The sequence below is a fragment of the Pongo abelii genome, chromosome 4 (genome assembly GCF_028885655.2).
Source record: "Pongo abelii isolate AG06213 chromosome 4, NHGRI_mPonAbe1-v2.0_pri, whole genome shotgun sequence".
NCBI classification, from domain to species: Eukaryota; Metazoa; Chordata; class Mammalia; order Primates; family Hominidae; genus Pongo; species Pongo abelii.
Window position 1 is genome coordinate 57,208,778 of NC_071989.2, and position 72,089 is coordinate 57,280,866.

Sequence of the window (72,089 nt, forward strand, 5' to 3'; positions counted from 1 at the left end):
GATTGTGAAGAAAACAATGTTTCCATGTTGCTCATTCAAATCAAGGTTCAACTCTCTGAGATGAATGCACACATCATAAAGAAGTTTCTGTGAATGCTTCTACCCTGTTTTTATGTGATGATATTTCCTCTTCCACCATAAGCCTCCAAGCGCTCCGAATGAACACTTGCGCATTCCACAAAAAGAGTGCTTCAAAACTGCTCTATCAATAGGAAGGTTCAATTCTGTGAGCTGAATGCACACATCATAAAGAAGTTTCTGAGAATGCTTCTGTCTAGTGTTTAGGTGAAGATATTTCCTTTTCCACCACAGGCCTCAAAGCGCTCCGTATGAACACTTGCAGACTACACACAATAGTGTTTCAAAACTGCTCTAACAAGAGAAAGGTTCAACTCTGTAAGTTGAGTGCACACATCACAAAGCAGTTTCAGAGAGTGTTTCTGTCTAGTTTGTATGTGAAGAAATTCCCGTTTGCAACGAAGGCCTCCAAGAGCTACCAATATCCACTTGCAGATTCTGCACAAACACAGTTTCATAACTGCCCCATCCAAAGGAATATTGAACCCTGTGAGTTGAATCCACACATATTAAATCATTTTCTCAGAATGCTTCTGCATAGTTTTCATGTGAAGATATTTCTTATTCCACTATAGGGTGGAAGCGCTCTAAATGAACACTTGAGGATTCTGCAAAAAGACACTTTGACAACTGCTCTTTCAAAAGAAAGGTGCAACTGTGTGAGTTGAATGCAAACATCACAAAGCAGTTTCAGAGACTGCTTCTGTCTAGATGTAATGTGAACAAATTCCCGTTTCCAACGAAGGCCTCAAATCTCCACATATCCACTTGCAGATTCTGCAAAAGCAGTGTTTCAAAACTGCTCTATCGAAAGGAAGGTTCATCTCTGTGGGTTGAGTGCACACATCATAAAGTAGTTTCCGAGAATGCTTCTGTCTAGTTTTTATGTGACGCTATTTCCTTTTCCACCACTGGCCTCAAAGCGCTCCGAATGAACACTTGCAGATTCTACAAAAAGAGTGTTTCTAAACTGAACTCACAACATAAAGGTTCAGATCAGTGAATTGAATGCACGCATCACAAAGCAGATTCAGGGAATGCTTCTGTTTAGGTTTTAGGTGAAGATATATTCTTTTCCCCCATAGGCCTCAAAGCGCTCTGAATGAACACTTGCAGATTCTACGAAAAGAGTGTTTCAAAACGGCTCTATCAAAACAAAGGATCAACTCTGTGAGTTGAATGCAACTTCACAAAGCCGTTTCAGAGAATGCTTCTTTCTAGTTTTTGTGTGAAGATATTCCCGTTTCCAAAGAAGGCCTCAATGAGCTCCAAATATCCACTGGCAGATTCTGCAAAAACACTGTTTCAAAACTGCTCTATCAAAAGGAAGGTTCAACTCTGTGAGTTGAATGCAAGCATCAGAGAGTAGTTTCTGAGAATGCTTCTGTCTGGTTTTAATATGAAGATATTTCCTTTTACACATTAGGTCTCAGGGCGCTCCGAAAGAATACTTGCGGATTCTGTCAGAAGAGGGTTTCCAAAGTGCTCCATCAAAAGACATGTTCTACTCTGTGAGTGGAAAGCAAACATCACAAAGCAGTTTCAGAGAACGCTTCTGTCTAGTTTTTAGGCGAAGAAATTCCCATTTCCAACGAAGGTCTCGAAGAGCTCCCAATATTCCCTTGCAGATTCTGCAAAAACACTGTTTCAAAACTGCTCTATGAACAGAAAGGTTCAACTCGGTGAGTTGAAAGCACAAATCCTAAAGAAGTTTCTTAGAATGCTCCTGCCCGGTTTTTAGGTGATGATATTTCCTCTTTCACCATAAGACTCAAAGCACCCCGAATGAACACTTGCACATTCCACAAAAAGAGTGTTTCAAAACTGCTCAAGCAACAGAAAGGTTCAACTCTGTGAGTTGAATGCACACATGAAAAAGCAGTTTCAAATAATGCTTCCGTCCAGTTTCTAGGTGAAGAAATTACCGTTTCCAAAGAATGCCTCGAAGAGTTCCAAATATCCACTTACAGATTCTGAAGAAAACAATGTTTCGATGTTGCTCATTCAAATCAAGGTTCAACTCTCTGAGATGAATGCACACATCCTAAAGAAGTTTCTGTGAATGCTTCTACCCTGTTTTTATGTGATGATATTTCCTCTTCCACCATAAGCCTCAAAGCGCTCCGAATGAACACTTGCGCATTCCACAAAAAGAGTGCTTCAAAACTGCTCTATCAATAGGAAGGTTCAATTCTGTGAGCTGAATGCACACATCATAAAGAAGTTTCTGAGAATGCTTCTGTCTAGTGTTTAGGTGAAGATATTTCCTTTTCCACCACAGGCCTCAAAGCGCTCCGTATGAACACTTGCAGATTACAGATTACACACAATAGTGTTTCAAAACTGCTCTAACAAGAGAAAGGTTCAACTCTGTATGTTGAGTGCACACATCACAAAGCAGTTTCAGAGAGTGTTTCTGTCTAGTTTGTATGTGAAGAAATTCCCGTTTCCAACGAAGGCCTCCAAGAGCTCCCAATATCCACTTGCAGATTCTGCACAAACACAGTTTCATAACTGCCCCATCCAAAGGAATATTGAACCCTGTGAGTTGAATCCACACATATTAAATCATTTTCCCAGAATGCTTCTGCATAGTTTTCATGTGAAGATATTTCTTATTCCACTATAGGGCTAGAAGCGCTCCAAATGAAAACTTGAGGATTCTGCAAAAAGACACTTTGACAACTGCTCTTTCAAAAGAAAGGTGCAACTGTGTGAGTTGAATGCAAACATCACAAAGCAGTTTCAGAGACTGCTTCTGTCTAGCTGTAATGTGAACAAATTCCCGTTTCCAACGAAGGCCTCAAATCTCCACATATCCACCTGAAGATTCTGCAAAAGCAGTGTTTCAAAAATGCTCTATCGAAAGGAAGGTTCATCTCTGTGGGTTGAGTTCACACATCATAAAGTAGTTTCTGAGAATGCTTCTGTCTAGTTTTTATGTGACGCTATTTCCTTTTCCACCACTGGCCTCAAAGCGCTCCGAATGAACACTTGCAGATTCTACAAAAAGAGTGTTTCTAAACTGAACTCACAACAAAAAGGTTCAGATCCGTGAATGGAATGCACGCATCACAAAGCAGATTCAGGGAATGCTTCTGTTTAGGTTTTAGGTGAAGATATATTTTTTTCCCCCATAGGCCTCAAAGCGCTCTGAATGAACACTTGCAGATTCTACGAAAAGAGTGTTTCAAAACGGCTCTATCAAAACAAAGGATCAACTCTGGGAGTTGAATGCAACTTCACAAAGCCGTTTCAGAGAATGCTTCTTTCTAATTTTTGTGTGAAGATATTCCCGTTTCCAAAGAAGGCCTCAATGAGCTCCAAATATCCACTGGCAGATTCTGCAAAAACACTGTTTCAAAACTGCTCTATGAAAAGGAAGGTTCAACTCTGTGAGTTGAATACTAGCATCAGAGAGTAGTTTCTGAGAATGCTTCTGTCGGGTTTTAATATGAAGATATTTCCTTTTACACATTAGGTCTCAGGGCGCTCCGAAAGAATACTTGCGGATTCTGTCAGAAGAGGGTTTCCAAAGTGCTCCATCAAAAGAAATGTTCTACTCTGTGAGTGGAAAGGAAACATCACAAAGCAGTTTCAGAGAATGCTTCTGTCTAGTATTTAGGCCAAGAAATTCCCATTTCCAACGAAGGTCTCGAAGAGCTCCCAATATTCCCTTGCAGATTCTGCAAAAACACTGTTTCAAAACTGCTCTATGAACAGAAAGGTTCAACTCGGTGAGTTGAAAGCACAAATCCTAAAGAAGTTTCTTAGAATGCTCCTGCCCAGTTTTTAGGTGATGATATTTCCTCTTCCACCATAAGACTCAAAGCACCCCGAATGAACACTTGCACATTCCACAAAAAGAGTGTTTCAAAACTGCTCAAGCAACAGAAAGGTTCAACTCTGTGAGTTGAATGCACACATGAAAAAGCAGTTTCAAATAATGCTTCCGTCCAGTTTCTAGGTGAAGAAATTACCTTTTCCAAAGAATGCCTCGAAGAGTTCCAAATATCCACTTACAGATTCTGAAGAAAACAAGGTTTCGATGTTGCTCATTCAAATCAAGGTTCAACTCTCTGAGATGAATGCACACATCATAAAGAAGTTTCTGTGAATGCTTCTACCCTGTTTTTATGTGATGATATTTCCTCTTCCACCATAAGCCTCCAAGCGCTCCGAATGAACACTTGCGCATTCCACAAAAAGAGTGCTTCAAAACTGGTCTATCAATAGGAAGGTTCAATTCTGTGAGCTGAATGCACACATCATAAAGAAGTTTCTGAGAATGCTTCTGTCTAGTGTTTAGGTGAAGATATTTCCTTTTCCACCACAGGCCTCAAAGCGCTCCGTATGAACACTTGCAGACTACACACAATAGTGTTTCAAAACTGCTCTAACAAGAGAAAGGTTCAACTCTGTAAGTTGAGTGCACACATCACAAAGCAGTTTCAGAGAGTGTTTCTGTCTAGTTTGTATGTGAAGAAATTCCCGTTTGCAACGAAGGCCTCCAAGAGCTACCAATATCCACTTGCAGATTCTGCACAAACACAGTTTCATAACTGCCCCATCCAAAGGAATATTGAACCCTGTGAGTTGAATCCACACATATTAAATCATTTTCTCAGAATGCTTCTGCATAGTTTTCATGTGAAGATATTTCTTATTCCACTATAGGGTGGAAGCGCTCTAAATGAACACTTGAGGATTCTGCAAAAAGACACTTTGACAACTGCTCTTTCAAAAGAAAGGTGCAACTGTGTGAGTTGAATGCAAACATCACAAAGCAGTTTCAGAGACTGCTTCTGTCTAGATGTAATGTGAACAAATTCCCGTTTCCAACGAAGGCCTCAAATCTCCACATATCCACTTGCAGATTCTGCAAAAGCAGTGTTTCAAAACTGCTCTATCGAAAGGAAGGTTCATCTCTGTGGGTTGAGTGCACACATCATAAAGTAGTTTCCGAGAATGCTTCTGTCTAGTTTTTATGTGACGCTATTTCCTTTTCCACCACTGGCCTCAAAGCGCTCCGAATGAACACTTGCAGATTCTACAAAAAGAGTGTTTCTAAACTGAACTCACAACATAAAGGTTCAGATCAGTGAATTGAATGCACGCATCACAAAGCAGATTCAGGGAATGCTTCTGTTTAGGTTTTAGGTGAAGATATATTCTTTTCCCCCATAGGCCTCAAAGCGCTCTGAATGAACACTTGCAGATTCTACGAAAAGAGTGTTTCAAAACGGCTCTATCAAAACAAAGGATCAACTCTGTGAGTTGAATGCAACTTCACAAAGCCGTTTCAGAGAATGCTTCTTTCTAGTTTTTGTGTGAAGATATTCCCGTTTCCAAAGAAGGCCTCAATGAGCTCCAAATATCCACTGGCAGATTCTGCAAAAACACTGTTTCAAAACTGCTCTATCAAAAGGAAGGTTCAACTCTGTGAGTTGAATGCAAGCATCAGAGAGTAGTTTCTGAGAATGCTTCTGTCTGGTTTTAATATGAAGATATTTCCTTTTACACATTAGGTCTCAGGGCGCTCCGAAAGAATACTTGCGGATTCTGTCAGAAGAGGGTTTCCAAAGTGCTCCATCAAAAGAAATGTTCTACTCTGTGAGTGGAAAGCAAACATCACAAAGCAGTTTCAGAGAACGCTTCTGTCTAGTTTTTAGGCGAAGAAATTCCCATTTCCAACGAAGGTCTCGAAGAGCTCCCAATATTCCCTTGCAGATTCTGCAAAAACACTGTTTCAAAACTGCTCTATGAACAGAAAGGTTCAACTCGGTGAGTTGAAAGCACAAATCCTAAAGAAGTTTCTTAGAATGCTCCTGCCCGGTTTTTAGGTGATGATATTTCCTCTTTCACCATAAGACTCAAAGCACCCCGAATGAACACTTGCACATTCCACAAAAAGAGTGTTTCAAAACTGCTCAAGCAACAGAAAGGTTCAACTCTGTGAGTTGAATGCACACATGAAAAAGCACTTTCAAATAATGCTTCCGTCCAGTTTCTAGGTGAAGAAATTACCGTTTCCAAAGAATGCCTCGAAGAGTTCCAAATATCCACTTACAGATTCTGAAGAAAACAATGTTTCGATGTTGCTCATTCAAATCAAGGTTCAACTCTCTGAGATGAATGCACACATCCTAAAGAAGTTTCTGTGAATGCTTCTACCCTGTTTTTATGTGATGATATTTCCTCTTCCACCATAAGCCTCAAAGCGCTCCGAATGAACACTTGTGCATTCCACAAAAAGAGTGCTTCAAAACTGCGCTATCAATAGGAAGGTTCAATTCTGTGAGCTGAATGCACACATCATAAAGAAGTTTCTGAGAATGCTTCTGTCTAGTGTTTAGGTGAAGATATTTCCTTTTCCACCACAGGCCTCAAAGCGCTCCGTATGAACACTTGCAGATTACAGATTACACACAATAGTGTTTCAAAACTGCTCTAACAAGAGAAAGGTTCAACTCTGTATGTTGAGTGCACACATCACAAAGCAGTTTCAGAGAGTGTTTCTGTCTAGTTTGTATGTGAAGAAATTCCCTTTTCCAACGAAGGCCTCCAAGAGCTCCCAATATCCACTTGCAGATTCTGCACAAACACAGTTTCATAACTGCCCCATCCAAAGGAATATTGAACCCTGTGAGTTGAATCCACACATATTAAATCATTTTCTCAGAATGCTTCTGCATAGTTTTCATGTTAAGATATTTCTTATTCCACTATAGGGCTGGAAACGCTCCAAATGAAAACTTGAGGATTCTGCAAAAAGACACTTTGACAACTGCTCTTTCAAAAGAAAGGTGCAACTGTGTGAGTTGAATGCAAACATCACAAAGCAGTTTCAGAGACTGCTTCTGTCTAGCTGTAATGTGAACAAATTCCCGTTTCCAACGAAGGCCTCAAATCTCCACATATCCACCTGCAGATTCTGCAAAAGCAGTGTTTCAAAAATGCTCTATCGAAAGGAAGGTTCATCTCTGTGGGTTGAGTTCACACATCATAAAGTAGTTTCTGAGAATGCTTCTGTCTAGTTTTTATGTGACGCTATTTCCTTTTCCACCACTGGCCTCAAAGCGCTCCGAATGAACACTTGCAGATTCTACAAAAAGAGTGTTTCTAAACTGAACTCACAACAAAAAGGTTCAGATCCGTGAATGGAATGCACGCATCACAAAGCAGATTCAGGGAATGCTTCTGTTTAGGTTTTAGGTGAAGATATATTTTTTTCCCCCATAGGCCTCAAAGCGCTCTGAATGAACACTTGCAGATTCTACGAAAAGAGTGTTTCAAAACGGCTCTATCAAAACAAAGGATCAACTCTGTGAGTTGAATGCAACTTCACAAAGCCGTTTCAGAGAATGCTTCTTTCTAATTTTTGTGTGAAGATATTCCCGTTTCCAAAGAAGGCCTCAATGAGCTCCAAATATCCACTGGCAGATTCTGCAAAAACACTGTTTCAAAACTGCTCTATGAAAAGGAAGGTTCAACTCTGTGAGTTGAATACAAGCATCAGAGAGTAGTTTCTGAGAATGCTTCTGTCGGGTTTTAATATGAAGATATTTCCTTTTACACATTAGGTCTCAGGGCGCTCCGAAAGAATACTTGCGGATTCTGTCAGAAGAGGGTTTCCAAAGTGCTCCATCAAAAGAAATCTTCTACTCTGTGAGTGGAAAGCAAACATCACAAAGCAGTTTCAGAGAATGCTTCTGTCTAGTTTTTAGGCGAAGAAATCCCCATTTCCAACGAAGGTCTCGAAGAGCTCCCAATATTCCCTTGCAGATTCTGCAAAAACACTGTTTCAAAACTGCTCTATGAACAGAAAGGTTCAAGTCGGTGAGTTGAAAGCACAAATCCTAAAGAAGTTTCTTAGAATGCTCCTGCCCAGTTTTTAGGTGATGATATTTCCTCTTCCACCATAAGACTCAAAGCACCCCGAATGAACACTTGCACATTCCACAAAAAGAGTGTTTCAAAACTGCTCAAGCAACAGAAAGGTTCAACTCTGTGAGTTGAATGCACACATGAAAAAGCACTTTCAAATAATGCTTCCGTCCAGTTTCTAGGTGAAGAAATTACCGTTTCCAAAGAATGCCTCGAAGAGTTCCAAATATCCACTTACAGATTGTGAAGAAAACAATGTTTCCATGTTGCTCATTCAAATCAAGGTTCAACTCTCTGAGATGAATGCACACATCATAAAGAAGTTTCTGTGAATGCTTCTACCCTGTTTTTATGTGATGATATTTCCTCTTCCACCATAAGCCTCAAAGCGCTCCGAATGAACACTTGCGCATTCCACAAAAAGAGTGCTTCAAAACTGCTCTATCAATAGGAAGGTTCAATTCTGTGAGCTGAATGCACACATCATAAAGAAGTTTCTGAGAATGCTTCTGTCTAGTGTTTAGGTGAAGATATTTCCTTTTCCACCACAGGCCTCAAAGCGCTCCGTATGAACACTTGCAGACTACACACAATAGTGTTTCAAAACTGCTCTAACAAGAGAAAGGTTCAACTCTGTAAGTTGAGTGCACACATCACAAAGCAGTTTCAGAGAGTGTTTCTGTCTAGTTTGTATGTGAAGAAATTCCCGTTTGCAACGAAGGCCTCCAAGAGCTCCCAATATCCACTTGCAGATTCTGCACAAACACAGTTTCATAACTGCCCCATCCAAAGGAATATTGAACCCTGTGAGTTGAATCCACACATATTAAATCATTTTCTCAGAATGCTTCTGCATAGTTTTCATGTGAAGATATTTCTTATTCCACTATAGGGTGGAAGCGCTCTAAATGAACACTTGAGGATTCTGCAAAAAGACACTTTGACAACTGCTCTTTCAAAAGAAAGGTGCAACTGTGTGAGTTGAATGCAAACATCACAAAGCAGTTTCAGAGACTGCTTCTGTCTAGATGTAATGTGAACAAATTCCCGTTTCCAACGAAGGCCTCAAATCTCCACATATCCACTTGCAGATTCTGCAAAAGCAGTGTTTCAAAACTGCTCTATCGAAAGGAAGGTTCATCTCTGTGGGTTGAGTGCACACATCATAAAGTAGTTTCCGAGAATGCTTCTGTCTAGTTTTTATGTGACGCTATTTCCTTTTCCACCACTGGCCTCAAAGCGCTCCGAATGAACACTTGCAGATTCTACAAAAAGAGTGTTTCTAAACTGAACTCACAACATAAAGGTTCAGATCAGTGAATTGAATGCACGCATCACAAAGCAGATTCAGGGAATGCTTCTGTTTAGGTTTTAGGTGAAGATATATTCTTTTCCCCCATAGGCCTCAAAGCGCTCTGAATGAACACTTGCAGATTCTACGAAAAGAGTGTTTCAAAACGGCTCTATCAAAACAAAGGATCAACTCTGTGAGTTGAATGCAACTTCACAAAGCCGTTTCAGAGAATGCTTCTTTCTAGTTTTTGTGTGAAGATATTCCCGTTTCCAAAGAAGGCCTCAATGAGCTCCAAATATCCACTGGCAGATTCTGCAAAAACACTGTTTCAAAACTGCTCTATCAAAAGGAAGGTTCAACTCTGTGAGTTGAATGCAAGCATCAGAGAGTAGTTTCTGAGAATGCTTCTGTCTGGTTTTAATATGAAGATATTTCCTTTTACACATTAGGTATCAGGGCGCTCCGAAAGAATACTTGCGGATTCTGTCAGAAGAGGGTTTCCAAAGTGCTCCATCAAAAGAAATGTTCTACTCTGTGAGTGGAAAGCAAACATCACAAAGCAGTTTCAGAGAACGCTTCTGTCTAGTTTTTAGGCGAAGAAATTCCCATTTCCAACGAAGGTCTCGAAGAGCTCCCAATATTCCCTTGCAGATTCTGCAAAAACACTGTTTCAAAACTGCTCTATGAACAGAAAGGTTCAACTCGGTGAGTTGAAAGCACAAATCCTAAAGAAGTTTCTTAGAATGCTCCTGCCCGGTTTTTAGGTGATGATATTTCCTCTTTCACCATAAGACTCAAAGCACCCCGAATGAACACTTGCACATTCCACAAAAAGAGTGTTTCAAAACTGCTCAAGCAACAGAAAGGTTCAACTCTGTGAGTTGAATGCACACATGAAAAAGCACTTTCAAATAATGCTTCCGTCCAGTTTCTAGGTGAAGAAATTACCGTTTCCAAAGAATGCCTCGAAGAGTTCCAAATATCCACTTACAGATTCTGAAGAAAACAATGTTTCGATGTTGCTCATTCAAATCAAGGTTCAACTCTCTGAGATGAATGCACACATCCTAAAGAAGTTTCTGTGAATGCTTCTACCCTGTTTTTATGTGATGATATTTCCTCTTCCACCATAAGCCTCAAAGCGCTCCGAATGAACACTTGCGCATTCCACAAAAAGAGTGCTTCAAAACTGCGCTATCAATAGGAAGGTTCAATTCTGTGAGCTGAATGCACACATCATAAAGAAGTTTCTGAGAATGCTTCTGTCTAGTGTTTAGGTGAAGATATTTCCTTTTCCACCACAGGCCTCAAAGCGCTCCGTATGAACACTTGCAGATTACCGATTACACACAATAGTGTTTCAAAACTGCTCTAACAAGAGAAAGGTTCAACTCTGTAAGTTGAGTGCACACATCACAAAGCAGTTTCAGAGAGTGTTTCTGTCTAGTTTGTATGTGAAGAAATTCCCGTTTCCAACGAAGGCCTCCAAGAGCTCCCAATATCCACTTGCAGATTCTGCACAAACACAGTTTCATAACTGCCCCATCCAAAGGAATATTGAACCCTGTGAGTTGAATCCACACATATTAAATCATTTTCTCAGAATGCTTCTGCATAGTTTTCATGTTAAGATATTTCTTATTCCACTATAGGGCTGGAAACGCTCCAAATGAAAACTTGAGGATTCTGCAAAAAGACACTTTGACAACTGCTCTTTCAAAAGAAAGGTGCAACTGTGTGAGTTGAATGCAAACATCACAAAGCAGTTTCAGAGACTGCTTCTGTCTAGCTGTAATGTGAACAAATTCCCGTTTCCAACGAAGGCCTCAAATCTCCACATATCCACCTGCAGATTCTGCAAAAGCAGTGTTTCAAAATGCTCTATCGAAAGGAAGGTTCATCTCTGTGGGTTGAGTTCACACATCATAAAGTAGTTTCTGAGAATGCTTCTGTCTAGTTTTTATGTGACGCTATTTCCTTTTCCACCACTGGCCTCAAAGCGCTCCGAATGAACACTTGCAGATTCTACAAAAAGAGTGTTTCTAAACTGAACTCACAACAAAAAGGTTCAGATCCGTGAATGGAATGCACGCATCACAAAGCAGATTCAGGGAATGCTTCTGTTTAGGTTTTAGGTGAAGATATATTTTTTTCCCCCATAGGCCTCAAAGCGCTCTGAATGAACACTTGCAGACTCTACGAAAAGAGTGTTTCAAAACGGCTCTATCAAAACAAAGGATCAACTCTGTGAGTTGAATGCAACTTCACAAAGCCGTTTCAGAGAATGCTTCTTTCTAATTTTTGTGTGAAGATATTCCCGTTTCCAAAGAAGGCCTCAATGAGCTCCAAATATCCACTGGCAGATTCTGCAAAAACACTGTTTCAAAACTGCTCTATGAAAAGGAAGGTTCAACTCTGTGAGTTGAATACAAGCATCAGAGAGTAGTTTCTGAGAATGCTTCTGTCGGGTTTTAATATGAAGATATTTCCTTTTACACATTAGGTCTCAGGGCGCTCCGAAAGAATACTTGCGGATTCTGTCAGAAGAGGGTTTCCAAAGTGCTCCATCAAAAGAAATGTTCTACTCTGTGAGTGGAAAGGAAACATCACAAAGCAGTTTCAGAGAATGCTTCTGTCTAGTATTTAGGCCAAGAAATTCCCATTTCCAACGAAGGTCTCGAAGAGCTCCCAATATTCCCTTGCAGATTCTGCAAAAACACTGTTTCAAAACTGCTCTATGAACAGAAAGGTTCAACTCGGTGAGTTGAAAGCACAAATCCTAAAGAAGTTTCTTAGAATGCTCCTGCCCAGTTTTTAGGTGATGATATTTCCTCTTCCACCATAAGACTCAAAGCACCCCGAATGAACACTTGCACATTCCACAAAAAGAGTGTTTCAAAACTGCTCAAGCAACAGAAAGGTTCAACTCTGTGAGTTGAATGCACACATGAAAAAGCACTTTCAAATAATGCTTCCGTCCAGTTTCTAGGTGAAGAAATTACCGTTTCCAAAGAATGCCTCGAAGAGTTCCAAATATCCACTTACAGATTCTGAAGAAAACAATGTTTCGATGTTGCTCATTCAAATCAAGGTTCAACTCTCTGAGATGAATGCACACATCCTAAAGAAGTTTCTGTGAATGCTTCTACCCTGTTTTTATGTGATGACATTTCCTCTTCCACCATAAGCCTCAAAGCGCTCCGAATGAACACTTGCGCATTCCACAAAAAGAGTGCTTCAAAACTGCGCTATCAATAGGAAGGTTCAATTCTGTGAGCTGAATGCACACATCATAAAGAAGTTTCTGAGAATGCTTCTGTCTAGTGTTTAGGTGAAGATATTTCCTTTTCCACCACAGGCCTCAAAGCTCTCCGTATGAACACTTGCAGACTACACACAATAGTGTTTCAAAACTGCTCTAACAAGAGAAAGGTTCAACTCTGTAAGTTGAGTGCACACATCACAAAGCAGTTTCAGAGAGTGTTTCTGTCTAGTTTGTATGTGAAGAAATTCCCGTTTCCAACGAAGGCCTCCAAGAGCTCCCAATATCCACTTGCAGATTCTGCACAAACACAGTTTCATAACTGCCCCATCCAAAGGAAGATTGAACCCTGTGAGTTGAATCTACACATATTAAATCATTTTCTCAGAATGCTTCTGCATAGTTTTCATGTGAAGATATTTCTTATTCCACTATAGGGCTGGAAGCGCTCTAAATGAACACTTGAGGATTCTGCAAAAAGACACTTTGACAACTGCTCTTTCAAAAGAAAGGTGCAACTGTGTGAGTTGAATGCAAACATCACAAAGCAGTTTCAGAGACTGCTTCTGTCTAGCTGTAATGTGAACAAATTCCCGTTTCCAACGAAGGCCTCAAATCTCCACCTATCCACTTGCAGATTCTGCAAAAGCAGTGTTTCAAAACTGCTCTGTCGAAAGGAAGGTTCATCTCTGTGGGTTGAGTGCACACATCATAAAGTAGTTTCTGAGAATGCTTCTGTCTAGTTTTTATGTGACGCTATTTCCTTTTCCACCACTGGCCTCAAAGCGCTCCGAATGAACACTTGCAGATTCTACAAAAAGAGTGTTTCTAAACTGAACTCACAACAAAAAGGTTCAGATCTGTGAATTGAATGCACGCATCACAAAGCAGATTCAGGGAATGCTTCTGTTTAGGTTTTAGGTGAAGATATATTCTTTTCCCCCATAGGCCTCAAAGCGCTCTGAATGAACACTTGCAGATTCTACGAAAAGAGTGTTTCAAAACGGCTCTATCAAAACAAAGGATCAGCTCTATGAGTTGAATGCAACTTCACAAAGCCGTTTGAGAGAATGCTTCTTTCTAGTTTTTGTGTGAAGATATTCCCGTTTCCAAAGAAGACCTCAATGAGCTCCAAATATCCACTGGCAGATACTGCAAAAACACTGTTTCAAAACTGCTCTATCAAAAGGAAGGTTCAACTCTGTGAGTTGAATGCAAGCTTCAGAGAGTAGTTTCTGAGAATGCTTCTGTCGGGTTTTAATATGAAGATATTTCCTTTTACACATTAGGTCTCAGGGCGCTCCGAAAGAATACTTGCGGATTCTGTCAGAAGAGGGTTTCCAAAGTGCTCCATCAAAAGAAATCTTCTACTCTGTGAGTGGAAAGCAAACATCACAAAGCAGTTTCAGAGAATGCTTCTGTCTAGTTTTTAGGCGAAGAAATCCCCATTTCCAACGAAGGTCTCGAAGAGCTCCCAATATTCCCTTGCAGATTCTGCAAAAACACTGTTTCAAAACTGCTCTATGAACAGAAAGGTTCAAGTCGGTGAGTTGAAAGCACAAATCCTAAAGAAGTTTCTTAGAATGCTCCTGCCCAGTTTTTAGCTGATGATATTTCCTCTTCCACCATAAGACTCAAAGCACCCCGAATGAACACTTGCACATTCCACAAAAAGAGTGTTTCAAAACTGCTCAAGCAACAGAAAGGTTCAACTCTGTGAGTTGAATGCACACATGAAAAAGCACTTTCAAATAATGCTTCCGTCCAGTTTCTAGGTGAAGAAATTACCGTTTCCAAAGAATGCCTCGAAGAGTTCCAAATATCCACTTACAGATTCTGAAGAAAACAATGTTTCGATGTTGCTCATTCAAATCAAGGTTCAACTCTCTGAGATGAATGCACACATCATAAAGAAGTTTCTGTGAATGCTTCTACCCTGTTTTTATGTGATGATATTTCCTCTTCCACCATAAGCCTCAAAGCGCTCCGAATGAACACTTGCGCATTCCACAAAAAGAGTGCTTCAAAACTGCTCTATCAATAGGAAGGTTCAATTCTGTGAGCTGAATGCACACATCATAAAGAAGTTTCTGAGAATGCTTCTGTCTAGTGTTTAGGTGAAGATATTTCCTTTTCCACCACAGGCCTCAAAGCGCTCCGTATGAACACTTGCAGACTACACACAATAGTGTTTCAAAACTGCTCTAACAAGAGAAAGGTTCAACTCTGTAAGTTGAGTGCACACATCACAAAGCAGTTTCAGAGAGTGTTTCTGTCTAGTTTGTATGTGAAGAAATTCCCGTTTGCAAAGAAGGCCTCCAAGAGCTCCCAATATCCACTTGCAGATTCTGCACAAACACAGTTTCATAACTGCCCCATCCAAAGGAATATTGAACCCTGTGAGTTGAATCCACACATATTAAATCATTTTCTCAGAATGCTTCTGCATAGTTTTCATGTGAAGATATTTCTTATTCCACTATAGGGTGGAAGCGCTCTAAATGAACACTTGAGGATTCTGCAAAAAGACACTTTGACAACTGCTCTTTCAAAAGAAAGGTGCAACTGTGTGAGTTGAATGCAAACATCACAAAGCAGTTTCAGAGACTGCTTCTGTCTAGATGTAATGTGAACAAATTCCCGTTTCCAACGAAGGCCTCAAATCTCCACATATCCACTTGCAGATTCTGCAAAAGCAGTGTTTCAAAACTGCTCTATCGAAAGGAAGGTTCATCTCTGTGGGTTGAGTGCACACATCATAAAGTAGTTTCCGAGAATGCTTCTGTCTAGTTTTTATGTGACGCTATTTCCTTTTCCACCACAGGCCTCAAAGCGCTCCGAATGAACACTTGCAGATTCTACAAAAAGAGTGTTTCTAAACTGAACTCACAACATAAAGGTTCAGATCAGTGAATTGAATGCACGCATCACAAAGCAGATTCAGGGAATGCTTCTGTTTAGGTTTTAGGTGAAGATATATTCTTTTCCCCCATAGGCCTCAAAGCGCTCTGAATGAACACTTGCAGATTCTACGAAAAGAGTGTTTCAAAACGGCTCTATCAAAACAAAGGATCAACTCTGTGAGTTGAATGCAACTTCACAAAGCCGTTTCAGAGAATGCTTCTTTCTAGTTTTTGTGTGAAGATATTCCCGTTTCCAAAGAAGGCCTCAATGAGCTCCAAATATCCACTGGCAGATTCTGCAAAAACACTGTTTCAAAACTGCTCTATCAAAAGGAAGGTTCAACTCTGTGAGTTGAATGCAAGCATCAGAGAGTAGTTTCTGAGAATGCTTCTGTCTGGTTTTAATATGAAGATATTTCCTTTTACACATTAGGTCTCAGGGCGCTCCGAAAGAATACTTGCGGATTCTGTCAGAAGAGGGTTTCCAAAGTGCTCCATCAAAAGAAATGTTCTACTCTGTGAGTGGAAAGCAAACATCACAAAGCAGTTTCAGAGAACGCTTCTGTCTAGTTTTTAGGCGAAGAAATTCCCATTTCCAACGAAGGTCTCGAAGAGCTCCCAATATTCCCTTGCAGATTCTGCAAAAACACTGTTTCAAAACTGCTCTATGAACAGAAAGGTTCAACTCGGTGAGTTGAAAGCACAAATCCTAAAGAAGTTTCTTAGAATGCTCCTGCCCGGTTTTTAGGTGATGATATTTCCTCTTTCACCATAAGACTCAAAGCACCCCGAATGAACACTTGCACATTCCACAAAAAGAGTGTTTCAAAACTGCTCAAGCAACAGAAAGGTTCAACTCTGTGAGTTGAATGCACACATGAAAAAGCACTTTCAAATAATGCTTCCGTCCAGTTTCTAGGTGAAGAAATTACCGTTTCCAAAGAATGCCTCGAAGAGTTCCAAATATCCACTTACAGATTCTGAAGAAAACAATGTTTCGATGTTGCTCATTCAAATCAAGGTTCAACTCTCTGAGATGAATGCACACATCCTAAAGAAGTTTCTGTGAATGCTTCTACCCTGTTTTTATGTGATGATATTTCCTCTTCCACCATAAGCCTCAAAGCGCTCCGAATGAACACTTGCGCATTCCACAAAAAGAGTGCTTCAAAACTGCGCTATCAATAGGAAGGTTCAATTCTGTGAGCTGAATGCACACATCATAAAGAAGTTTCTGAGAATGCTTCTGTCTAGTGTTTAGGTGAAGATATTTCCTTTTCCACCACAGGCCTCAAAGCGCTCCGTATGAACACTTGCAGATTACAGATTACACACAATAGTGTTTCAAAACTGCTCTAACAAGAGAAAGGTTCAACTCTGTATGTTGAGTGCACACATCACAAAGCAGTTTCAGAGAGTGTTTCTGTCTAGTTTGTATGTGAAGAAATTCCCGTTTCCAACGAAGGCCTCCAAGAGCTCCCAATATCCACTTGCAGATTCTGCACAAACACAGTTTCATAACTGCCCCATCCAAAGGAATATTGAACCCTGTGAGTTGAATCCACACATATTAAATCATTTTCTCAGAATGCTTCTGCATAGTTTTCATGTTAAGATATTTCTTATTCCACTATAGGGCTGGAAACGCTCCAAATGAAAACTTGAGGATTCTGCAAAAAGACACTTTGACAACTGCTCTTTCAAAAGAAAGGTGCAACTGTGTGAGTTGAATGCAAACATCACAAAGCAGTTTCAGAGACTGCTTCTGTCTAGCTGTAATGTGAACAAATTCCCGTTTCCAACGAAGGCCTCAAATCTCCACATATCCACCTGCAGATTCTGCAAAAGCAGTGTTTCAAAAATGCTCTATCGAAAGGAAGGTTCATCTCTGTGTGTTGAGTTCACACATCATAAAGTAGTTTCTGAGAATGATTCTGTCTAGTTTTTATGTGACGCTATTTCCTTTTCCACCACTGGCCTCAAAGCGCTCCGAATGAACACTTGCAGATTCTACAAAAAGAGTGTTTCTAAACTGAACTCACAACAAAAAGGTTCAGATCCGTGAATGGAATGCACGCATCACAAAGCAGATTCAGGGAATGCTTCTGTTTAGGTTTTAGGTGAAGATATATTTTTTTCCCCCATAGGCCTCAAAGCGCTCTGAATGAACACTTGCAGATTCTACGAAAAGAGTGTTTCAAAACGGCTCTATCAAAACAAAGGATCAACTCTGTGAGTTGAATGCAACTTCACAAAGCCGTTTCAGAGAATGCTTCTTTCTAATTTTTGTGTGAAGATATTCCCGTTTCCAAAGAAGGCCTCAATGAGCTCCAAATATCCACTGGCAGATTCTGCAAAAACACTGTTTCAAAACTGCTCTATGAAAAGGAAGGTTCAACTCTGTGAGTTGAATACAAGCATCAGAGAGTAGTTTCTGAGAATGCTTCTGTCGGGTTTTAATATGAAGATATTTCCTTTTACACATTAGGTCTCAGGGCGCTCCGAAAGAATACTTGCGGATTCTGTCAGAAGAGGGTTTCCAAAGTGCTCCATCAAAAGAAATGTTCTACTCTGTGAGTGGAAAGGAAACATCACAAAGCAGTTTCAGAGAATGCTTCTGTCTAGTATTTAGGCCAAGAAATTCCCATTTCCAACGAAGGTCTCGAAGAGCTCCCAATATTCCCTTGCAGATTCTGCAAAAACACTGTTTCAAAACTGCTCTATGAACAGAAAGGTTCAAGTCGGTGAGTTGAAAGCACAAATCCTAAAGAAGTTTCTTAGAATGCTCCTGCCCAGTTTTTAGGTGATGATATTTCCTCTTCCACCATAAGACTCAAAGCACCCCGAATGAACACTTGCACATTCCACAAAAAGAGTGTTTCAAAACTGCTCAAGCAACAGAAAGGTTCAACTCTGTGAGTTGAATGCACACATGAAAAAGCACTTTCAAATAATGCTTCCGTCCAGTTTCTAGGTGAAGAAATTACCGTTTCCAAAGAATGCCTCGAAGAGTTCCAAATATCCACTTACAGATTCTGAAGAAAACAATGTTTCGATGTTGCTCATTCAAATCAAGGTTCAACTCTCTGAGATGAATGCACACATCCTAAAGAAGTTTCTGTGAATGCTTCTACCCTGTTTTTATGTGATGATATTTCCTCTTCCACCATAAGCCTCAAAGCGCTCCGAATGAACACTTGCGCATTCCACAAAAAGAGTGCTTCAAAACTGCGCTATCAATAGGAAGGTTCAATTCTGTGAGCTGAATGCACACATCATAAAGAAGTTTCTGAGAATGCTTCTGTCTAGTGTTTAGGTGAAGATATTTCCTTTTCCACCACAGGCCTCAAAGCTCTCCGTATGAACACTTGCAGACTACACACAATAGTGTTTCAAAACTGATCTAACAAGAGAAAGGTTCAACTCTGTAAGTTGAGTGCACACATCACAAAGCAGTTTCAGAGAGTGTTTCTGTCTAGTTTGTATGTGAAGAAATTCCCGTTTCCAACGAAGGCCTCCAAGAGCTCCCAATATCCACTTGCAGATTCTGCACAAACACAGTTTCATAACTGCCCCATCCAAAGGAAGATTGAACCCTGTGAGTTGAATCTACACATATTAAATCATTTTCTCAGAATGCTTCTGCATAGTTTTCATGTGAAGATATTTCTTATTCCACTATAGGGCTGGAAGCGCTCTAAATGAACACTTGAGGATTCTGCAAAAAGACACTTTGACAACTGCTCTTTCAAAAGAAAGGTGCAACTGTGTGAGTTGAATGCAAACATCACAAAGCAGTTTCAGAGACTGCTTCGGTCTAGCTGTAATGTGAACAAATTCCCGTTTCCAACGAAGGCCTCAAATCTCCACCTATCCACTTACAGATTCTGCAAAAGCAGTGTTTCAAAACTGCTCTGTCGAAAGGAAGGTTCATCTCTGTGGGTTGAGTGCACACATCATAAAGTAGTTTCTGAGAATGCTTCTGTCTAGTTTTTATGTGACGCTATTTCCTTTTCCACCACTGGCCTCAAAGCGCTCCGAATGAACACTTGCAGATTCTACAAAAAGAGTGTTTCTAAACTGAACTCACAACAAAAAGGTTCAGATCTGTGAATTGAATGCACGCATCACAAAGCAGATTCAGGGAATGCTTCTGTTTAGGTTTTAGGTGAAGATATATTCTTTTCCCCCATAGGCCTCAAAGCGCTCTGAATGAACACTTGCAGATTCTACGAAAAGAGTGTTTCAAAACGGCTCTATCAAAACAAAGGATCAGCTCTATGAGTTGAATGCAACTTCACAAAGCCGTTTGAGAGAATGCTTCTTTCTAGTTTTTCTGTGAAGATATTCCCGTTTCCAAAGAAGACCTCAATGAGCTCCAAATATCCACTGGCAGATACTGCAAAAACACTGTTTCAAAACTGCTCTATCAAAAGGAAGGTTCAACTCTGTGAGTTGAATGCAAGCTTCAGAGAGTAGTTTCTGAGAATGCTTCTGTCGGGTTTTAATATGAAGATATTTCCTTTTACACATTAGGTCTCAGGGCGCTCCGAAAGAATACTTGCGGATTCTGTCAGAAGAGGGTTTCCAAAGTGCTCCATCAAAAGAAATCTTCTACTCTGTGAGTGGAAAGCAAACATCACAAAGCAGTTTCAGAGAATGCTTCTGTCTAGTTTTTAGGCGAAGAAATCCCCATTTCCAACGAAGGTCTCGAAGAGCTCCCAATATTCCCTTGCAGATTCTGCAAAAACACTGTTTCAAAACTGCTCTATGAACAGAAAGGTTCAAGTCGGTGAGTTGAAAGCACAAATCCTAAAGAAGTTTCTTAGAATGCTCCTGCCCAGTTTTTAGGTGATGATATTTCCTCTTCCACCATAAGACTCAAAGCACCCCGAATGAACACTTGCACATTCCACAAAAAGAGTGTTTCAAAACTGCTCAAGCAACAGAAAGGTTCAACTCTGTGAGTTGAATGCACACATGAAAAAGCACTTTCAAATAATGCTTCCGTCCAGTTTCTAGGTGAAGAAATTACCGTTTCCAAAGAATGCCTCGAAGAGTTCCAAATATCCACTTACAGATTCTGAAGAAAACAATGTTTCGATGTTGCTCATTCAAATCAAGGTTCAACTCTCTGAGATGAATGCACACATCATAAAGAAGTTTCTGTGAATGCTTCTACCCTGTTTTTATGTGATGATATTTCCTCTTCCACCATAAGCCTCAAAGCGCTCCGAATGAACACTTGCGCATTCCACAAAAAGAGTGCTTCAAAACTGCTCTATCAATAGGAAGGTTCAATTCTGTGAGCTGAATGCACACATCATAAAGAAGTTTCTGAGAATGCTTCTGTCTAGTGTTTAGGTGAAGATATTTCCTTTTCCACCACAGGCCTCAAAGCGCTCCGTATGAACACTTGCAGACTACACACAATAGTGTTTCAAAACTGCTCTAACAAGAGAAAGGTTCAACTCTGTAAGTTGAGTGCACACATCACAAAGCAGTTTCAGAGAGTGTTTCTGTCTAGTTTGTATGTGAAGAAATTCCCGTTTGCAACGAAGGCCTCCAAGAGCTCCCAATATCCACTTGCAGATTCTGCACAAACACAGTTTCATAACTGCCCCATCCAAAGGAATATTGAACCCTGTGAGTTGAATCCACACATATTAAATCATTTTCTCAGAATGCTTCTGCATAGTTTTCATGTGAAGATATTTCTTATTCCACTATAGGGTGGAAGCGCTCTAAATGAACACTTGAGGATTCTGCAAAAAGACACTTTGACAACTGCTCTTTCAAAAGAAAGGTGCAACTGTGTGAGTTGAATGCAAACATCACAAAGCAGTTTCAGAGACTGCTTCTGTCTAGATGTAATGTGAACAAATTCCCGTTTCCAACGAAGGCCTCAAATCTCCACATATCCACTTGCAGATTCTGCAAAAGCAGTGTTTCAAAACTGCTCTATCGAAAGGAAGGTTCATCTCTGTGGGTTGAGTGCACACATCATAAAGTAGTTTCCGAGAATGCTTCTGTCTAGTTTTTATGTGACGCTATTTCCTTTTCCACCACTGGCCTCAAAGCGCTCCGAATGAACACTTGCAGATTCTACAAAAAGAGTGTTTCTAAACTGAACTCACAACATAAAGGTTCAGATCAGTGAATTGAATGCACGCATCACAAAGCAGATTCAGGGAATGCTTCTGTTTAGGTTTTAGGTAAAGATATATTCTTTTCCCCCATAGGCCTCAAAGCGCTCTGAATGAACACTTGCAGATTCTACGAAAAGAGTGTTTCAAAACGGCTCTATCAAAACAAAGGATCAACTCTGTGAGTTGAATGCAACTTCACAAAGCCGTTTCAGAGAATGCTTCTTTCTAGTTTTTGTGTGAAGATATTCCCGTTTCCAAAGAAGGCCTCAATGAGCTCCAAATATCCACTGGCAGATTCTGCAAAAACACTGTTTCAAAACTGCTCTATCAAAAGGAAGGTTCAACTCTGTGAGTTGAATGCAAGCATCAGAGAGTAGTTTCTGAGAATGCTTCTGTCTGGTTTTAATATGAAGATATTTCCTTTTACACATTAGGTCTCAGGGCGCTCCGAAAGAATACTTGCGGATTCTGTCAGAAGAGGGTTTCCAAAGTGCTCCATCAAAAGAAATGTTCTACTCTGTGAGTGGAAAGCAAACATCACAAAGCAGTTTCAGAGAACGCTTCTGTCTAGTTTTTAGGCGAAGAAATTCCCATTTCCAACGAAGGTCTCGAAGAGCTCCCAATATTCCCTTGCAGATTCTGCAAAAACACTGTTTCAAAACTGCTCTATGAACAGAAAGGTTCAACTCGGTGAGTTGAAAGCACAAATCCTAAAGAAGTTTCTTAGAATGCTCCTGCCCGGTTTTTAGGTGATGATATTTCCTCTTTCACCATAAGACTCAAAGCACCCCGAATGAACACTTGCACATTCCACAAAAAGAGTGTTTCAAAACTGCTCAAGCAACAGAAAGGTTCAACTCTGTGAGTTGAATGCACACATGAAAAAGCACTTTCAAATAATGCTTCCGTCCAGTTTCTAGGTGAAGAAATTACCGTTTCCAAAGAATGCCTCGAAGAGTTCCAAATATCCACTTACAGATTCTGAAGAAAACAATGTTTCGATGTTGCTCATTCAAATCAAGGTTCAACTCTCTGAGATGAATGCACACATCCTAAAGAAGTTTCTGTGAATGCTTCTACCCTGTTTTTATGTGATGATATTTCCTCTTCCACCATAAGCCTCAAAGCGCTCCGAATGAACACTTGCGCATTCCACAAAAAGAGTGCTTCAAAACTGCGCTATCAATAGGAAGGTTCAATTCTGTGAGCTGAATGCACACATCATAAAGAAGTTTCTGAGAATGCTTCTGTCTAGTGTTTAGGTGAAGATATTTCCTTTTCCACCACAGGCCTCAAAGCGCTCCGTATGAACACTTGCAGATTACAGATTACACACAATAGTGTTTCAAAACTGCTCTAACAAGAGAAAGGTTCAACTCTGTATGTTGAGTGCACACATCACAAAGCAGTTTCAGAGAGTGTTTCTGTCTAGTTTGTATGTGAAGAAATTCCCGTTTCCAACGAAGGCCTCCAAGAGCTCCCAATATCCACTTGCAGATTCTGCACAAACACAGTTTCATAACTGCCCCATCCAAAGGAATATTGAACCCTGTGAGTTGAATCCACACATATTAAATCATTTTCTCAGAATGCTTCTGCATAGTTTTCATGTTAAGATATTTCTTATTCCACTATAGGGCTGGAAACGCTCCAAATGAAAACTTGAGGATTCTGCAAAAAGACACTTTGACAACTGCTCTTTCAAAAGAAAGGTGCAACTGTGTGAGTTGAATGCAAACATCACAAAGCAGTTTCAGAGACTGCTTCTGTCTAGCTGTAATGTGAACAAATTCCCGTTTCCAACGAAGGCCTCAAATCTCCACATATCCACCTGCAGATTCTGCAAAAGCAGTGTTTCAAAAATGCTCTATCGAAAGGAAGGTTCATCTCTGTGGGTTGAGTTCACACATCATAAAGTAGTTTCTGAGAATGCTTCTGTCTAGTTTTTATGTGACGCTATTTCCTTTTCCACCACTGGCCTCAAAGCGCTCCGAATGAACACTTGCAGATTCTACAAAAAGAGTGTTTCTAAACTGAACTCACAACAAAAAGGTTCAGATCCGTGAATGGAATGCACGCATCACAAAGCAGATTCAGGGAATGCTTCTGTTTAGGTTTTAGGTGAAGATATATTTTTTTCCCCCATAGGCCTCAAAGCGCTCTGAATGAACACTTGCAGATTCTACGAAAAGAGTGTTTCAAAACGGCTCTATCAAAACAAAGGATCAACTCTGTGAGTTGAATGCAACTTCACAAAGCCGTTTCAGAGAATGCTTCTTTCTAATTTTTGTGTGAAGATATTCCCGTTTCCAAAGAAGGCCTCAATGAGCTCCAAATATCCACTGGCAGATTCTGCAAAAACACTGTTTCAAAACTGCTCTATGAAAAGGAAGGTTCAACTCTGTGAGTTGAATACAAGCATCAGAGAGTAGTTTCTGAGAATGCTTCTGTCGGGTTTTAATATGAAGATATTTCCTTTTACACATTAGGTCTCAGGGCGCTCCGAAAGAATACTTGCGGATTCTGTCAGAAGAGGGTTTCCAAAGTGCTCCATCAAAAGAAATGTTCTACTCTGTGAGTGGAAAGGAAACATCACAAAGCAGTTTCAGAGAATGCTTCTGTCTAGTATTTAGGCCAAGAAATTCCCATTTCCAACGAAGGTCTCGAAGAGCTCCCAATATTCCCTTGCAGATTCTGCAAAAACACTGTTTCAAAACTGCTCTATGAACAGAAAGGTTCAACTCGGTGAGTTGAAAGCACAAATCCTAAAGAAGTTTCTTAGAATGCTCCTGCCCAGTTTTTAGGTGATGATATTTCCTCTTCCACCATAAGACTCAAAGCACCCCGAATGAACACTTGCACATTCCACAAAAAGAGTGTTTCAAAACTGCTCAAGCAACAGAAAGGTTCAACTCTGTGAGTTGAATGCACACATGAAAAAGCACTTTCAAATAATGCTTCCGTCCAGTTTCTAGGTGAAGAAATTACCGTTTCCAAAGAATGCCTCGAAGAGTTCCAAATATCCACTTACAGATTCTGAAGAAAACAATGTTTCGATGTTGCTCATTCAAATCAAGGTTCAACTCTCTGAGATGAATGCACACATCCTAAAGAAGTTTCTGTGAATGCTTCTACCCTGTTTTTATGTGATGATATTTCCTCTTCCACCATAAGCCTCAAAGCGCTCCGAATGAACACTTGCGCATTCCACAAAAAGAGTGCTTCAAAACTGCGCTATCAATAGGAAGGTTCAATTCTGTGAGCTGAATGCACACATCATAAAGAAGTTTCTGAGAATGCTTCTGTCTAGTGTTTAGGTGAAGATATTTCCTTTTCCACCACAGGCCTCAAAGCTCTCCGTATGAACACTTGCAGACTACACACAATAGTGTTTCAAAACTGCTCTAACAAGAGAAAGGTTCAACTCTGTAAGTTGAGTGCACACATCACAAAGCAGTTTCAGAGAGTGTTTCTGTCTAGTTTGTATGTGAAGAAATTCCCGTTTCCAACGAAGGCCTCCAAGAGCTCCCAATATCCACTTGCAGATTCTGCACAAACACAGTTTCATAACTGCCCCATCCAAAGGAAGATTGAACCCTGTGGGTTGAATCTACACATATTAAATCATTTTCTCAGAATGCTTCTGCATAGTTTTCATGTGAAGATATTTCTTATTCCACTATAGGGCTGGAAGCGCTCTAAATGAACACTTGAGGATTCTGCAAAAAGACACTTTGACAACTGCTCTTTCAAAAGAAAGGTGCAACTGTGTGAGTTGAATGCAAACATCACAAAGCAGTTTCAGAGACTGCTTCTGTCTAGCTGTAATGTGAACAAATTCCCGTTTCCAACGAAGGCCTCAAATCTCCACCTATCCACTTGCAGATTCTGCAAAAGCAGTGTTTCAAAACTGCTCTGTCGAAAGGAAGGTTCATCTCTGTGGGTTGAGTGCACACATCATAAAGTAGTTTCTGAGAATGCTTCTGTCTAGTTTTTATGTGACGCTATTTCCTTTTCCACCACTGGCCTCAAAGCGCTCCGAATGAACACTTGCAGATTCTACAAAAAGAGTGTTTCTAAACTGAACTCACAACAAAAAGGTTCAGATCTGTGAATTGAATGCACGCATCACAAAGCAGATTCAGGGAATGCTTCTGTTTAGGTTTTAGGTGAAGATATATTCTTTTCCCCCATAGGCCTCAAAGCGCTCTGAATGAACACTTGCAGATTCTACGAAAAGAGTGTTTCAAAACGGCTCTATCAAAACAAAGGATCAGCTCTATGAGTTGAATGCAACTTCACAAAGCCGTTTGAGAGAATGCTTCTTTCTAGTTTTTGTGTGAAGATATTCCCGTTTCCAAAGAAGACCTCAATGAGCTCCAAATATCCACTGGCAGATACTGCAAAAACACTGTTTCAAAACTGCTCTATCAAAAGGAAGGTTCAACTGTGTGAGTTGAATGCAAGCTTCAGAGAGTAGTTTCTGAGAATGCTTCTGTCGGGTTTTAATATGAAGATATTTCCTTTTACACATTAGGTCTCAGGGCGCTCCGAAAGAATACTTGCGGATTCTGTCAGAAGAGGGTTTCCAAAGTGCTCCATCAAAAGAAATCTTCTACTCTGTGAGTGGAAAGCAAACATCACAAAGCAGTTTCAGAGAATGCTTCTGTCTAGTTTTTAGGCGAAGAAATCCCCATTTCCAACGAAGGTCTCGAAGAGCTCCCAATATTCCCTTGCAGATTCTGCAAAAACACTGTTTCAAAACTGCTCTATGAACAGAAAGGTTCAAGTCGGTGAGTTGAAAGCACAAATCCTAAAGAAGTTTCTTAGAATGCTCCTGCCCAGTTTTTAGGTGATGATATTTCCTCTTCCACCATAAGACTCAAAGCACCCCGAATGAACACTTGCACATTCCACAAAAAGAGTGTTTCAAAACTGCTCAAGCAACAGAAAGGTTCAACTCTGTGAGTTGAATGCACACATGAAAAAGCACTTTCAAATAATGCTTCCGTCCAGTTTCTAGGTGAAGAAATTACCGTTTCCAAAGAATGCCTCGAAGAGTTCCAAATATCCACTTACAGATTCTGAAGAAAACAATGTTTCGATGTTGCTCATTCAAATCAAGGTTCAACTCTCTGAGATGAATGCACACATCATAAAGAAGTTTCTGTGAATGCTTCTACCCTGTTTTTATGTGATGATATTTCCTCTTCCACCATAAGCCTCAAAGCGCTCCGAATGAACACTTGCGCATTCCACAAAAAGAGTGCTTCAAAACTGCTCTATCAATAGGAAGGTTCAATTCTGTGAGCTGAATGCACACATCATGAAGAAGTTTCTGAGAATGCTTCTGTCTAGTGTTTAGGTGAAGATATTTCCTTTTCCACCACAGGCCTCAAAGCGCTCCGTATGAACACTTGCAGACTACACACAATAGTGTTTCAAAACTGCTCTAACAAGAGAAAGGTTCAACTCTGTAAGTTGAGTGCACACATCACAAAGCAGTTTCAGAGAGTGTTTCTGTCTAGTTTGTATGTGAAGAAATTCCCGTTTCCAACGAAGGCCTTCAAGAGCTCCCAATATCCACTTGCAGATTCTGCACAAACACAGTTTCATAACTGCCCCATCCAAAGGAATATTGAACCCTGTGAGTTGAATCCACACATATTAAATCATTTTCTCAGAATGCTTCTGCATAGTTTTCATGTGAAGATATTCCTTATTCCACTATAGGGCTGGAAGCGCTCTAAATGAACACTTGAGGATTCTGCAAAAAGACACTTTGACAACTGCTCTTTCAAAAGAAAGGTGCAACTGTGTGAGTTGAATGCAAACATCACAAAGCAGTTTCAGAGACTGCTTCTGTCTAGCTGTAATGTGAACAAATTCCCGTTTCCAATGAAGGCCTCAAATCTCCACATATCCACTTGCAGATTCTGCAAAAGCAGTGTTTCAAAACTGCTCTATCGAAAGGAAGGTTCATCTCTGTGGGTTGAGTGCCCACATCATAAAGTAGTTTCTGAGAATGCTTCTGTCTAGTTTTTATGTGACGCTATTTCCTTTTCCACCAGTGGCCTCAAAGCGTTCCGAATGAACACTTGCAGATTCTACAAAAAGAGTGTTTCTAAACTGAACTCACAACAAAAAGGTTCAGATCTGTGAATTGAATGCACGCATCACAAAGCAGATTCAGGGAATGCTTCTGTTTAGGTTTTAGGTGAAGATATATTCTTTTCCCCCATAGGCCTCAAAGCGCTCTGAATGAACACTTGCAGATTCTACGAAAAGAGTGTTTCAAAACGGCTCTATCAAAACAAAGGATCAACTCTGGGAGTTGAATGCAACTTCACAAAGCCGTTTCAGAGAATGCTTCTTTCTAGTTTTTGTGTGAAGATATTCCCGTTTCCAAAGGAGGCCTCAATGAGCTGCAAATATCCACTGGCAAATTCTGCAAAAACACTGTTTCAAAACTGCTCTATCAACAGGAAGGTTCAATCTGTGAGTTGAATGCAAGCATCAGAGAATAGTTTCTGAGAATGCATCTGTCTGGTTTTAATGTGAAGATATTTCCTTTTACAACTTAGGTCTCAATGCGCTCCGAAAGAATACTTGCGGATTCTGCCAGAAGAGGGTTTCCAAAGTGCTCCATCGAAAGAAATGTTCTACTCTGTGAGTGGAAATCAAACATCACAAAGCAGTTTCAGAGAACGCTTCTGTCTAGTTTTTAGGCGAAGAAATTCCCATTTCCAACGAAGGTCTCGAAGAGCTCCCAATATTCCCTTGCAGATTCTGCAAAACACTGTTTCAAAACTGCTCTATGAACAGAAGGGTTCAAGTCGGTGAGTTGAAAGCGCAAATCCTAAAGAAGTTTCTTAGAATGCTCCTGCCCAGTTTTTAGGTGATGATATTTCCTCTTCCACCATAAGACTGAAAGCACCCCGAATGAACACTTGCACATTCCACAAAAAGAGTGTTTCAAAACTGCTCAAGCAACAGAAAGGTTCAACTCTGTGAGTTGAATGCACACATGAAAAAGCACTTTCAAATAATGCTTCCGTCCAGTTTCTAGGTGAAGAAATTACCGTTTCCAAAGAATGCCTCGAAGAGTTCCAAGTATCCACTTACAGATTCTGAAGAAAACAATGTTTCGATGTTGCTCATTCAAATCAAGGTTCAACTCTCTGAGATGAATGCACACATCATAAAGAAGTTTCTGTGAATGCTTCTACCCTGTTTTTATGTGATGATATTTCCTCTTCCACCATAAGCCTCAAAGCGCTCCGAATGAACACTTGCGCATTCCACAAAAAGAGTGCTTCAAAACTGCTCTATCAATAGGAAGGTTCAATTCTGTGAGCTGAATGCACACATCATGAAGAAGTTTCTGAGAATGCTTCTGTCTAGTGTTTAGGTGAAGATATTTCCTTTTCCACCACAGGCCTCAAAGCGCTCCGTATGAACACTTGCAGACTACACACAATAGTGTTTCAAAACTGCTCTAACAAGAGAAAGGTTCAACTCTGTAAGTTGAGTGCACACATCACAAAGCAGTTTCAGAGAGTGTTTCTGTCTAGTTTGTATGTGAAGAAATTCCCGTTTCCAACGAAGGCCTCCAAGAGCTCCCAATATCCACTTGTAGATTCTGCACAAACACAGTTTCATAACTGCCCCATCCAAAGGAATATTGAACCCTGTGAGTTGAAGCCACACATATTAAATCATTTTCTCAGAATGCTTCTGCATAGTTTTCATGTGAAGATATTTCTTATTCCACTATAGGGCTGGAAGCGCTCTAAATGAACACTTGAGGATTCTGCAAAAAGACACTTTGACAACTGCTCTTTCAAAAGAAAGGTGCAACTGTGTGAGTTGAATGCAAACATCACAAAGCAGTTTCAGAGACTGCTTCTGTCTAGCTGTAATGTGAACAAATTCCCGTTTCCAACGAAGGCCTCAAATCTCCACCTATCCACCTGCAGATTCTGCAAAAGCAGTGTTTCAAAACTGCTCTATCGAAAGGAAGGTTCATCTCTGTGTGTTGGGTGCACACATCATAAAGTAGTTTCTGAGAATGCTTCTGTCTAGTTTTTATGTGACGCTATTTCCTTTTCCACCACTGGCCTCAAAGCGCTCCGAATGAACACTTGCAGATTCTACAAAAGGAGTGTTTCTAAACTGAACTCACAACAAAAAGTTCAGATCTGTGAATTGAATGCACGCATCACAAAGCAGATTCAGGGAATGCTTCTGTTTAGGTTTTAGGTGAAGATATATTCTTTTCCCCCATAGGCCTCAAAGCGCTCTGAATGAACACTTGCAGATTCTACGAAAAGAGTGTTTCAAAACGGCTCTATCAAAACAAAGGATCAACACTGTGAGTTGAATGCAACTTCACAAAGCCGTTTGAGAGAATGCTTCTTTCTAGTTTTTGTGTGAAGATATTCCCGTTTCCAAAGAAGGCCTCAATGAGATCCAAATATCCACTGGCAGATTCTGCAAATACACTGTTTCAAAACTGCTCTATCAAAAGGAATGTTCAACTCTGTGAGTTGAATGCAAGCATCAGAGAGTAGTTTCTGAGAATGCTTCTGTCTGGTTTTAATATGAAGATATTTCCTTTTACACATTAGGTCTCAGGGCGCTCCGAAAGAATACTTGCGGATTCTGTCAGAAGAGGGTTTCCAAAGTGCTCCATCAAAAGAAATGTTCTACTCTGTGAGTGGAAAGCAAACATCACAAAGCAGTTTCAGAGAATGCCTCTGTCTAGTTTTTAGGTGAAGAAATTCCCATTTCCAACGAAGGTCTAGAAGAGCTCCCAATATTCCCTTGCAGATTCTGCAAAAACACTGTTTCAAAACTGCTCTATGAACAGAAAGGTTCAACTCGGTGAGTTGAAAGCACAAATCCTAAAGAAGTTTCTTAGAATGGTCCTGCCCAGTTTTTAGGTGATGATATTTCCTCTTCCACCATAAGACTCAAAGCACCCCGAGTGAACACTTGCACATTCCACAAAAAGAGTGTTTCAAAACTGCTCAAGCAACAGAAAAGTTCAACTCTGTGAGTTGAATGCACACATGAAAAAGCACTTTCAAATAATGCTTCCGTCCAGTTTCTAGGTGAAGAAATTACCATTTCCAAAGAATGCCTCGAAGAGTTCCAAATATCCACTTACAGATTCTGAAGAAAACAAGGTTTCGATGTTGCTCATTCAAATCAAGGTTCAACTCACTGAGATGAATGCACACATCATAAAGAAGTTTCTGTGAATGCTTCTACCCTGTTTTTATGTGATGATATTTCCTCTTCCACCATAAGCCTCAAAGCGCTCCGAATGAACACTTGCGCATTCCACAAAAAGAGTGCTTCAAAACTGCTCTATCAATAGGAAGGTTCAATTCTGTGAGCTGAATGCACACATCATAAAGAAGTTTCTGAGAATGCTTCTGTCTAGTGTTTAGGTGAAGATATTTCCTTTTCCACCACAGGCCTCAAAGCGCTCCGTATGAACACTTGCAGACTACACACAATAGTGTTTCAAAACTGCTCTAACAAGAGAAAGGTTCAAATCTGTAAGTTGAGTGCACACATCACAAAGCAGTTTCAGAGAGTGTTTCTGTCTAGTTTGTATGTGAAGAAATTCCCGTTTCCAACGAAGGCCTCCAAGAGCTCCCAATATCCACTTGCAGATTCTGCACAAACACAGTTTCATAACTGCCCCATCCAAAGGAAGATTGAACCCTGTGAGTTGAATCCACACATATTAAATCATTTTCTCAGAATGCTTCTGCATAGTTTTCATGTGAAGATATTTCTTATTCCACTATAGGGCTGGAAGCGCTCTAAATGAACACTTGAGGATTCTGCAAAAAGACACTTTGACAACTGCTCTTTCAAAAGAAAGGTGCAACTGTGTGAGTTGAATGCAAACATCACAAAGCAGTTTCAGAGACTGCTTCTGTCTAGCTGTAATGTGAACAAATTCCCGTTTCCAACGAAGGCCTCAAATCTCCACCTATCCACTTGCAGATTCTGCAAAAGCAGTGTTTCAAAACTGCTCTGTCGAAAGGAAGGTTCATCTCTGTGGGTTGAGTGCACACATCATAAAGTAGTTTCTGAGAATGCTTCTGTCTAGTTTTTATGTGACGCTATTTCCTTTTCCACCACTGGCCTCAAAGCGCTCCGAATGAACACTTGCAGATTCTACAAAAAGAGTGTTTCTAAACTGAACTCACAACAAAAAGGTTCAGATCTGTGAATTGAATGCACGCATCACAAAGCAGATTCAGGGAATGCTTCTGTTTAGGTTTTAGGTGAAGATATATTCTTTTCCCCCATAGGCCTCAAAGCGCTCTGAATGAACACTTGCAGATTCTACGAAAAGAGTGTTTCAAAACGGCTCTATCAAAACAAAGGATCAGCTCTATGAGTTGAATGCAACTTCACAAAGCCGTTTGAGAGAATGCGTCTTTCTAGTTTTTGTGTGAAGATATTCCCGTTTCCAAAGAAGACCTCAATGAGCTCCAAATATCCACTGGCAGATACTGCAAAAACACTGTTTCAAAACTGCTCTATCAAAAGGAAGGTTCAACTCTGTGAGTTGAATGCAAGCTTCAGAGAGTAGTTTCTGAGAATGCTTCTGTCGGGTTTTAATATGAAGATATTTCCTTGTACACATTAGGTCTCAGGGCGCTCCGAAAGAATACTTGCGGATTCTGTCAGAAGAGGGTTTCCAAAGTGCTCCATCAAAAGAAATCTTCTACTCTGTGAGTGGAAAGCAAACATCACAAAGCAGTTTCAGAGAATGCTTCTGTCTAGTTTTTAGGCGAAGAAATCCCCATTTCCAACGAAGGTCTCGAAGAGCTCCCAATATTCCCTTGCAGATTCTGCAAAAACACTGTTTCAAAACTGCTCTATGAACAGAAAGGTTCAAGTCGGTGAGTTGAAAGCACAAATCCTAAAGAAGTTTCTTAGAATGCTCCTGCCCAGTTTTTAGGTGATGATATTTCCTCTTCCACCATAAGACTCAAAGCACCCCGAATGAACACTTGCACATTCCACAAAAAGAGTGTTTCAAAACTGCTCAAGCAACAGAAAGGTTCAACTCTGTGAGTTGAATGCACACATGAAAAAGCACTTTCAAATAATGCTTCCGTCCAGTTTCTAGGTGAAGAAATGACCGTTTCCAAAGAATGCCCCAAAGAGTTCCAAATATCCACTTACAGATTCTGAAGAAAACAATGTTTCGATGTTGCTCATTCAAATCAAGGTTCAACTCTCTGAGATGAATGCACACATCATAAAGAAGTTTCTGTGAATGCTTCTACCCTGTTTTTATGTGATGATATTTCCTCTTCCACCATAAGCCTCAAAGCGCTCCGAATGAACACTTGCGCATTCCACAAAAAGAGTGCTTCAAAACTGCTCTATCAATAGGAAGGTTCAATTCTGTGAGCTGAATGCACACATCATGAAGAAGTTTCTGAGAATGCTTCTGTCTAGTGTTTAGGTGAAGATATTTCCTTTTCCACCACAGGCCTCAAAGCGCTCCGTATGAACACTTGCAGACTACACACAATAGTGTTTCAAAACTGCTCTAACAAGAGAAAGGTTCAACTCTGTAAGTTGAGTGCACACATCACAAAGCAGTTTCAGAGAGTGTTTCTGTCTAGTTTGTATGTGAAGAAATTCCCGTTTCCAACGAAGGCCTCCAAGAGCTCCCAATATCCACTTGCAGATTCTGCACAAACACAGTTTCATAACTGCCCCATCCAAAGGAATATTGAACCCTGTGAGTTGAATCCACACATATTAAATCATTTTCTCAGAATGCTTCTGCATAGTTTTCATGTGAAGATATTCCTTATTCCACTATAGGGCTGGAAGCGCTCTAAATGAACACTTGAGGATTCTGCAAAAAGACACTTTGACAACTGCTCTTTCAAAAGAAAGGTGCAACTGTGTGAGTTGAATGCAAACATCACAAAGCAGTTTCAGAGACTGCTTCTGTCTAGCTGTAATGTGAACAAATTCCCGTTTCCAACGAAGGCCTCAAATCTCCACATATCCACTTGCAGATTCTGCAAAAGCAGTGTTTCAAAACTGCTCTATCGAAAGGAAGGTTCATCTCTGTGGGTTGAGTGCCCACATCATAAAGTAGTTTCTGAGAATGCTTCTGTCTAGTTTTTATGTGACGCTATTTCCTTTTCCACCACTGGCCTCAAAGCGTTCCGAATGAACACTTGCAGATTCTACAAAAAGAGTGTTTCTAAACTGAACTCACAACAAAAAGGTTCAGATCTGTGAATTGAATGCACGCATCACAAAGCAGATTCAGGGAATGCTTCTGTTTAGGTTTTAGGTGAAGATATATTCTTTTCCCCCATAGGCCTCAAAGCGCTCTGAATGAACACTTGCAGATTCTACGAAAAGAGTGTTTCAAAACGGCTCTATCAAAACAAAGGATCAACTCTGGGAGTTGAATGCAACTTCACAAAGCCGTTTCAGAGAATGCTTCTTTCTAGTTTTTGTGTGAAGATATTCCCGTTTCCAAAGGAGGCCTCAATGAGCTGCAAATATCCACTGGCAAATTCTGCAAAAACACTGTTTCAAAACTGCTCTATCAAAAGGAAGGTTCAATCTGTGAGTTGAGTGCAAGCATCAGAGAATAGTTTCTGAGAATGCATCTGTCTGGTTTTAATGTGAAGATATTTCCTTTTACACCTTAGGTCTCAATGCGCTCCGAAAGAATACTTGCGGATTCTGCCAGAAGAGGGTTTCCAAAGTGCTCCATCGAAAGAAATGTTCTACTCTGTGAGTGGAAATCAAACATCACAAAGCAGTTTCAGAGAACGCTTCTGTCTAGTTTTTAGGCGAAGAAATTCCCATTTCCAACGAAGGTCTCGAAGAGCTCCCAATATTCCCTTGCAGATTCTGCAAAACACTGTTTCAAAACTGCTCTATGAACAGAAGGGTTCAAGTCGGTGAGTTGAAAGCGCAAATCCTAAAGAAGTTTCTTAGAATGCTCCTGCCCAGTTTTTAGGTGATGATATTTCCTCTTCCACCATAAGACTCAAAGCACCCCGAATGAACACTTGCACATTCCACAAAAAGAGTGTTTCAAAACTGCTCAAGCAACAGAAAGGTTCAACTCTGTGAGTTGAATGCACACATGAAAAAGCACTTTCAAATAATGCTTCCGTCCAGTTTCTAGGTGAAGAAATGACCGTTTCCAAAGAATGCCCCGAAGAGTTCCAAATATCCACTTACAGATTCTGAAGAAAACAATGTTTCGATGTTGCTCATTCAAATCAAGGTTCAACTCTCTGAGATGAATGCACACATCATAAAGAAGTTTCTGTGAATGCTTCTACCCTGTTTTTATGTGATGATATTTCCTCTTCCACCATAAGCCTCAAAGCGCTCCGAATGAACACTTGCGCATTCCACAAAAAGAGTGCTTCAAAACTGCTCTATCAATAGGAAGGTTCAATTCTGTGAGCTGAATGCACACATCATGAAGAAGTTTCTGAGAATGCTTCTGTCTAGTGTTTAGGTGAAGATATTTCCTTTTCCACCACAGGCCTCAAAGCGCTCCGTATGAACACTTGCAGACTACACACAATAGTGTTTCAAAACTGCTCTAACAAGAGAAAGGTTCAACTCTGTAAGTTGAGTGCACACATCACAAAGCAGTTTCAGAGAGTGTTTCTGTCTAGTTTGTATGTGAAGAAATTCCCGTTTCCAACGAAGGCCTCCAAGAGCTCCCAATATCCACTTGTAGATTCTGCACAAACACAGTTTCATAACTGCCCCATCCAAAGGAATATTGAACCCTGTGAGTTGAAGCCACACATATTAAATCATTTTCTCAGAATGCTTCTGCATAGTTTTCATGTGAAGATATTTCTTATTCCACTATAGGGCTGGAAGCGCTCTAAATGAACACTTGAGGATTCTGCAAAAAGACACTTTGACAACTGCTCTTTCAAAAGAAAGGTGCAACTGTGTGAGTTGAATGCAAACATCACAAAGCAGTTTCAGAGACTGCTTCTGTCTAGCTGTAATGTGAACAAATTCCCGTTTCCAACGAAGGCCTCAAATCTCCACCTATCCACCTGCAGATTCTGCAAAAGCAGTGTTTCAAAACTGCTCTATCGAAAGGAAGGTTCATCTCTGTGTGTTGGGTGCACACATCATAAAGTAGTTTCTGAGAATGCTTCTGTCTAGTTTTTATGTGACGCTATTTCCTTTTCCACCACTGGCCTCAAAGCGCTCCGAATGAACACTTGCAGATTCTACAAAAGGAGTGTTTCTAAACTGAACTCACAACAAAAAGTTCAGATCTGTGAATTGAATGCACGCATCACAAAGCAGATTCAGGGAATGCTTCTGTTTAGGTTTTAGGTGAAGATATATTCTTTTCCCCCATAGGCCTCAAAGCGCTCTGAATGAACACTTGCAGATTCTACGAAAAGAGTGTTTCAAAACGGCTCTATCAAAACAAAGGATCAACACTGTGAGTTGAATGCAACTTCACAAAGCCGTTTGAGAGAATGCTTCTTTCTAGTTTTTGTGTGAAGATATTCCCGTTTCCAAAGGAGGCCTCAATGAGCTGCAAATATCCACTGGCAAATTCTGCAAAAACACTGTTTCAAAACTGCTCTATCAAAAGGAAGGTTCAATCTGTGAGTTGAATGCAAGCATCAGAGAATAGTTTCTGAGAATGCATCTGTCTGGTTTTAATGTGAAGATATTTCCTTTTACACCTTAGGTCTCAATGCGCTCCGAAAGAATACTTGCGGATTCTGCCAGAAGAGGGTTTCCAAAGTGCTCCATCGAAAGAAATGTTCTACTCTGTGAGTGGAAATCAAACATCACAAAGCAGTTTCAGAGAACGCTTCTGTCTAGTTTTTAGGCGAAGAAATTCCCATTTCCAACGAAGGTCTCGAAGAGCTCCCAATATTCCCTTGCAGATTCTGCAAAACACTGTTTCAAAACTGCTCTATGAACAGAAGGGTTCAAGTCGGTGAGTTGAAAGCGCAAATCCTAAAGAAGTTTCTTAGAATGCTCCTGCCCAGTTTTTAGGTGATGATATTTCCTCTTCCACCATAAGACTCAAAGCACCCCGAATGAACACTTGCACATTCCACAAAAAGAGTGTTTCAAAACTGCTCAAGCAACAGAAAGGTTCAACTCTGTGAGTTGAATGCACACATGAAAAAGCACTTTCAAATAATGCTTCCGTCCAGTTTCTAGGTGAAGAAATGACCGTTTCCAAAGAATGCCCCGAAGAGTTCCAAATATCCACTTACAGATTCTGAAGAAAACAATGTTTCGATGTTGCTCATTCAAATCAAGGTTCAACTCTCTGAGATGAATGCACACATCATAAAGAAGTTTCTGTGAATGCTTCTACCCTGTTTTTATGTGATGATATTTCCTCTTCCACCATAAGCCTCAAAGCGCTCCGAATGAACACTTGCGCTTTCCACAAAAAGAGTGCTTCAAAACTGCTCTATCAATAGGAAGGTTCAATTCTGTGAGCTGAATGCACACATCATGAAGAAGTTTCTGAGAATGCTTCTGTCTAGTGTTCAGGTGAAGATATTTCCTTTTCCACCACAGGCCTCAAAGCGCTCCATATGAACACTTGCAGACTACACACAATAGTGTTTCAAAACTGCTCTAACAAGAGAAAGGTTCAACTCTGTAAGTTGAGTGCACACATCACAAAGCAGTTTCAGAGAGTGTTTCTGTCTAGTTTGTATGTGAAGAAATTCCCGTTTCCAACGAAGGCCTCCAAGAGCTCCCAATATCCACTTGCAGATTCTGCACAAACACAGTTTCATAACTGCCCCATCCAAAGGAATATTGAACCCTGTGTGTTGAAGCCACACATATTAAATCATTTTCTCAGAATGCTTCTGCATAGTTTTCATGTGAAGATATTTCTTATTCCACTATAGGGCTGGAAGCGCTCTAAATGAACAATTGAGGATTCTGCAAAAGACACTTTGACAACTGCTCTTTCAAAAGAAAGGTGCAACTGTGTGAGTTGAATGCAAACATCACAAAGCAGTTTCAGAGACTGTTTCTGTCTAGCTGTAAGGTGAACAAATTCCCGTTTCCAACGAAGGCCTCAAATCTCCACCTATCCACCTGCAGATTCTGCAAAAGCAGTGTTTCAAAACTGCTCTATCGAAAGGAAGGTTCATCTCTGTGTGTTGGGTGCACACATCATAAAGTAGTTTCTGAGAATGCTTCTGTCTAGTTTTTATGTGACGCTATTTCCTTTTCCACCACTGGCCTCAAAGCGCTCCGAATGAACACTTGCAGATTCTACAAAAGGAGTGTTTCTAAACTGAACTCACAACAAAAAGTTCAGATCTGTGAATTGAATGCACGCATCACAAAGCAGATTCAGGAAATGCTTCTGTTTAGGTTTTAGGTGAAGATATATTCTTCTCCCCCATAGGCCTCAAAGCGCTCTGAATGAACACTTGCAGATTCTACGAAAAGAGTGTTTCAAAACGGCTCTATCAAAGCAAAGGATGAACTCTTTGAGTTGAATGCAACTTCACAAAGCCGTTTCAGAGAATGCTTCCTTCTAGTTTTTGTGTGAAGATATTCCCGTTTCCAAAGGAGGCCTCAATGAGCTCCAAATATCCACTGGCAGATTCTGCAAAAACACTGTTTCTAAACTGCTCTATGAAAAGGAAGGTTCAATCTGTGAGTTGAATGCAAGCATCAGAGAGTAGTTTCTGACAATGCTTCTGTCTGATTTTAATGTGAAGATATTTCCTTTTACACCTTAGGTCTCAATGCGCTCCGAAAGAATACTTGCGGATTCTGTCAGAAGAGGGTTTCCAAAGTGCTCCATCGAAAGAAATGTTCTACTCTGTGAGTGGAAATCAAACATCACGAAGCAGTTTCAGAGAACGCTTCTGTCTAGTTTTTAGGCGAAGAAATTCCCATTTCCAACGAAGGACTCGAAGAGCTCCCAATATTCCCTTGCAGATTCTGCAAAAACACTGTTTCAAAACTGCTCTATGAACAGAAAGGTTCAACTCGGTGAGTTGAAAGCACAAATCCTAAAGAAGTTTCTTAGAATGCTCCTGCCCAGTTTTTAGGTGATGATATTTCCTCTTCCACCATAAGACTCAAAGCACCCCGAATGAACACTTGCACATTCCACAAAAAGATTGTTTCAAAACTGCTCAAGCAACAGAAAAGTTCAACTCTGTGAGTTGAATGCACACATGAAAAAGCACTTTCAAATAATGCTTCCGTCCAGTTTCTAGGTGAAGAAATGACCGTTTCCAAAGAATGCCCCGAAGAGTTCCAAATATCCACTTACAGATTCTGAAGAAAACAATGTTTCGATGTTGCTCATTCAAATCAAGGTTCAACTCTCTGAGATGAATGCACACATCATAAAGAAGTTTCTGTGAATGCTTCTACCCTGTTTTTATGTGATGATATTTCCTCTTCCACCATAAGCCTCAAAGCGCTCCGAATGAACACTTGCGCATTCCACAAAAAGAGTGCTTCAAAACTGCTCTATCAATAGGAAGGTTCAATTCTGTGAGCTGAATGCACACATCATGAAGAAGTTTCTGAGAATGCTTCTGTCTAGTGTTTAGGTGAAGATATTTCCTTTTCCACCACAGGCCTCAAAGCGCTCCGTATGAACACTTGCAGACTACACACAATAGTGTTTCAAAACTGCTCTAACAAGAGAAAGGTTCAACTCTGTAAGTTGAGTGCACACATCACAAAGCAGTTTCAGAGAGTGTTTCTGTCTAGTTTGTATGTGAAGAAATTCCCGTTTCCAACGAAGGCCTCCAAGAGCTCCCAATATCCACTTGCAGATTCTGCACAAACACAGTTTCATAACTGCCCCATCCAAAGGAAGATTGAACCCTGTGAGTTGAATCCACACATATTAAATCATTTTCTCAGAATGCTTCTGCATAGTTTTCATGTGAAGATATTCCTTATTCCACTATAGGGCTGGAAGCGCTCTAAATGAACACTTGAGGATTCTGCAAAAAGACACTTTGACAACTGCTCTTTCAAAAGAAAGGTGCAACTGTGTGAGTTGAATGCAAACATCACAAAGCAGTTTCAGAGACTGCTTCTGTCTAGCTGTAATGTGAACAAATTCCCGTTTCCAACGAAGGCCTCAAATCTCCACATATCCACTTGCAGATTCTGCAAAAGCAGTGTTTCAAAACTGCTCTATCGAAAGGAAGGTTCATCTCTGTGGGTTGAGTGCCCACATCATAAAGTAGTTTCTGAGAATGCTTCTGTCTAGTTTTTATGTGACGCTATTTCCTTTTCCACCACTGGCCTCAAAGCGTTCCGAATGAACACTTGCAGATTCTACAAAAAGAGTGTTTCTAAACTGAACTCACAACAAAAAGGTTCAGATCTGTGAATTGAATGCACGCATCACAAAGCAGATTCAGGGAATGCTTCTGTTTAGGTTTTAGGTGAAGATATATTCTTTTCCCCCATAGGCCTCAAAGCGCTCTGAATGAACACTTGCAGATTCTACGAAAAGAGTGTTTCAAAACGGCTCTATCAAAACAAAGGATCAACTCTGTGAGTTGAATGCAACTTCACAAAGCCGTTTCAGAGAATGCTTCTTTCTAGTTTTTGTGTGAAGATATTCCCGTTTCCAAAGGAGGCCTCAATGAGCTGCAAATATCCACTGGCAAATTCTGCAAAAACACTGTTTCAAAACTGCTCTATCAAAAGGAAGGTTCAATCTGTGAGTTGAATGCAAGCATCAGAGAATAGTTTCTGAGAATGCATCTGTCTGGTTTTAATGTGAAGATATTTCCTTTTACACCTTAGGTCTCAATGCGCTCCGAAAGAATACTTGCGGATTCTGCCAGAAGAGGGTTTCCAAAGTGCTCCATCGAAAGAAATGTTCTACTCTGTGAGTGGAAATCAAACATCACAAAGCAGTTTCAGAGAACGCTTCTGTCTAGTTTTTAGGCGAAGAAATTCCCATTTCCAACGAAGGTCTCGAAGAGCTCCCAATATTCCCTTGCAGATTCTGCAAAACACTGTTTCAAAACTGCTCTATGAACAGAAGGGTTCAAGTCGGTGAGTTGAAAGCGCAAATCCTAAAGAAGTTTCTTAGAATGCTCCTGCCCAGTTTTTAGGTGATGATATTTCCTCTTCCACCATAAGACTCAAAGCACCCCGAATGAACACTTGCACTTTCCACAAAAAGAGTGTTTCAAAACTGCTCAAGCAACAGAAAGGTTCAACTCTGTGAGTTGAATGCACACATGAAAAAGCACTTTCAAATAATGCTTCCGTCCAGTTTCTAGGTGAAGAAATGACCGTTTCCAAAGAATGCCTCGAAGAGTTCCAAATATCCACTTACAGATTCTGAAGAAAACAATGTTTCGATGTTGCTCATTCAAATCAAGGTTCAACTCTCTGAGATGAATGCACACATCATAAAGAAGTTTCTGTGAATGCTTCTACCCTGTTTTTATGTGATGATATTTCCTCTTCCACCATAAGCCTCAAAGCGCTCCGAATGAACACTTGCGCATTCCACAAAAAGAGTGCTTCAAAACTGCTCTATCAATAGGAAGGTTCAATTCTGTGAGCTGAATGCACACATCATGAAGAAGTTTCTGAGAATGCTTCTGTCTAGTGTTCAGGTGAAGATATTTCCTTTTCCACCACAGGCCTCAAAGCGCTCCGTATGAACACTTGCAGACTACACACAATAGTGTTTCAAAACTGCTCTAACAAGAGAAAGGTTCAACTCTGTAAGTTGAGTGCACACATCACAAAGCAGTTTCAGAGAGTGTTTCTGTCTAGTTTGTATGTGAAGAAATTCCCGTTTCCAACGAAGGCCTCCAAGAGCTCCCAATATCCACTTGCAGATTCTGCACAAACACAGTTTCATAACTGCCCCATCCAAAGGAATATTGAACCCTGTGTGTTGAAGCCACACATATTAAATCATTTTCTCAGAATGCTTCTGCATAGTTTTCATGTGAAGATATTTCTTATTCCACTATAGGGCTGGAAGCGCTCTAAATGAACAATTGAGGATTCTGCAAAAAGACACTTTGACAACTGCTCTTTCAAAAGAAAGGTGCAACTGTGTGAGTTGAATGCAAACATCACAAAGCAGTTTCAGAGACTGCTTCTGTCTAGCTGTAATGTGAACAAATTCCCGTTTCCAACGAAGGCCTCAAATCTCCACCTATCCACCTGCAGATTCTGCAAAAGCAGTGTTTCAAAACTGCTCTATCGAAAGGAAGGTTCATCTCTGTGTGTTGGGTGCACACATCATAAAGTAGTTTCTGAGAATGCTTCTGTCTAGTTTTTATGTGACGCTATTTCCTTTTCCACCACTGGCCTCAAAGCGCTCCGAATGAACACTTGCAGATTCTACAAAAGGAGTGTTTCTAAACTGAACTCACAACAAAAAGTTCAGATCTGTGAATTGAATGCACGCATCACAAAGCAGATTCAGGGAATGCTTCTGTTTAGGTTTTAGGTGAAGATATATTCTTCTCCCCCATAGGCCTCAAAGCGCTCTGAATGAACACTTGCAGATTCTACGAAAAGAGTGTTTCAAAACGGCTCTATCAAAACAAAGGATGAACTCTTTGAGTTGAATGCAACTTCACAAAGCCGTTTCAGAGAATGCTTCCTTCTAGTTTTTGTGTGAAGATATTCCCGTTTCCAAAGGAGGCCTCAATGAGCTCCAAATATCCACTGGCAGATTCTGCAAAAACACTGTTTCTAAACTGCTCTATGAAAAGGAAGGTTCAATCTGTGAGTTGAATGCAAGCATCAGAGAGTAGTTTCTGACAATGCTTCTGTCTGATTTTAATGTGAAGATATTTCCTTTTACACCTTAGGTCTCAATGCGCTCCGAAAGAATACTTGCGGATTCTGTCAGAAGAGGGTTTCCAAAGTGCTCCATCGAAAGAAATGTTCTACTCTGTGAGTGGAAATCAAACATCACGAAGCAGTTTCAGAGAACGCTTCTGTCTAGTTTTTAGGCGAAGAAATTCCCATTTCCAACGAAGGACTCGAAGAGCTCCCAATATTCCCTTGCAGATTCTGCAAAAACACTGTTTCAAAACTGCTCTATGAACAGAAAGGTTCAACTCGGTGAGTTGAAAGCACAAATCCTAAAGAAGTTTCTTAGAATGCTCCTGCCCAGTTTTTAGGTGATGATATTTCCTCTTCCACCATAAGACTCAAAGCACCCCGAATGAACACTTGCACATTCCACAAAAAGATTGTTTCAAAACTGCTCAAGCAACAGAAAAGTTCAACTCTGTGAGTTGAATGCACACATGAAAAAGCACTTTCAAATAATGCTTCCGTCCAGTTTCTAGGTGAAGAAATGACCGTTTCCAAAGAATGCCCCGAAGAGTTCCAAATATCCACTTACAGATTCTGAAGAAAACAATGTTTCGATGTTGCTCATTCAAATCAAGGTTCAACTCTCTGAGATGAATGCACACATCATAAAGAAGTTTCTGTGAATGCTTCTACCCTGTTTTTATGTGATGATATTTCCTCTTCCACCATAAGCCTCAAAGCGCTCCGAATGAACACTTGCGCATTCCACAAAAAGAGTGCTTCAAAACTGCTCTATCAATAGGAAGGTTCAATTCTGTGAGCTGAATGCACACATCATGAAGAAGTTTCTGAGAATGCTTCTGTCTAGTGTTTAGGTGAAGATATTTCCTTTTCCACCACAGGCCTCAAAGCGCTCCGTATGAACACTTGCAGACTACACACAATAGTGTTTCAAAACTGCTCTAACAAGAGAAAGGTTCAACTCTGTAAGTTGAGTGCATACATCACAAAGCAGTTTCAGAGAGTGTTTCTGTCTAGTTTGTATGTGAAGAAATTCCCGTTTCCAACGAAGGCCTCCAAGAGCTCCCAATATCCACTTGCAGATTCTGCACAAACACAGTTTCATAACTGCCCCATCCAAAGGAATATTGAACCCTGTGAGTTGAATCCACACATATTAAATCATTTTCTCAGAATGCTTCTGCATAGTTTTCATGTGAAGATATTCCTTATTCCACTATAGGGCTGGAAGCGCTCTAAATGAACACTTGAGGATTCTGCAAAAAGACACTTTGACAACTGCTCTTTCAAAAGAAAGGTGCAACTGTGTGAGTTGAATGCAAACATCACAAAGCAGTTTCAGAGACTGCTTCTGTCTAGCTGTAATGTGAACAAATTCCCGTTTCCAACGAAGGCCTCAAATCTCCACATATCCACTTGCAGATTCTGCAAAAGCAGTGTTTCAAAACTGCTCTATCGAAAGGAAGGTTCATCTCTGTGGGTTGAGTGCCCACATCATAAAGTAGTTTCTGAGAATGCTTCTGTCTAGTTTTTATGTGACGCTATTTCCTTTTCCACCACTGGCCTCAAAGCGTTCCGAATGAACACTTGCAGATTCTACAAAAAGAGTGTTTCTAAACTGAACTCACAACTAAAAGGTTCAGATCTGTGAATTGAATGCACGCATCACAAAGCAGATTCAGGGAATGCTTCTGTTTAGGTTTTAGGTGAAGATATATTCTTTTCCCCCATAGGCCTCAAAGCGCTCTGAATGAACACTTGCAGATTCTACGAAAAGAGTGTTTCAAAACGGCTCTATCAAAACAAAGGATCAACTCTGTGAGTTGAATGCAACTTCACAAAGCCGTTTCAGAGAATGCTTCTTTCTAGTTTTTGTGTGAAGATATTCCCGTTTCCAAAGGAGGCCTCAATGAGCTGCAAATATCCACTGGCAAATTCTGCAAAAACACTGTTTCAAAACTGCTCTATCAAAAGGAAGGTTCAATCTGTGAGTTGAATGCAAGCATCAGAGAATAGTTTCTGAGAATGCATCTGTCTGGTTTTAATGTGAAGATATTTCCTTTTACACCTTAAGTCTCAATGCGCTCCGAAAGAATACTTGCGGATTCTGCCAGAAGAGGGTTTCCAAAGTGCTCCATCGAAAGAAATGTTCTACTCTGTGAGTGGAAATCAAACATCACAAAGCAGTTTCAGAGAACGCTTCTGTCTAGTTTTTAGGCGAAGAAATTCCCATTTCCAACGAAGGTCTCGAAGAGCTCCCAATATTCCCTTGCAGATTCTGCAAAACACTGTTTCAAAACTGCTCTATGAACAGAAGGGTTCAAGTCGGTGAGTTGAAAGCGCAAATCCTAAAGAAGTTTCTTAGAATGCTCCTGCCCAGTTTTTAGGTGATGATATTTCCTCTTCCACCATAAGACTCAAAGCACCCCGAATGAACACTTGCACATTCCACAAAAAGAGTGTTTCAAAACTGCTCAAGCAACAGAAAGGTTCAACTCTGTGAGTTGAATGCACACATGAAAAAGCACTTTCAAATAATGCTTCCGTCCAGTTTCTAGGTGAAGAAATGACCGTTTCCAAAGAATGCCTCGAAGAGTTCCAAATATCCACTTACAGATTCTGAAGAAAACAATGTTTCGATGTTGCTCATTCAAATCAAGGTTCAACTCTCTGAGATGAATGCACACATCATAAAGAAGTTTCTGTGAATGCTTCTACCCTGTTTTTATGTGATGATATTTCCTCTTCCACCATAAGCCTCAAAGCGCTCCGAATGAACACTTGCGCATTCCACAAAAAGAGTGCTTCAAAACTGCTCTATCAATAGGAAGGTTCAATTCTGTGAGCTGAATGCACACATCATGAAGAAGTTTCTGAGAATGCTTCTGTCTAGTGTTCAGGTGAAGATATTTCCTTTTCCACCACAGGCCTCAAAGCGCTCCGTATGAACACTTGCAGACTACACACAATAGTGTTTCAAAACTGCTCTAACAAGAGAAAGGTTCAACTCTGTAAGTTGAGTGCACACATCACAAAGCAGTTTCAGAGAGTGTTTCTGTCTAGTTTGTATGTGAAGAAATTCCCGTTTCCAACGAAGGCCTCCAAGAGCTCCCAATATCCACTTGCAGATTCTGCACAAACACAGTTTCATAACTGCCCCATCCAAAGGAATATTGAACCCTGTGTGTTGAAGCCACACATATTAAATCATTTTCTCAGAATGCTTCTGCATAGTTTTCATGTGAAGATATTTCTTATTCCACTATAGGGCTGGAAGCGCTCTAAATGAACAATTGAGGATTCTGCAAAAAGACACTTTGACAACTGCTCTTTCAAAAGAAAGGTGCAACTGTGTGAGTTGAATGCAAACATCACAAAGCAGTTTCAGAGACTGCTTCTGTCTAGCTGTAATGTGAACAAATTCCCGTTTCCAACGAAGGCCTCAAATCTCCACCTATCCACCTGCAGATTCTGCAAAAGCAGTGTTTCAAAACTGCTCTATCGAAAGGAAGGTTCATCTCTGTGTGTTGGGTGCACACATCATAAAGTAGTTTCTGAGAATGCTTCTGTCTAGTTTTTATGTGACGCTATTTCCTTTTCCACCACTGGCCTCAAAGCGCTCCGAATGAACACTTGCAGATTCTACAAAAGGAGTGTTTCTAAACTGAACTCACAACAAAAAGTTCAGATCTGTGAATTGAATGCACGCATCACAAAGCAGATTCAGGGAATGCTTCTGTTTAGGTTTTAGGTGAAGATATATTCTTCTCCCCCATAGGCCTCAAAGCGCTCTGAATGAACACTTGCAGATTCTACGAAAAGAGTGTTTCAAAACGGCTCTATCAAAACAAAGGATGAACTCTTTGAGTTGAATGCAACTTCACAAAGCCGTTTCAGAGAATGCTTCCTTCTAGTTTTTGTGTGAAGATATTCCCGTTTCCAAAGGAGGCCTCAATGAGCTCCAAATATCCACTGGCAGATTCTGCAAAAACACTGTTTCTAAACTGCTCTATGAAAAGGAAGGTTCAATCTGTGAGTTGAATGCAAGCATCAGAGAGTAGTTTCTGACAATGCTTCTGTCTGATTTTAATGTGAAGATATTTCCTTTTACACCTTAGGTCTCAATGCGCTCCGAAAGAATACTTGCGGATTCTGTCAGAAGAGGGTTTCCAAAGTGCTCCATCGAAAGAAATGTTCTACTCTGTGAGTGGAAATCAAACATCACGAAGCAGTTTCAGAGAACGCTTCTGTCTAGTTTTTAGGCGAAGAAATTCCCATTTCCAACGAAGGACTCGAAGAGCTCCCAATATTCCCTTGCAGATTCTGCAAAAACACTGTTTCAAAACTGCTCTATGAACAGAAAGGTTCAACTCGGTGAGTTGAAAGCACAAATCCTAAAGAAGTTTCTTAGAATGCTCCTGCCCAGTTTTTAGGTGATGATATTTCCTCTTCCACCATAAGACTCAAAGCACCCCGAATGAACACTTGCACATTCCACAAAAAGATTGTTTCAAAACTGCTCAAGCAACAGAAAAGTTCAACTCTGTGAGTTGAATGCACACATGAAAAAGCACTTTCAAATAATGCTTCCGTCCAGTTTCTAGGTGAAGAAATGACCGTTTCCAAAGAATGCCCCGAAGAGTTCCAAATATCCACTTACAGATTCTGAAGAAAACAATGTTTCGATGTTGCTCATTCAAATCAAGGTTCAACTCTCTGAGATGAATGCACACATCATAAAGAAGTTTCTGTGAATGCTTCTACCCTGTTTTTATGTGATGATATTTCCTCTTCCACCATAAGCCTCAAAGCGCTCCGAATGAACACTTGCGCATTCCACAAAAAGAGTGCTTCAAAACTGCTCTATCAATAGGAAGGTTCAATTCTGTGAGCTGAATGCACACATCATGAAGAAGTTTCTGAGAATGCTTCTGTCTAGTGTTTAGGTGAAGATATTTCCTTTTCCACCACAGGCCTCAAAGCGCTCCGTATGAACACTTGCAGACTACACACAATAGTGTTTCAAAACTGCTCTAACAAGAGAAAGGTTCAACTCTGTAAGTTGAGTGCACACATCACAAAGCAGTTTCAGAGAGTGTTTCTGTCTAGTTTGTATGTGAAGAAATTCCCGTTTCCAACGAAGGCCTCCAAGAGCTCCCAATATCCACTTGCAGATTCTGCACAAACACAGTTTCATAACTGCCCCATCCAAAGGAATATTGAACCCTGTGAGTTGAATCCACACATATTAAATCATTTTCTCAGAATGCTTCTGCATAGTTTTCATGTGAAGATATTCCTTATTCCACTATAGGGCTGGAAGCGCTCTAAATGAACACTTGAGGATTCTGCAAAAAGACACTTTGACAACTGCTCTTTCAAAAGAAAGGTGCAACTGTGTGAGTTGAATGCAAACATCACAAAGCAGTTTCAGAGACTGCTTCTGTCTAGCTGTAATGTGAACAAATTCCCGTTTCCAACGAAGGCCTCAAATCTCCACATATCCACTTGCAGATTCTGCAAAAGCAGTGTTTCAAAACTGCTCTATCGAAAGGAAGGTTCATCTCTGTGGGTTGAGTGCCCACATCATAAAGTAGTTTCTGAGAATGCTTCTGTCTAGTTTTTATGTGATGCTATTTCCTTTTCCACCACTGGCCTCAAAGCGTTCCGAATGAACACTTGCAGATTCTACAAAAAGAGTGTTTCTAAACTGAACTCACAACAAAAAGGTTCAGATCTGTGAATTGAATGCACGCATCACAAAGCAGATTCAGGGAATGCTTCTGTTTAGGTTTTAGGTGAAGATATATTCTTTTCCCCCATAGGCCTCAAAGCGCTCTGAATGAACACTTGCAGATTCTACGAAAAGAGTGTTTCAAAACGGCTCTATCAAAACAAAGGATCAACTCTGGGAGTTGAATGCAACTTCACAAAGCCGTTTCAGAGAATGCTTCTTTCTAGTTTTTGTGTGAAGATATTCCCGTTTCCAAAGGAGGCCTCAATGAGCTGCAAATATCCACTGGCAAATTCTGCAAAAACACTGTTTCAAAACTGCTCTATCAAAAGGAAGGTTCAATCTGTGAGTTGAATGCAAGCATCAGAGAATAGTTTCTGAGAATGCATCTGTCTGGTTTTAATGTGAAGATATTTCCTTTTACACCTTAGGTCTCAATGCGCTCCGAAAGAATACTTGCGGATTCTGCCAGAAGAGGGTTTCCAAAGTGCTCCATCGAAAGAAATGTTCTACTCTGTGAGTGGAAATCAAACATCACAAAGCAGTTTCAGAGAACGCTTCTGTCTAGTTTTTAGGCGAAGAAATTCCCATTTCCAACGAAGGTCTCGAAGAGCTCCCAATATTCCCTTGCAGATTCTGCAAAACACTGTTTCAAAACGGCTCTATGAACAGAAGGGTTCAAGTCGGTGAGTTGAAAGCGCAAATCCTAAAGAAGTTTCTTAGAATGCTCCTGCCCAGTTTTTAGGTGATGATATTTCCTCTTCCACCATAAGACTCAAAGCACCCCGAATGAACACTTGCACATTCCACAAAAAGAGTGTTTCAAAACTGCTCAAGCAACAGAAAGGTTCAACTCTGTGAGTTGAATGCACACATGAAAAAGCACTTTCAAATAATGCTTCCGTCCAGTTTCTAGGTGAAGAAATGACCGTTTCCAAAGAATGCCTCGAAGAGTTCCAAATATCCACTTACAGATTCTGAAGAAAACAATGTTTCGATGTTGCTCATTCAAATCAAGGTTCAACTCTCTGAGATGAATGCACACATCCTAAAGAAGTTTCTGTGAATGCTTCTACCCTGTTTTTATGTGATGATATTTCCTCTTCCACCATAAGCCTCAAAGCGCTCCGAATGAACACTTGCGCATTCCACAAAAAGAGTGCTTCAAAACTGCGCTATCAATAGGAAGGTTCAATTCTTTGAGCTGAATGCACACATCATAAAGAAGTTTCTGAGAATGCTTCTGTCTAGTGTTTAGGTGAAGATATTTCCTTTTCCACCACAGGCCTCAAAGCGCTCCGTATGAACACTTGCAGACTACACACAATAGTGTTTCAAAACTGCTCTAACAAGAGAAAGGTTCAAATCTGTAAGTTGAGTGCACACATCACAAAGCAGTTTCAGAGAGTGTTTCTGTCTAGTTTGTATGTGAAGAAATTCCCGTTTCCAACGAAGGCCTCCAAGAGCTCCCAATATCCACTTGCAGATTCTGCACAAACACAGTTTCATAACTGCCCCATCCAAAGGAATATTGAACCCTGTGAGTTGAATCCACACATATTAAATCATTTTCTCAGAATGCTTCTGCATAGTTTTCATGTGAACATATTTCTTATTCCACTATAGGGCTGGAAGCGCTCTAAATGAACACTTGAGGATTCTGCAAAAAGACACTTTGACAACTGCTCTTTCAAAAGAAAGGTGCAACTGTGTGGGTTGAATGCAAACATCACAAAGCAGTTTCAGAGACTGCTTCTGTCTAGATGTAATGTGAACAAATTCCCGTTTCCAACGAAGGCCTCAAATCTCCACATATCCACTTGCAGATTCTGCAAAAGCAGTGTTTCAAAACTGCTCTATCGAAAGGAAGGTTCATCTCTGTGGGTTGAGTGCACACATCATAAAGTAGTTTCCGAGAATGCTTCTGTCTAGTTTTTATGTGACGCTATTTCCTTTTCCACCACTGGCCTCAAAGCGCTCCGAATGAACACTTGCAGATTCTACAAAAAGAGTGTTTCTAAACTGAACTCACAACATAAAGGTTCAGATCAGTGAATTGAATGCACGCATCACAAAGCAGATTCAGGGAATGCTTCTGTTTAGGTTTTAGGTGAAGATATATTCTTTTCCCCCATAGGCCTCAAAGCGCTCTGAATGAACACTTGCAGATTCTACGAAAAGAGTGTTTCAAAACGGCTCTATCAAAACAAAGGATCAACTCTGTGAGTTGAATGCAACTTCACAAAGCCGTTTCAGATAATGCTTCTTTCTAGTTTTTGCGTGAAGATATTCCCGTTTCCAAAGAAGGCCTCAATGAGCTCCAAATATCCACTGGCAGATTCTGCAAAAACACTGTTTCAAAACTGCTCTATCAAAAGGAAGTTTCAACTCTGTGAGTTGAATGCAAGCTTCAGAGAGTAGTTTCTGAGAATGCTTCTGTCTGGTTTTAATATGAAGATATTTCCTTTTACACATTAGGTCTCAGGGCGCTCCGAAAGAATACTTGCGGATTCTGTCAGAATAGGGTTTCCAAAGTGCTCCATCAAAAGAAATGTTCTACTCTGTGAGTGGAAAGCAAACATCACAAAGCAGTTTCAGAGAACGCTTCTGTCTAGTTTTTAGGCGAAGAAATTCCCATTTCCAACGAAGGTCTCGAAGAGCTCCCAATATTCCCTTGCAGATTCTGCAAAAACACTGTTTCAAAACTGCTCTATGAACAGAAGGGTTCAAGTCGGTGAGTTGAAAGCGCAAATCCTAAAGAAGTTTCTTAGAATGCTCCTGCCCAGTTTTTAGGTGATGATATTTCCTCTTCCACCATAAGACTCAAAGCACCCCGAATGAACACTTGCACATTCCACAAAAAGAGTGTTTCAAAACTGCTCAAGCAACAGAAAGGTTCAACTCTGTGAGTTGAATGCACACATGAAAAAGCACTTTCAAATAATGCTTCCGTCCAGTTTCTAGGTGAAGAAATGACCGTTTCCAAAGAATGCCCCGAAGAGTTCCAAATATCCACTTACAGATTCTGAAGAAAACAATGTTTCGATGTTGCTCATTCAAATCAAGGTTCAACTCTCTGAGATGAATGCACACATCATAAAGAAGTTTCTGTGAATGCTTCTACCCTGTTTTTATGTGATGATATTTCCTCTTCCACCATAAGCCTCAAAGCGCTCCGAATGAACACTTGCGCATTCCACAAAAAGAGTGCTTCAAAACTGCTCTATCAATAGGAAGGTTCAATTCTGTGAGCTGAATGCACACATCATGAAGAAGTTTCTGAGAATGCTTCTGTCTAGTGTTCAGGTGAAGATATTTCCTTTTCCACCACAGGCCTCAAAGCGCTCCGTATGAACACTTGCAGACTACACACAATAGTGTTTCAAAACTGCTCTAACAAGAGAAAGGTTCAACTCTGTAAGTTGAGTGCACACATCACAAAGCAGTTTCAGAGAGTGTTTCTGTCTAGTTTGTATGTGAAGAAATTCCCGTTTCCAACGAAGGCCTCCAAGAGCTCCCAATATCCACTTGCAGATTCTGCACAAACACAGTTTCATAACTGCCCCATCCAAAGGAATATTGAACCCTGTGTGTTGAAGCCACACATATTAAATCATTTTCTCAGAATGCTTCTGCATAGTTTTCATGTGAAGATATTTCTTATTCCACTATAGGGCTGGAAGCGCTCTAAATGAACAATTGAGGATTCTGCAAAAAGACACTTTGACAACTGCTCTTTCAAAAGAAAGGTGCAACTGTGTGAGTTGAATGCAAACATCACAAAGCAGTTTCAGAGACTGCTTCTGTCTAGCTGTAATGTGAACAAATTCCCGTTTCCAACGAAGGCCTCAAATCTCCACCTATCCACCTGCAGATTCTGCAAAAGCAGTGTTTCAAAACTGCTCTATCGAAAGGAAGGTTCATCTCTGTGTGTTGGGTGCACACATCATAAAGTAGTTTCTGAGAATGCTTCTGTCTAGTTTTTATGTGACGCTATTTCCTTTTCCACCACTGGCCTCAAAGCGCTCCGAATGAACACTTGCAGATTCTACAAAAGGAGTGTTTCTAAACTGAACTCACAACAAAAAGTTCAGATCTGTGAATTGAATGCACGCATCACAAAGCAGATTCAGGGAATGCTTCTGTTTAGGTTTTAGGTGAAGATATATTCTTCTCCCCCATAGGCCTCAAAGCGCTCTGAATGAACACTTGCAGATTCTACGAAAAGAGTGTTTCAAAACGGCTCTATCAAAACAAAGGATGAACTCTTTGAGTTGAATGCAACTTCACAAAGCCGTTTCAGAGAATGCTTCCTTCTAGTTTTTGTGTGAAGATATTCCCGTTTCCAAAGGAGGCCTCAATGAGCTCCAAATATCCACTGGCAGATTCTGCAAAAACACTGTTTCTAAACTGCTCTATGAAAAGGAAGGTTCAATCTGTGAGTTGAATGCAAGCATCAGAGAGTAGTTTCTGACAATGCTTCTGTCTGATTTTAATGTGAAGATATTTCCTTTTACACCTTAGGTCTCAATGCGCTCCGAAAGAATACTTGCGGATTCTGTCAGAAGAGGGTTTCCAAAGTGCTCCGTCGAAAGAAATGTTCTACTCTGTGAGTGGAAATCAAACATCACGAAGCAGTTTCAGAGAACGCTTCTGTCTAGTTTTTAGGCGAAGAAATTCCCATTTCCAACGAAGGACTCGAAGAGCTCCCAATATTCCCTTGCAGATTCTGCAAAAACACTGTTTCAAAACTGCTCTATGAACAGAAAGGTTCAACTCGGTGAGTTGAAAGCACAAATCCTAAAGAAGTTTCTTAGAATGCTCCTGCCCAGTTTTTAGGTGATGATATTTCCTTTCCACCATAAGACTCAAAGCACCCCGAATGAACACTTGCACATTCCACAAAAAGAGTGTTTCAAAACTGCTCAAGCAACAGAAAGGTTCAACTCTGTGAGTTGAATGCACACATGAAAAAGCACTTTCAAATAATGCTTCCGTCCAGTTTCTAGGTGAAGAAATGACCGTTTCCAAAGAATGCCCCGAAGAGTTCCAAATATCCACTTACAGATTCTGAAGAAAACAATGTTTCGATGTTGCTCATTCAAATCAAGGTTCAACTCTCTGAGATGAATGCACACATCATAAAGAAGTTTCTGTGAATGCTTCTACCCTGTTTTTATGTGATGATATTTCCTCTTCCACCATAAGCCTCAAAGCGCTCCGAATGAACACTTGCGCATTCCACAAAAAGAGTGCTTCAAAACTGCTCTATCCATAGGAAGGTTCAATTCTGTGAGCTGAATGCACACATCATGAAGAAGTTTCTGAGAATGCTTCTGTCTAGTGTTTAGGTGAAGATATTTCCTTTTCCACCACAGGCCTCAAAGCGCTCCGTATGAACACTTGCAGACTACACACAATAGTGTTTCAAAACTGCTCTAACAAGAGAAAGGTTCAACTCTGTAAGTTGAGTGCACACATCACAAAGCAGTTTCAGAGAGTGTTTCTGTCTAGTTTGTATGTGAAGAAATTCCCGTTTCCAACGAAGGCCTCCAAGAGCTCCCAATATCCACTTGCAGATTCTGCACAAACACAGTTTCATAACTGCCCCATCCAAAGGAATATTGAACCCTGTGAGTTGAATCCACACATATTAAATCATTTTCTCAGAATGCTTCTGCATAGTTTTCATGTGAAGATATTCCTTATTCCACTATAGGGCTGGAAGCGCTCTAAATGAACACTTGAGGATTCTGCAAAAAGACACTTTGACAACTGCTCTTTCAAAAGAAAGGTGCAACTGTGTGAGTTGAATGCAAACATCACAAAGCAGTTTCAGAGACTGCTTCTGTCTAGCTGTAATGTGAACAAATTCCCGTTTCCAACGAAGGCCTCAAATCTCCACATATCCACTTGCAGATTCTGCAAAAGCAGTGTTTCAAAACTGCTCTATCGAAAGGAAGGTTCATCTCTGTGGGTTGAGTGCCCACATCATAAAGTAGTTTCTGAGAATGCTTCTGTCTAGTTTTTATGTGATGCTATTTCCTTTTCCACCACTGGCCTCAAAGCGTTCCGAATGAACACTTGCAGATTCTACAAAAAGAGTGTTTCTAAACTGAACTCACAACAAAAAGGTTCAGATCTGTGAATTGAATGCACGCATCACAAAGCAGATTCAGGGAATGCTTCTGTTTAGGTTTTAGGTGAAGATATATTCTTTTCCCCCATAGGCCTCAAAGCGCTCTGAATGAACACTTGCAGATTCTACGAAAAGAGTGTTTCAAAACGGCTCTATCAAAACAAAGGATCAACTCTGGGAGTTGAATGCAACTTCACAAAGCCGTTTCAGAGAATGCTTCTTTCTAGTTTTTGTGTGAAGATATTCCCGTTTCCAAAGGAGGCCTCAATGAGCTGCAAATATCCACTGGCAAATTCTGCAAAAACACTGTTTCAAAACTGCTCTATCAAAAGGAAGGTTCAATCTGTGAGTTGAATGCAAGCATCAGAGAATAGTTTCTGAGAATGCATCTGTCTGGTTTTAATGTGAAGATATTTCCTTTTACACCTTAGGTCTCAATGCGCTCCGAAAGAATACTTGCGGATTCTGCCAGAAGAGGGTTTCCAAAGTGCTCCATCGAAAGAAATGTTCTACTCTGTGAGTGGAAATCAAACATCACAAAGCAGTTTCAGAGAACGCTTCTGTCTAGTTTTTAGGCGAAGAAATTCCCATTTCCAACGAAGGTCTCGAAGAGCTCCCAATATTCCCTTGCAGATTCTGCAAAACACTGTTTCAAAACGGCTCTATGAACAGAAGGGTTCAAGTCGGTGAGTTGAAAGCGCAAATCCTAAAGAAGTTTCTTAGAATGCTCCTGCCCAGTTTTTAGGTGATGATATTTCCTCTTCCACCATAAGACTCAAAGCACCCCGAATGAACACTTGCACATTCCACAAAAAGAGTGTTTCAAAACTGCTCAAGCAACAGAAAGGTTCAACTCTGTGAGTTGAATGCACACATGAAAAAGCACTTTCAAATAATGCTTCCGTCCAGTTTCTAGGTGAAGAAATGACCGTTTCCAAAGAATGCCTCGAAGAGTTCCAAATATCCACTTACAGATTCTGAAGAAAACAATGTTTCGATGTTGCTCATTCAAATCAAGGTTCAACTCTCTGAGATGAATGCACACATCCTAAAGAAGTTTCTGTGAATGCTTCTACCCTGTTTTTATGTGATGATATTTCCTCTTCCACCATAAGCCTCAAAGCGCTCCGAATGAACACTTGCGCATTCCACAAAAAGAGTGCTTCAAAACTGCGCTATCAATAGGAAGGTTCAATTCTTTGAGCTGAATGCACACATCATAAAGAAGTTTCTGAGAATGCTTCTGTCTAGTGTTTAGGTGAAGATATTTCCTTTTCCACCACAGGCCTCAAAGCGCTCCGTATGAACACTTGCAGACTACACACAATAGTGTTTCAAAACTGCTCTAACAAGAGAAAGGTTCAAATCTGTAAGTTGAGTGCACACATCACAAAGCAGTTTCAGAGAGTGTTTCTGTCTAGTTTGTATGTGAAGAAATTCCCGTTTCCAACGAAGGCCTCCAAGAGCTCCCAATATCCACTTGCAGATTCTGCACAAACACAGTTTCATAACTGCCCCATCCAAAGGAATATTGAACCCTGTGAGTTGAATCCACACATATTAAATCATTTTCTCAGAATGCTTCTGCATAGTTTTCATGTGAACATATTTCTTATTCCACTATAGGGCTGGAAGCGCTCTAAATGAACACTTGAGGATTCTGCAAAAAGACACTTTGACAACTGCTCTTTCAAAAGAAAGGTGCAACTGTGTGGGTTGAATGCAAACATCACAAAGCAGTTTCAGAGACTGCTTCTGTCTAGATGTAATGTGAACAAATTCCCGTTTCCAACGAAGGCCTCAAATCTCCACATATCCACTTGCAGATTCTGCAAAAGCAGTGTTTCAAAACTGCTCTATCGAAAGGAAGGTTCATCTCTGTGGGTTGAGTGCACACATCATAAAGTAGTTTCCGAGAATGCTTCTGTCTAGTTTTTATGTGACGCTATTTCCTTTTCCACCACTGGCCTCAAAGCGCTCCGAATGAACACTTGCAGATTCTACAAAAAGAGTGTTTCTAAACTGAACTCACAACATAAAGGTTCAGATCAGTGAATTGAATGCACGCATCACAAAGCAGATTCAGGGAATGCTTCTGTTTAGGTTTTAGGTGAAGATATATTCTTTTCCCCCATAGGCCTCAAAGCGCTCTGAATGAACACTTGCAGATTCTACGAAAAGAGTGTTTCAAAACGGCTCTATCAAAACAAAGGATCAACTCTGTGAGTTGAATGCAACTTCACAAAGCCGTTTCAGATAATGCTTCTTTCTAGTTTTTGCGTGAAGATATTCCCGTTTCCAAAGAAGGCCTCAATGAGCTCCAAATATCCACTGGCAGATTCTGCAAAAACACTGTTTCAAAACTGCTCTATCAAAAGGAAGTTTCAACTCTGTGAGTTGAATGCAAGCTTCAGAGAGTAGTTTCTGAGAATGCTTCTGTCTGGTTTTAATATGAAGATATTTCCTTTTACACATTAGGTCTCAGGGCGCTCCGAAAGAATACTTGCGGATTCTGTCAGAATAGGGTTTCCAAAGTGCTCCATCAAAAGAAATGTTCTACTCTGTGAGTGGAAAGCAAACATCACAAAGCAGTTTCAGAGAACGCTTCTGTCTAGTTTTTAGGCGAAGAAATTCCCATTTCCAACGAAGGTCTCGAAGAGCTCCCAATATTCCCTTGCAGATTCTGCAAAAACACTGTTTCAAAACTGCTCTATGAACAGAAGGGTTCAAGTCGGTGAGTTGAAAGCGCAAATCCTAAAGAAGTTTCTTAGAATGCTCCTGCCCAGTTTTTAGGTGATGATATTTCCTCTTCCACCATAAGACTCAAAGCACCCCGAATGAACACTTGCACATTCCACAAAAAGAGTGTTTCAAAACTGCTCAAGCAACAGAAAGGTTCAACTCTGTGAGTTGAATGCACACATGAAAAAGCACTTTCAAATAATGCTTCCGTCCAGTTTCTAGGTGAAGAAATGACCGTTTCCAAAGAATGCCCCGAAGAGTTCCAAATATCCACTTACAGATTCTGAAGAAAACAATGTTTCGATGTTGCTCATTCAAATCAAGGTTCAACTCTCTGAGATGAATGCACACATCATAAAGAAGTTTCTGTGAATGCTTCTACCCTGTTTTTATGTGATGATATTTCCTCTTCCACCATAAGCCTCCAAGCGCTCCGAATGAACACTTGCGCATTCCACAAAAAGAGTGCTTCAAAACTGCTCTATCAATAGGAAGGTTCAATTCTGTGAGCTGAATGCACACATCATGAAGAAGTTTCTGAGAATGCTTCTGTCTAGTGTTTAGGTGAAGATATTTCCTTTTCCACCACAGGCCTCAAAGCGCTCCGTATGAACACTTGCAGACTACACACAATAGTGTTTCAAAACTGCTCTAACAAGAGAAAGGTTCAACTCTGTAAGTTGAGTGCACACATCACAAAGCAGTTTCAGAGAGTGTTTCTGTCTAGTTTGTATGTGAAGAAATTCCCGTTTCCAACGAAGGCCTCCAAGAGCTCCCAATATCCACTTGCAGATTCTGCACAAACACAGTTTCATAACTGCCCCATCCAAAGGAATATTGAACCCTGTGAGTTGAAGCCACACATATTAAATCATTTTCTCAGAATGCTTCTGCATAGTTTTCATGTGAAGATATTTCTTATTCCACTATAGGGCTGGAAGCGCTCTAAATGAACACTTGAGGATTCTGCAAAAAGACACTTTGACAACTGCTCTTTCAAAAGAAAGGTGCAACTGTGTGAGTTGAATGCAAACATCACAAAGCAGTTTCAGAGACTGCTTCTGTCTAGCTGTAATGTGAACAAATTCCCGTTTCCAACGAAGGCCTCAAATCTCCACCTATCCACCTTCAGATTCTGCAAAAGCAGTGTTTCAAAACTGCTCTATCGAAAGGAAGGTTCATCTCTGTGTGTTGGGTGCACACATCATAAAGTAGTTTCTGAGAATGCTTCTGTCTAGTTTTTATGTGACGCTATTTCCTTTTCCACCACTGGCCTCAAAGCGCTCCGAATGAACACTTGCAGATTCTACAAAAGGAGTGTTTCTAAACTGAACTCACAACAAAAAGTTCAGATCTGTGAATTGAATGCACGCATCACAAAGCAGATTCAGGGAATGCTTCTGTTTAGGTTTTAGGTGAAGATATATTCTTCTCCCCCATAGGCCTCAAAGCGCTCTGAATGAACACTTGCAGATTCTACGAAAAGAGTGTTTCAAAACGGCTCTATCAAAACAAAGGATCAGCTCTATGAGTTGAATGCAACTTCACAAAGCCGTTTGAGAGAATGCTTCTTTCTAGTTTTTGTGTGAAGATATTCCCGTTTCCAAAGAAGGCCTCAATGAGCTCCAAATATCCACTGGCAGATACTGCAAAAACACTGTTTCAAAACTGCTCTATCAAAAGGAAGGTTCAACTCTGTGAGTTGAATGCAAGCTTCAGAGAGTAGTTTCTGAGAATGCTTCTGTCGGGTTTTAATATGAAGATATTTCCTTTTACACATTAGGTCTCAGGGCGCTCCGAAAGAATACTTGCGGATTCTGTCAGAAGAGGGTTTCCAAAGTGCTCCATCAAAAGAAATCTTCTACTCTGTGAGTGGAAAGCAAACATCACAAAGCAGTTTCAGAGAATGCTTCTGTCTAGTTTTTAGGCGAAGAAATCCCCATTTCCAACGAAGGTCTCGAAGAGCTCCCAATATTCCCTTGCAGATTCTGCAAAAACACTGTTTCAAAACTGCTCTATGAACAGAAAGGTTCAAGTCGGTGAGTTGAAAGCACAAATCCTAAAGAAGTTTCTTAGAATGCTCCTGCCCAGTTTTTAGGTGATGATATTTCCTCTTCCACCATAAGACTCAAAGCACCCCGAATGAACACTTGCACATTCCACAAAAAGAGTGTTTCAAAACTGCTCAAGCAACAGAAAGGTTCAACTCTGTGAGTTGAATGCACACATGAAAAAGCACTTTCAAATAATGCTTCCGTCCAGTTTCTAGGTGAAGAAATGACCGTTTCCAAAGAATGCCTCGAAGAGTTCCAAATATCCACTTACAGATTCTGAAGAAAACAATGTTTCGATGTTGCTCATTCAAATCAAGGTTCAACTCTCTGAGATGAATGCACACATCATAAAGAAGTTTCTGTGAATGCTTCTACCCTGTTTTTATGTGATGATATTTCCTCTTCCACCATAAGCCTCAAAGCGCTCCGAATGAACACTTGCGCATTCCACAAAAAGAGTGCTTCAAAACTGCTCTATCAATAGGAAGGTTCAATTCTGTGAGCTGAATGCACACATCATGAAGAAGTTTCTGAGAATGCTTCTGTCTAGTGTTTAGGTGAAGATATTTCCTTTTCCACCACAGGCCTCAAAGCGCTCCGTATGAACACTTGCAGACTACACACAATAGTGTTTCAAAACTGCTCTAACAAGAGAAAGGTTCAACTCTGTAAGTTGAGTGCATACATCACAAAGCAGTTTCAGAGAGTGTTTCTGTCTAGTTTGTATGTGAAGAAATTCCCGTTTCCAACGAAGGCCTCCAAGAGCTCCCAATATCCACTTGCAGATTCTGCACAAACACAGTTTCATAACTGCCCCATCCAAAGGAATATTGAACCCTGTGAGTTGAATCCACACATATTAAATCATTTTCTCAGAATGCTTCTGCATAGTTTTCATGTGAAGATATTCCTTATTCCACTATAGGGCTGGAAGCGCTCTAAATGAACACTTGAGGATTCTGCAAAAAGACACTTTGACAACTGCTCTTTCAAAAGAAAGGTGCAACTGTGTGAGTTGAATGCAAACATCACAAAGCAGTTTCAGAGACTGCTTCTGTCTAGCTGTAATGTGAACAAATTCCCGTTTCCAACGAAGGCCTCAAATCTCCACATATCCACTTGCAGATTCTGCAAAAGCAGTGTTTCAAAACTGCTCTATCGAAAGGAAGGTTCATCTCTGTGGGTTGAGTGCCCACATCATAAAGTAGTTTCTGAGAATGCTTCTGTCTAGTTTTTATGTGACGCTATTTCCTTTTCCACCACTGGCCTCAAAGCGTTCCGAATGAACACTTGCAGATTCTACAAAAAGAGTGTTTCTAAACTGAACTCACAACTAAAAGGTTCAGATCTGTGAATTGAATGCACGCATCACAAAGCAGATTCAGGGAATGCTTCTGTTTAGGTTTTAGGTGAAGATATATTCTTTTCCCCCATAGGCCTCAAAGCGCTCTGAATGAACACTTGCAGATTCTACGAAAAGAGTGTTTCAAAACGGCTCTATCAAAACAAAGGATCAACTCTGTGAGTTGAATGCAACTTCACAAAGCCGTTTCAGAGAATGCTTCTTTCTAGTTTTTGTGTGAAGATATTCCCGTTTCCAAAGGAGGCCTCAATGAGCTGCAAATATCCACTGGCAAATTCTGCAAAAACACTGTTTCAAAACTGCTCTATCAAAAGGAAGGTTCAATCTGTGAGTTGAATGCAAGCATCAGAGAATAGTTTCTGAGAATGCATCTGTCTGGTTTTAATGTGAAGATATTTCCTTTTACACCTTAAGTCTCAATGCGCTCCGAAAGAATACTTGCGGATTCTGCCAGAAGAGGGTTTCCAAAGTGCTCCATCGAAAGAAATGTTCTACTCTGTGAGTGGAAATCAAACATCACAAAGCAGTTTCAGAGAACGCTTCTGTCTAGTTTTTAGGCGAAGAAATTCCCATTTCCAACGAAGGTCTCGAAGAGCTCCCAATATTCCCTTGCAGATTCTGCAAAACACTGTTTCAAAACTGCTCTATGAACAGAAGGGTTCAAGTCGGTGAGTTGAAAGCGCAAATCCTAAAGAAGTTTCTTAGAATGCTCCTGCCCAGTTTTTAGGTGATGATATTTCCTCTTCCACCATAAGACTCAAAGCACCCCGAATGAACACTTGCACATTCCACAAAAAGAGTGTTTCAAAACTGCTCAAGCAACAGAAAGGTTCAACTCTGTGAGTTGAATGCACACATGAAAAAGCACTTTCAAATAATGCTTCCGTCCAGTTTCTAGGTGAAGAAATGACCGTTTCCAAAGAATGCCTCGAAGAGTTCCAAATATCCACTTACAGATTCTGAAGAAAACAATGTTTCGATGTTGCTCATTCAAATCAAGGTTCAACTCTCTGAGATGAATGCACACATCATAAAGAAGTTTCTGTGAATGCTTCTACCCTGTTTTTATGTGATGATATTTCCTCTTCCACCATAAGCCTCAAAGCGCTCCGAATGAACACTTGCGCATTCCACAAAAAGAGTGCTTCAAAACTGCTCTATCAATAGGAAGGTTCAATTCTGTGAGCTGAATGCACACATCATGAAGAAGTTTCTGAGAATGCTTCTGTCTAGTGTTCAGGTGAAGATATTTCCTTTTCCACCACAGGCCTCAAAGCGCTCCGTATGAACACTTGCAGACTACACACAATAGTGTTTCAAAACTGCTCTAACAAGAGAAAGGTTCAACTCTGTAAGTTGAGTGCACACATCACAAAGCAGTTTCAGAGAGTGTTTCTGTCTAGTTTGTATGTGAAGAAATTCCCGTTTCCAACGAAGGCCTCCAAGAGCTCCCAATATCCACTTGCAGATTCTGCACAAACACAGTTTCATAACTGCCCCATCCAAAGGAATATTGAACCCTGTGTGTTGAAGCCACACATATTAAATCATTTTCTCAGAATGCTTCTGCATAGTTTTCATGTGAAGATATTTCTTATTCCACTATAGGGCTGGAAGCGCTCTAAATGAACAATTGAGGATTCTGCAAAAAGACACTTTGACAACTGCTCTTTCAAAAGAAAGGTGCAACTGTGTGAGTTGAATGCAAACATCACAAAGCAGTTTCAGAGACTGCTTCTGTCTAGCTGTAATGTGAACAAATTCCCGTTTCCAACGAAGGCCTCAAATCTCCACCTATCCACCTGCAGATTCTGCAAAAGCAGTGTTTCAAAACTGCTCTATCGAAAGGAAGGTTCATCTCTGTGTGTTGGGTGCACACATCATAAAGTAGTTTCTGAGAATGCTTCTGTCTAGTTTTTATGTGACGCTATTTCCTTTTCCACCACTGGCCTCAAAGCGCTCCGAATGAACACTTGCAGATTCTACAAAAGGAGTGTTTCTAAACTGAACTCACAACAAAAAGTTCAGATCTGTGAATTGAATGCACGCATCACAAAGCAGATTCAGGGAATGCTTCTGTTTAGGTTTTAGGTGAAGATATATTCTTCTCCCCCATAGGCCTCAAAGCGCTCTGAATGAACACTTGCAGATTCTACGAAAAGAGTGTTTCAAAACGGCTCTATCAAAACAAAGGATGAACTCTTTGAGTTGAATGCAACTTCACAAAGCCGTTTCAGAGAATGCTTCCTTCTAGTTTTTGTGTGAAGATATTCCCGTTTCCAAAGGAGGCCTCAATGAGCTCCAAATATCCACTGGCAGATTCTGCAAAAACACTGTTTCTAAACTGCTCTATGAAAAGGAAGGTTCAATCTGTGAGTTGAATGCAAGCATCAGAGAGTAGTTTCTGACAATGCTTCTGTCTGATTTTAATGTGAAGATATTTCCTTTTACACCTTAGGTCTCAATGCGCTCCGAAAGAATACTTGCGGATTCTGTCAGAAGAGGGTTTCCAAAGTGCTCCATCGAAAGAAATGTTCTACTCTGTGAGTGGAAATCAAACATCACGAAGCAGTTTCAGAGAACGCTTCTGTCTAGTTTTTAGGCGAAGAAATTCCCATTTCCAACGAAGGACTCGAAGAGCTCCCAATATTCCCTTGCAGATTCTGCAAAAACACTGTTTCAAAACTGCTCTATGAACAGAAAGGTTCAACTCGGTGAGTTGAAAGCTCAAATCCTAAAGAAGTTTCTTAGAATGCTCCTGCCCAGTTTTTAGGTGATGATATTTCCTTTCCACCATAAGACTCAAAGCACCCCGAATGAACACTTGCACATTCCACAAAAAGAGTGTTTCAAAACTGCTCAAGCAACAGAAAGGTTCAACTCTGTGAGTTGAATGCACACATGAAAAAGCACTTTCAAATAATGCTTCCGTCCAGTTTCTAGGTGAAGAAATGACCGTTTCCAAAGAATGCCCCGAAGAGTTCCAAATATCCACTTACAGATTCTGAAGAAAACAATGTTTCGATGTTGCTCATTCAAATCAAGGTTCAACTCTCTGAGATGAATGCACACATCATAAAGAAGTTTCTGTGAATGCTTCTACCCTGTTTTTATGTGATGATATTTCCTCTTCCACCATAAGCCTCAAAGCGCTCCGAATGAACACTTGCGCATTCCACAAAAAGAGTGCTTCAAAACTGCTCTATCAATAGGAAGGTTCAATTCTGTGAGCTGAATGCACACATCATGAAGAAGTTTCTGAGAATGCTTCTGTCTAGTGTTTAGGTGAAGATATTTCCTTTTCCACCACAGGCCTCAAAGCGCTCCGTATGAACACTTGCAGACTACACACAATAGTGTTTCAAAACTGCTCTAACAAGAGAAAGGTTCAACTCTGTAAGTTGAGTGCACACATCACAAAGCAGTTTCAGAGAGTGTTTCTGTCTAGTTTGTATGTGAAGAAATTCCCGTTTCCAACGAAGGCCTCCAAGAGCTCCCAATATCCACTTGCAGATTCTGCACAAACACAGTTTCATAACTGCCCCATCCAAAGGAATATTGAACCCTGTGAGTTGAATCCACACATATTAAATCATTTTCTCAGAATGCTTCTGCATAGTTTTCATGTGAAGATATTCCTTATTCCACTATAGGGCTGGAAGCGCTCTAAATGAACACTTGAGGATTCTGCAAAAAGACACTTTGACAACTGCTCTTTCAAAAGAAAGGTGCAACTGTGTGAGTTGAATGCAAACATCACAAAGCAGTTTCAGAGACTGCTTCTGTCTAGCTGTAATGTGAACAAATTCCCGTTTCCAACGAAGGCCTCAAATCTCCACATATCCACTTGCAGATTCTGCAAAAGCAGTGTTTCAAAACTGCTCTATCGAAAGGAAGGTTCATCTCTGTGGGTTGAGTGCCCACATCATAAAGTAGTTTCTGAGAATGCTTCTGTCTAGTTTTTATGTGACGCTATTTCCTTTTCCACCACTGGCCTCAAAGCGTTCCGAATGAACACTTGCAGATTCTACAAAAAGAGTGTTTCTAAACTGAACTCACAACTAAAAGGTTCAGATCTGTGAATTGAATGCACGCATCACAAAGCAGATTCAGGGAATGCTTCTGTTTAGGTTTTAGGTGAAGATATATTCTTTTCCCCCATAGGCCTCAAAGCGCTCTGAATGAACACTTGCAGATTCTACGAAAAGAGTGTTTCAAAACGGCTCTATCAAAACAAAGGATCAACTCTGGGAGTTGAATGCAACTTCACAAAGCCGTTTCAGAGAATGCTTCTTTCTAGTTTTTGTGTGAAGATATTCCCGTTTCCAAAGGAGGCCTCAATGAGCTGCAAATATCCACTGGCAAATTCTGCAAAAACACTGTTTCAAAACTGCTCTATCAAAAGGAAGGTTCAATCTGTGAGTTGAATGCAAGCATCAGAGAATAGTTTCTGAGAATGCATCTGTCTGGTTTTAATGTGAAGATATTTCCTTTTACACCTTAAGTCTCAATGCGCTCCGAAAGAATACTTGCGGATTCTGCCAGAAGAGGGTTTCCAAAGTGCTCCATCGAAAGAAATGTTCTACTCTGTGAGTGGAAATCAAACATCACAAAGCAGTTTCAGAGAACGCTTCTGTCTAGTTTTTAGGCGAAGAAATTCCCATTTCCAACGAAGGTCTCGAAGAGCTCCCAATATTCCCTTGCAGATTCTGCAAAACACTGTTTCAAAACTGCTCTATGAACAGAAGGGTTCAAGTCGGTGAGTTGAAAGCGCAAATCCTAAAGAAGTTTCTTAGAATGCTCCTGCCCAGTTTTTAGGTGATGATATTTCCTCTTCCACCATAAGACTCAAAGCACCCCGAATGAACACTTGCACATTCCACAAAAAGAGTGTTTCAAAACTGCTCAAGCAACAGAAAGGTTCAACTCTGTGAGTTGAATGCACACATGAAAAAGCACTTTCAAATAATGCTTCCGTCCAGTTTCTAGGTGAAGAAATGACCGTTTCCAAAGAATGCCTCGAAGAGTTCCAAATATCCACTTACAGATTCTGAAGAAAACAATGTTTCGATGTTGCTCATTCAAATCAAGGTTCAACTCTCTGAGATGAATGCACACATCATAAAGAAGTTTCTGTGAATGCTTCTACCCTGTTTTTATGTGATGATATTTCCTCTTCCACCATAAGCCTCAAAGCGCTCCGAATGAACACTTGCGCATTCCACAAAAAGAGTGCTTCAAAACTGCTCTATCAATAGGAAGGTTCAATTCTGTGAGCTGAATGCACACATCATGAAGAAGTTTCTGAGAATGCTTCTGTCTAGTGTTCAGGTGAAGATATTTCCTTTTCCACCACAGGCCTCAAAGCGCTCCGTATGAACACTTGCAGACTACACACAATAGTGTTTCAAAACTGCTCTAACAAGAGAAAGGTTCAACTCTGTAAGTTGAGTGCACACATCACAAAGCAGTTTCAGAGAGTGTTTCTGTCTAGTTTGTATGTGAAGAAATTCCCGTTTCCAACGAAGGCCTCCAAGAGCTCCCAATATCCACTTGCAGATTCTGCACAAACACAGTTTCATAACTGCCCCATCCAAAGGAATATTGAACCCTGTGTGTTGAAGCCACACATATTAAATCATTTTCTCAGAATGCTTCTGCATAGTTTTCATGTGAAGATATTTCTTATTCCACTATAGGGCTGGAAGCGCTCTAAATGAACAATTGAGGATTCTGCAAAAAGACACTTTGACAACTGCTCTTTCAAAAGAAAGGTGCAACTGTGTGAGTTGAATGCAAACATCACAAAGCAGTTTCAGAGACTGCTTCTGTCTAGCTGTAATGTGAACAAATTCCCGTTTCCAACGAAGGCCTCAAATCTCCACCTATCCACCTGCAGATTCTGCAAAAGCAGTGTTTCAAAACTGCTCTATCGAAAGGAAGGTTCATCTCTGTGTGTTGGGTGCACACATCATAAAGTAGTTTCTGAGAATGCTTCTGTCTAGTTTTTATGTGACGCTATTTCCTTTTCCACCACTGGCCTCAAAGCGCTCCGAATGAACACTTGCAGATTCTACAAAAGGAGTGTTTCTAAACTGAACTCACAACAAAAAGTTCAGATCTGTGAATTGAATGCACGCATCACAAAGCAGATTCAGGGAATGCTTCTGTTTAGGTTTTAGGTGAAGATATATTCTTCTCCCCCATAGGCCTCAAAGCGCTCTGAATGAACACTTGCAGATTCTACGAAAAGAGTGTTTCAAAACGGCTCTATCAAAACAAAGGATGAACTCTTTGAGTTGAATGCAACTTCACAAAGCCGTTTCAGAGAATGCTTCCTTCTAGTTTTTGTGTGAAGATATTCCCGTTTCCAAAGGAGGCCTCAATGAGCTCCAAATATCCACTGGCAGATTCTGCAAAAACACTGTTTCTAAACTGCTCTATGAAAAGGAAGGTTCAATCTGTGAGTTGAATGCAAGCATCAGAGAGTAGTTTCTGACAATGCTTCTGTCTGATTTTAATGTGAAGATATTTCCTTTTACACCTTAGGTCTCAATGCGCTCCGAAAGAATACTTGCGGATTCTGTCAGAAGAGGGTTTCCAAAGTGCTCCGTCGAAAGAAATGTTCTACTCTGTGAGTGGAAATCAAACATCACGAAGCAGTTTCAGAGAACGCTTCTGTCTAGTTTTTAGGCGAAGAAATTCCCATTTCCAACGAAGGACTCGAAGAGCTCCCAATATTCCCTTGCAGATTCTGCAAAAACACTGTTTCAAAACTGCTCTATGAACAGAAAGGTTCAACTCGGTGAGTTGAAAGCACAAATCCTAAAGAAGTTTCTTAGAATGCTCCTGCCCAGTTTTTAGGTGATGATATTTCCTTTCCACCATAAGACTCAAAGCACCCCGAATGAACACTTGCACATTCCACAAAAAGAGTGTTTCAAAACTGCTCAAGCAACAGAAAGGTTCAACTCTGTGAGTTGAATGCACACATGAAAAAGCACTTTCAAATAATGCTTCCGTCCAGTTTCTAGGTGAAGAAATGACCGTTTCCAAAGAATGCCCCGAAGAGTTCCAAATATCCACTTACAGATTCTGAAGAAAACAATGTTTCGATGTTGCTCATTCAAATCAAGGTTCAACTCTCTGAGATGAATGCACACATCATAAAGAAGTTTCTGTGAATGCTTCTACCCTGTTTTTATGTGATGATATTTCCTCTTCCACCATAAGCCTCAAAGCGCTCCGAATGAACACTTGCGCATTCCACAAAAAGAGTGCTTCAAAACTGCTCTATCAATAGGAAGGTTCAATTCTGTGAGCTGAATGCACACATCATGAAGAAGTTTCTGAGAATGCTTCTGTCTAGTGTTTAGGTGAAGATATTTCCTTTTCCACCACAGGCCTCAAAGCGCTCCGTATGAACACTTGCAGACTACACACAATAGTGTTTCAAAACTGCTCTAACAAGAGAAAGGTTCAACTCTGTAAGTTGAGTGCACACATCACAAAGCAGTTTCAGAGAGTGTTTCTGTCTAGTTTGTATGTGAAGAAATTCCCGTTTCCAACGAAGGCCTCCAAGAGCTCCCAATATCCACTTGCAGATTCTGCACAAACACAGTTTCATAACTGCCCCATCCAAAGGAATATTGAACCCTGTGAGTTGAATCCACACATATTAAATCATTTTCTCAGAATGCTTCTGCATAGTTTTCATGTGAAGATATTCCTTATTCCACTATAGGGCTGGAAGCGCTCTAAATGAACACTTGAGGATTCTGCAAAAAGACACTTTGACAACTGCTCTTTCAAAAGAAAGGTGCAACTGTGTGAGTTGAATGCAAACATCACAAAGCAGTTTCAGAGACTGCTTCTGTCTAGCTGTAATGTGAACAAATTCCCGTTTCCAACGAAGGCCTCAAATCTCCACATATCCACTTGCAGATTCTGCAAAAGCAGTGTTTCAAAACTGCTCTATCGAAAGGAAGGTTCATCTCTGTGGGTTGAGTGCCCACATCATAAAGTAGTTTCTGAGAATGCTTCTGTCTAGTTTTTATGTGACGCTATTTCCTTTTCCACCACTGGCCTCAAAGCGTTCCGAATGAACACTTGCAGATTCTACAAAAAGAGTGTTTCTAAACTGAACTCACAACAAAAAGGTTCAGATCTGTGAATTGAATGCACGCATCACAAAGCAGATTCAGGGAATGCTTCTGTTTAGGTTTTAGGTGAAGATATATTCTTTTCCCCCATAGGCCTCAAAGCGCTCTGAATGAACACTTGCAGATTCTACGAAAAGAGTGTTTCAAAACGGCTCTATCAAAACAAAGGATCAACTCTGGGAGTTGAATGCAACTTCACAAAGCCGTTTCAGAGAATGCTTCTTTCTAGTTTTTGTGTGAAGATATTCCCGTTTCCAAAGGAGGCCTCAATGAGCTGCAAATATCCACTGGCAAATTCTGCAAAAACACTGTTTCAAAACTGCTCTATCAAAAGGAAGGTTCAATCTGTGAGTTGAATGCAAGCATCAGAGAATAGTTTCTGAGAATGCATCTGTCTGGTTTTAATGTGAAGATATTTCCTTTTACACCTTAGGTCTCAATGCGCTCCGAAAGAATACTTGCGGATTCTGCCAGAAGAGGGTTTCCAAAGTGCTCCATCGAAAGAAATGTTCTACTCTGTGAGTGGAAATCAAACATCACAAAGCAGTTTCAGAGAACGCTTCTGTCTAGTTTTTAGGCGAAGAAATTCCCATTTCCAACGAAGGTCTCGAAGAGCTCCCAATATTCCCTTGCAGATTCTGCAAAACACTGTTTCAAAACGGCTCTATGAACAGAAGGGTTCAAGTCGGTGAGTTGAAAGCGCAAATCCTAAAGAAGTTTCTTAGAATGCTCCTGCCCAGTTTTTAGGTGATGATATTTCCTCTTCCACCATAAGACTCAAAGCACCCCGAATGAACACTTGCACATTCCACAAAAAGAGTGTTTCAAAACTGCTCAAGCAACAGAAAGGTTCAACTCTGTGAGTTGAATGCACACATGAAAAAGCACTTTCAAATAATGCTTCCGTCCAGTTTCTAGGTGAAGAAATGACCGTTTCCAAAGAATGCCTCGAAGAGTTCCAAATATCCACTTACAGATTCTGAAGAAAACAATGTTTCGATGTTGCTCATTCAAATCAAGGTTCAACTCTCTGAGATGAATGCACACATCCTAAAGAAGTTTCTGTGAATGCTTCTACCCTGTTTTTATGTGATGATATTTCCTCTTCCACCATAAGCCTCAAAGCGCTCCGAATGAACACTTGCGCATTCCACAAAAAGAGTGCTTCAAAACTGCGCTATCAATAGGAAGGTTCAATTCTTTGAGCTGAATGCACACATCATAAAGAAGTTTCTGAGAATGCTTCTGTCTAGTGTTTAGGTGAAGATATTTCCTTTTCCACCACAGGCCTCAAAGCGCTCCGTATGAACACTTGCAGACTACACACAATAGTGTTTCAAAACTGCTCTAACAAGAGAAAGGTTCAAATCTGTAAGTTGAGTGCACACATCACAAAGCAGTTTCAGAGAGTGTTTCTGTCTAGTTTGTATGTGAAGAAATTCCCGTTTCCAACGAAGGCCTCCAAGAGCTCCCAATATCCACTTGCAGATTCTGCACAAACACAGTTTCATAACTGCCCCATCCAAAGGAATATTGAACCCTGTGAGTTGAATCCACACATATTAAATCATTTTCTCAGAATGCTTCTGCATAGTTTTCATGTGAAGATATTTCTTATTCCACTATAGGGCTGGAAGCGCTCTAAATGAACACTTGAGGATTCTGCAAAAAGACACTTTGACAACTGCTCTTTCAAAAGAAAGGTGCAACTGTGTGGGTTGAATGCAAACATCACAAAGCAGTTTCAGAGACTGCTTCTGTCTAGATGTAATGTGAACAAATTCCCGTTTCCAACGAAGGCCTCAAATCTCCACATATCCACTTGCAGATTCTGCAAAAGCAGTGTTTCAAAACTGCTCTATCGAAAGGAAGGTTCATCTCTGTGGGTTGAGTGCACACATCATAAAGTAGTTTCCGAGAATGCTTCTGTCTAGTTTTTATGTGACGCTATTTCCTTTTCCACCACTGGCCTCAAAGCGCTCCGAATGAACACTTGCAGATTCTACAAAAAGAGTGTTTCTAAACTGAACTCACAACATAAAGGTTCAGATCAGTGAATTGAATGCACGCATCACAAAGCAGATTCAGGGAATGCTTCTGTTTAGGTTTTAGGTGAAGATATATTCTTTTCCCCCATAGGCCTCAAAGCGCTCTGAATGAACACTTGCAGATTCTACGAAAAGAGTGTTTCAAAACGGCTCTATCAAAACAAAGGATCAACTCTGTGAGTTGAATGCAACTTCACAAAGCCGTTTCAGATAATGCTTCTTTCTAGTTTTTGCGTGAAGATATTCCCGTTTCCAAAGAAGGCCTCAATGAGCTCCAAATATCCACTGGCAGATTCTGCAAAAACACTGTTTCAAAACTGCTCTATCAAAAGGAAGTTTCAACTCTGTGAGTTGAATGCAAGCTTCAGAGAGTAGTTTCTGAGAATGCTTCTGTCTGGTTTTAATATGAAGATATTTCCTTTTACACATTAGGTCTCAGGGCGCTCCGAAAGAATACTTGCGGATTCTGTCAGAATAGGGTTTCCAAAGTGCTCCATCAAAAGAAATGTTCTACTCTGTGAGTGGAAAGCAAACATCACAAAGCAGTTTCAGAGAACGCTTCTGTCTAGTTTTTAGGCGAAGAAATTCCCATTTCCAACGAAGGTCTCGAAGAGCTCCCAATATTCCCTTGCAGATTCTGCAAAAACACTGTTTCAAAACTGCTCTATGAACAGAAGGGTTCAAGTCGGTGAGTTGAAAGCGCAAATCCTAAAGAAGTTTCTTAGAATGCTCCTGCCCAGTTTTTAGGTGATGATATTTCCTCTTCCACCATAAGACTCAAAGCACCCCGAATGAACACTTGCACATTCCACAAAAAGAGTGTTTCAAAACTGCTCAAGCAACAGAAAGGTTCAACTCTGTGAGTTGAATGCACACATGAAAAAGCACTTTCAAATAATGCTTCCGTCCAGTTTCTAGGTGAAGAAATGACCGTTTCCAAAGAATGCCCCGAAGAGTTCCAAATATCCACTTACAGATTCTGAAGAAAACAATGTTTCGATGTTGCTCATTCAAATCAAGGTTCAACTCTCTGAGATGAATGCACACATCATAAAGAAGTTTCTGTGAATGCTTCTACCCTGTTTTTATGTGATGATATTTCCTCTTCCACCATAAGCCTCCAAGCGCTCCGAATGAACACTTGCGCATTCCACAAAAAGAGTGCTTCAAAACTGCTCTATCAATAGGAAGGTTCAATTCTGTGAGCTGAATGCACACATCATGAAGAAGTTTCTGAGAATGCTTCTGTCTAGTGTTTAGGTGAAGATATTTCCTTTTCCACCACAGGCCTCAAAGCGCTCCGTATGAACACTTGCAGACTACACACAATAGTGTTTCAAAACTGCTCTAACAAGAGAAAGGTTCAACTCTGTAAGTTGAGTGCACACATCACA